The sequence below is a fragment of the Urocitellus parryii genome, chromosome 4, assembly GCF_045843805.1.
Source record: "Urocitellus parryii isolate mUroPar1 chromosome 4, mUroPar1.hap1, whole genome shotgun sequence".
Taxonomy (NCBI): Eukaryota; Metazoa; Chordata; class Mammalia; order Rodentia; family Sciuridae; genus Urocitellus; species Urocitellus parryii.
Genome location: NC_135534.1, coordinates 101,594,068 through 101,666,156, shown reverse-complemented (window position 1 = coordinate 101,666,156; position 72,089 = coordinate 101,594,068). Strand labels below are relative to the sequence as shown.

The 72,089-nt window shown below is 36.4% G+C and overlaps 1 protein-coding gene and 2 pseudogenes across 1 annotated transcript; all 3 read left to right on the top strand.

Moving 5' to 3' along the window:
* The first annotated feature begins 13,977 nt into the window (after positions 1 to 13,977).
* LOC113185430 (NXPE family member 4-like) lies at positions 13,978 to 19,873 on the top strand. The gene is made up of 4 exons (XM_077797756.1): positions 13,978 to 14,384; positions 14,859 to 14,926; positions 16,253 to 16,450; positions 19,338 to 19,873. Exons 1-4 carry the CDS (start codon positions 13,978 to 13,980, stop codon positions 19,871 to 19,873), a joined length of 1,209 nt encoding a protein of 402 aa, XP_077653882.1.
* A 4,395-nt stretch (positions 19,874 to 24,268) lies between these two features.
* LOC113185429 (NXPE family member 4-like) lies at positions 24,269 to 29,425 on the top strand (annotated as a pseudogene).
* A 33,945-nt stretch (positions 29,426 to 63,370) lies between these two features.
* Positions 63,371 to 63,896, top strand: LOC144254313 (NXPE family member 4 pseudogene; annotated as a pseudogene).
* The last annotated feature ends 8,193 nt before the right edge of the window (positions 63,897 to 72,089 follow it).

Below are 72,089 nucleotides of genomic sequence, written 5' to 3'. Positions count from 1 at the left end.
TTTCTTGCACATTTTGGAATCAGCCTATTAAATCTGAAGAAAAACCCTGGTTAAGTTCTATAAGCATGACCTCAACTTACATAAGTCCAGTTGGAAAAACTGACATTTATATTTTTCTGTTGAGCAACATTGGATATCTATTTATTTACATCTTCTTCAAGTCTTTCAGTAAATCTTACAGTTTCTGCCTACAGATCTTGAACATTTTCCGTTAGATTTATTCCTAGGTACCTTATAATTACATGTTGCTATAATACTTTGTTTGTATATGCTGTTCTTTTTAAAATGAGAATTTCTAATTGTTTATTGATGGTATAGAGGAGCACCATTGACTGTTGCATATTGAACAATAAAATTTTAACTTTCCAGGATTTCTACTTGATTCATTAATGCCACCAGCATCTCTTTGAGGATGGAAAGTATATTTGTATTATGGCTGCCATCTTTTCCAGAACACTTAACCTGTGTTTGGAGCTATGATTTTTCTTTCTTGATTTAATCTCATCTTGGTTTAATCTCTCATTTTTCTGGAGATTTCCCACTAGTTCTGGTTCAATTAAGGCATTTCTGTTTCCCAGAAAAACATTTGTGAAGTTCTTTTCTGTGTTTTATAGGATTTTTATGGCAAAATATTGAGACCTCAATATGTGCTTAGTCCTTAATCTTAAATCAGACTTTGCTTGTTTTATTTCTACCAAAAATTATAAGCACAAAAAAATGTGGCATATATACACAATGGAATTTTACTCAGCAATAAAAGAGGATAAAATCATGGCTTTTGCAGATAAATGGATGGTTTTGGAGAAGATAATGCTAAGTGAAGTTAGCCAATCCCCCCAAAACAAATGCCGAATGTTTTCTCTGATATAAGGAGGCTGACTCATAGTGGGGTAGGGAGGGGGAATATGGGAGGAATAGATGAATTCTGGATAGGTAAGAGGGGTGGGAGGGAAAAGGAGGAGGCAGGAAATTAGCAAGGATGGTGGAATTGATGGACATCATTATCCAAAGTACATGTATGCACACAACCTACTGGGTGTCAAACTACTGTATATACAAACAGAGATATGAAAAATTGTGGTATATATGTGTAATAAGAACTGTAATAATTGTAATGCAAATAAACAAAGTACAAGTATAAAGACATGAATTGGCGTGAACATACTTTATACAAAGATATGAAAAATTGTGCTCTATATGTGTAATAAAAATTGTAATGCATTCTGGTGTTGTGTATTTTAAAAAGTAAAATCAATTAAATAAAAAAGAAAATAATTCTGTCATTCTAAAAATCACTTAAAATTGTAATAATATATAAATATCTGATAATGTGGTGTGATGGTTCAAATACATTACTATGAAAACATTATTTAGATACTCTGGGTCCTTGCCCATTTTATCATACAGTTCATGTAGCAACTACTGAGAGCGTTTATTAAATTTCTAATTTTGATTGTGGATTTTTTTCCATTTTCCCCTTTAATTTGTCATTTATAGGTACATGTGTGTACAAGTGTATACATATGTATGATTGCTATGGTTTCTGACAAAATGATTCTTCTATCATGAGGAAATAGTCATCTTTATTTCTAGTGATACTCTTTGTCAATAAGACTAATAATATTGTGGTTTTGTATTCTTATATGGTCTATCACTGTCTGTATGAAATATGACATATAGCTTTCAACCTATAAGTATCCTATACCTCAGTGGTGTTCCTTGTAGACAGCAAATGGTTGGCTCTTGCTTTTTTTGTTTCTGCCTTTTAGTGAGGCAGGCAGTCCACCTACATCCAATAGAATTATTAAAATGAGAGGATTTAAATTGATCACTTTGCTATTTATTTTCTGTTTGGTCCTTTTATTTTTTTTTTCTTTTTTGGCTCCTCTGTTTTCCTTTTCCTGCTATATTTTGGGTCTTTAACTTTAATTTACTAAATAAATGTGGGTACTTTAAAGAATAAAAACAGTTTTTTTATATTTATCTGTATATTTCTTGCTTCTGGTGCTGAGGTTCTGAGTTTCCTACAGCCTAAAGAACTTCAATCAGTACTTAGAATGCAAGTCCTGTGCTGCCCATTCTTCCAAGTATCAACTGCCCTCCAGTTCCTGCCTGCTTGTGTCCATTCTCCACTGCCTTTAGAGAGTTGATTTTTAAAATATATATTTGTTTGGGGTTTATTATTAGTGTCTACAGGAGAATTGGTCCAGTACAAACTACTCTGCCTTTATTAGAAATCCTAATAAATGATCAATAGTAATTATTCATCCTACTATTTTATTATTTGACATGTCAAGATATTCTTAAAAATCTTTAGTTATCAAATAAGACAGACTGTAATAATGAATACTTAGCATGTGCCAGTATCTTTCCTAACGCTTCACATGTTATTCCATCCATCCTCACAGTAACTACATAAGGTGTTTATTTTTTATGACCTGATACTCAAATGATAAAACTGATTCAAGAGAGGTGAACAACTTGACCAAAACTGCATAGCTAGACAGTGGAAAAGCTAAGCTTTCATCAAAGGTAAATGTCTCTAAAAAGGAGCTACCTACTGTGGTGAGCATAAGGTAAGACTAGAATTCTCATGCACTTCTGGTCTGGATGTAAAAATGGAACAATTTTATTTTTAATAATTTCATAGTATGTATCAAATCCTTTATCAATGTTCACCACATTTTACTAGTTATTCTATTTCTGAGATTCTTGGTAATTTTCTTGAATTGCAAAGAATGACTTATAAGAAGAGTCATTCTTTATAGAATTAAATAAATGATAAAAAAACTGAAAGCAATAAATATCCAAAAAGACAAGAATGAGTAAAATATTAATCTATATCTGTAGGCTGGAATAATAAAGGACTTTGATGTAAGGTTGAGAGATTTTGCTTAAAACTCAAAATTTAATGATGAATATTTATTTGCTATCAGGCAAAGTGGTACACAAGGAATAAGAGAAATTCACCAAAATTTTAACAGTAGTATCAATGGTTGGCATAATTATGGGATGATTTTATTTCTTATACACTTTTCACATTCCCTTAATTCTTAATAATATATTGGTATTATTTATAATTAGAAAATAAACATTCTATAAATCTGTTTTTCAGTATCACCTGTGTTAGAAAAAACAATCTGTAAAAACACTAACTAAAGATAACAGAATCTTCAAGCAAAGTATAAAAGATGAAATAAAAATGATATTATACATAAAAGCCCCATGCGTGTTAAACATTTTCTTTCTTATTTTCAAATGTATATTCAGTTGACAAATGAAAATTATATGTATTGTGCATTATTTGAAATATGAATACATTGTGGAATAAATAAATCAAGCTAATTAACATTAGGATCACATCATTACTTATTAATATTATTATTAGTATTATTTGGTGGTGGTGATATTTCAAATCTATTCTCTAAGCAATTTTTTCTTGTGTTTTTTTTTTGTTGGGGCATTTTTGGGGGTGAAGGAGGCATTGGTGGTGCCTGGGAACAAACCTAGGGCCTCACACATGGTAGACAAGCACTCTATATCTGAGCTACATCTCCAGCCTCAGCAATTTTTAAGAATGCAAATGCATTGTTATTTGTTGTCACTAAGTTAGACAATATATTTGAACTTATTCTTGAACTTATTTCTCCTAAGTGAAAATTTGTGACCAACATATTTTGCACTGATATCTACAAATCATTCTCCATAGGAGATTTTCTCCTATGTTTTCTTTTAGTAGTTTTTCAGTTTCAGGTTTTACATTTAACTTTTTAATTCATTTTGGGTTGATTTCTGTACAAAGAGTGATGTAAGGGTATAATTACATTATTCTGCATGTGGATATCGAGTTGTCCCAAAGTTATTTTTAAAGAAATTGTTTTTTACCCATTGTATATTCTTGATACCTTTTTTAAAAAATCAAAGGACTGGAAATACATGTATTTATTTCTGGGCTCTCTGTTGTGTTCTGTTGGTCGATGCATTTGTTTTACAACAGTACCATATGGTTTTGATTAGTAGACTTTGTAGTGTATTTTGAAATCGAGTACTGTGACTTCTAGCTTTGTTCTTTTTGTTAAAGAGAGCTTGTTATTCAGGGTCTTGTGAGTCCATGTAAATTTTAGGATAAATTTTTCTCTTTCTATGAAAAATGTCATTTGAATTTGATAGGAATTGCATTGCATCTGCAGCTTGCTTTGAATGATTTTAACACTATTAATTCTTTCCAATCCATGAACATGGAGTACCTTTTCATTTTTTTTGTCTTCATCAGTTTCTTCATCTATGTGTAGTAACTCTCAGTGTACAGGTCTTTCACATCCTTGGTTAAATTTATTTCTAAATATTTTTATCTTTTTGAGGGAGGGCTACTGTAAATGAGATCTTTTATTGATTTTTTTCAGAAAATTTATTTTTAGTGTATAGAAATATTACTGATTTCTGTGTGTTGATTTTGTATCCTGTAACCTACTAAACTTATTTATTAACAGTTCTTTTGGCAGAATTTTTAGGATTTTCTATTTAAAAGATTATGTCATTGCAAACAGGGATGACATAATTTCCTCCCTTCTAACTTGGATGCCTTGTGTGTCTCTCTCTTGCCTAATGCTCTGACTACAACTTCCAGTACCATGTTGACCAGAAGTGGTAAAAGTGTTCCCTGATGTTAGAGGAAAAACTTTCAACTATTCAGTATAGAGTGTGTTAGCTGTGGACTTGTCACATATAGCCTTTATTGTGTTGGGATACATTGCTTCTATTCCTAACTCATTGAGAGATTTGTCTTGAGAAGATGTTAAATCCAGAAAAGCAGGAGATGGAGGAAGAAGGATTACAAGTTGGAGGCAAGCCTCAGCCATATAGCAAGACGAAATCTAAAAATAAAAAAGGAATAGGAATGCAGCTTAGCGGTAGCACCCCTAGGTTCAATCCCCAACACACACAAAGATGTTAATAGATTTTTTCTGCCTCTATGGAGATGGTCATGTGGTTTTTGCCCTTCATTGTGTTAATCACATTTATAGATTTGCCTGTTGAATCATTCTTGAATCCCTGGAAGTGATCCCACTAGATCCTAGTGAGTGATATTTCAAAAGTGCTGGTGAATTCAGTTTGCTATTTTAGGTTAAGGATATTTGCATTTATGTTCATTAGGAATATTGGCCTATGATTTTCTTTTTATTTTTAACTGATATTTTTGGCATTTTTAAATTTCTTAAAATTTTAATTTGTTACATATGACAACAGAATGCATTAGAACTCATATTACACATATAGAGCACAATTTTTCATATCTCTGGTTGTACACAGTGTAGAGTCGCATCTTTCATGTCTTCATACATGTACATAGGGTAATGATGGCCATCAAATTCCACTGTCTTTCCTTCCCCTCTGTCCCTTCCCTTTCCCTCCCTCCCCTTTTCTCCTTTGCCTTGTCTAGAGGTCATTTAATCCTCCCATCTGGCCCTCCACAGCATATTATGAATCAGCATCATTCAATCAGAGAAATCATTCAGCATTTGGATTTTGGGGATTGGCTAATTTCACTTAGCATTATATTCTCCAGCTCCATCCATTTACCTGCAAATGCCATGATTTTATTCTCTTTTAATGCTGAATACTATGCCATTGTGTATATATACCACATTTTCTTTACCCATTCATCTACTGAAGGGCATCTAGATTAGTTCCACAGTTTAGCTATTGTGAATTGTGCTGCTATAAACATTGACATGATTATGTCTCTGTAGGATGCTGTTTTTAAGTTCTTTGGGTATAGACGAAGGAGTAGGATAACTAGATCAAATCGTGGATCCATCCCCAGTTTTCCAAGGATTCTCCATACTGCTTTCCATATTGGCAGCACCAATTTGCAGTCCCAACAGCAATGTATGAGTGTGCCTTTTCCCCCACATTGTTGTCAACACTTATTGTTGTTTGTATTGTTAATAGCTGCCATTCTGACTGGAGTGAGATGAAATTTTAAATAGTTTTGATTTGCATTTCTCTAATTCCTAGAGATGTTGAACATTTTTTCATATATTTGTTGATTGATTGTATATCCTCTTCTGAGAAGTGTCTGTTCAGTTCCTTGGCCCATTTACTAATTGGATTTGTGTGTGTGTGTGTATGTGTGTGTGTGTGTTTAGCTTTTTGAGTTCTTTCTATACCCTAGAGATTAGTACTCTATCTGATGTTCGAGTAGTAAAAATTTGCTCCCAAGATGTAGGCTCTCTATTCACCTCACTGATTGTTTCTTTTGCTGAGAAGAAACTTTTTAGTTCCAGTCCATCCCATTTCCTTTTTTTGTTTGTTTGTTTTTTAATATCTTTATCTATTTTTATGCGGTGCTGAGGATCAAACCTAGTGCCTCGCATGCCAGGCCAGCGCGCTACCATTTGAGCCACATCCCCAGCCCTCATTTCTTGATTTGTGGTTTTAATTCTTGTGCTATAGGAGTCTTATTAAGGAAGTTGGGGAATAATCCGATATAATGGAGATTTGGGACTACTTTTTCTTCTAATAGACGAAGTGTCTCTGGTTTAATTCCTAGGTCCTTGATCCACTTTGAGTTTTGTGCATGGTGAGAGATAGGGGTTTAATTTCATTTTGTTGCATATGGATTTCCATTTTTCCCAGCACAATTTATTGAAGAGGCTATCTTTTCTCCAATGTATATTTTTTGGTGCCTTTGTCAAATATAAGATAACTGTAATTATGTGGGTTAGTCTCTGTGTCCTCTATTCAGTACCATTGGTCTACAGGTCTATTTTGGTGCAAATACCATGCTGTTTTGTTATGCTCTGTAGTATAGTTTAAGGTCTGGTATAGAGATGCTTCACTCTTCTTGCTAAGAATTGCTTTAGCTATTCTGGGTCTCTTGGTTTTTGAGATGAATTTCATGACTGCTTTTTCTTTCTATAAGGAATGCCATTGGGATTTTGATTGGAATTGCATTAAATTTGTATAGTACTTTTGGTAGTATGGTCATTTTGATAATATTAATTTTGCCTATCCAAGAACAAGGTAGATCTTTCCATCTTCTAATGTCTTCTTTAATTTCTTTCTTTAGAATTCGTAGCTTTCATTGTAGAGGTCTTTCACCTCTTTCATTGATTCCCAAGTATTTTTTTTGATGCTATTGTAAATGGGTTAGTATTCCTCGATTACATTTCAGAGAAGTTATCACTGATGTACAAAAATGCCTTGAATTTATGGGTGTTGATTTTGTATCCTGTTCCCTTGCTGAATTCACTTACTAGTTCTAGAAGTTTTCTGGTAGAATTTTTTGGGTCTTCTAGGTATAGAATCATATTGTCAGAAAATAGTGCTAATTTGAGTTCTTCTTTACCTACCCATCCATATCCCTTTAGTTTCTTTCATCTGTCTAATTTCTCTGGCCAGTGTTTCAAAACTATGATAAATAGAAGTGGTGAAAGATGGAACACTGTCTTGTTCAAGTTTTTAGAGGAAATGCTTTTAATTTTGCCTCCGTTTAAAATTATGTGGGGGGCTGGGGATGTGGCTCAAATGGTAGTGTGCTCACCTGGCATGTGTGTGGCCCAGGTTCCATCCTCAGCACCACATACAAACAAAGATATTGTGTCCGCCGAAAACTAAAAAATAAATATTACAAAAAAATCTCTCTCTCTCTCTCTCTCTCTCTCTCTCTCTCTCTCTTAAAAAATAAAAAATAAAAATAAAATAAAATTATGTGAGCCTGGGGCTTAGCATAGATATCTTTTACAATGTTGAGATATGTTCCTGTTTTCCCTATATTTTTTTTTTAGAGTGTTTTGAACATAAAGGGGTGATGTATTTTGTCAAATGCTTCTTCTGGATCTATTGAGATAATCATATGGTTCTTATCTTTAAGTCTATTGATGTGATGAATTACATTTATTGATTTCCATGTGTTGAACCAATCTTGCATCCCTGAGATGAAAGCCACTTGATCGTGATGCACTGTCTTTTTGATATGCTTTTGTATTCGATTTACCAGAATTTTATTGAGAATTCTTGCATCTATGTTCAGTAGAGATATTGGTCTGAAGTTTTCTTTTTTTGATCTGTCTTTGCCTGATTTTGGAATCAGGGTGATATTGGCCTCATAGAATGGGTTTGGAAGTGCCCCCTCTTTTTCTATTTCCTGAAATAAATTGAAGAGTATTGGTGTTAGTTCTTCTTTAAAGGTCTTATAGAACTCAGCCGTGTATCCATCTGGTCCTGGCCTTTTTTTGGTTGGTAGGTTTCTGATGGCATCTTCTATTTCATTGCTTGAAATTGGTCCGTTTACATTGTGTATATATGCCTGATTCAATTTGGGCAAATTATATGACTCTAGAAATTTGTGGATGCCTTTGATATTTTCTATTTTATTGGAATACAAGTTTTCAAAATAATTTCTAATTATCTTCTGTATTTCTGTACTGTCTGTTGTGATATTTCAATTTTCATCACGTATGTCAGTGATTTGAGTTTTCCCTCTCCTTCTCTTCGTTAGCATGGCTAAGGGTCTGTCAATTTTATTTATTTTCTCAAAAACCAACTTTTTGTTCTGTCAATTTTTTCAGTTGTTTCTTTTGTTCCAATTTCATTGAGTTCAGCTCTGATTTTAATTATTTCCTGTCTTCTGCTTTTGGTGTTGATTTGTTCATCTTTCTCTAGGACTTTGAGATGTAATGTTATGTCACGTATTTGTTGACTTTTTCTTCTTTTAAAGAATGAACTCCATGCAATGAACTTTCCTCTTAGAACTGCTTTCATAGTGTCTCAGGGATTTCAATATGATGTATCTGTGTTTTCATTCACCTCTAAAAAATTTTTTTGATCTCCTCCTTGATGTCTTCTGTAAACAATTGTTCATTCAATAGCATATTATTTAGTCCCCAGGTGTTGGAGTAGCTTTTACTTCTTATTTTATGAATCTTTTAGAATACAGGATAGTATCTCTACTTTTTTTATATTTGCTAAGAGTTACTTTGTGGCATAATATATGGTCCATTTTAGAGAAGGATCCATGTGCTGCTGAGAAGAAAGTGTACTCTCTCACTGAAGGATGAAATATTCTATGTACGTCAGTTTCTTCATATTTTGTTAGAAAGATATATCCAGTGGTGAAAGAGGTGTGTTAAAGTCACCCAAAATTTTTGTGGTTTTGGTATATTTGGGTCTGTAACTTAAGAAGAGTTTGTTCAATGAACATAGATGCTCCATTGTTTGGAAGCAGCATATTACTGGGTCTTTTTTTGGGGGGGGGATTCCATCTGCTAGCTTATGTCTTTTGATTGGTGAGTTTAGGCCATTAACATTCAGGGTTATTATTGAGACATGATTTGTATTCCCATCCATTTTTGTTTATTTTTGGTATTTAACTTGGTTTCTCCTCTGATTATTTTCTCCTTTAGTGTAATACCTTCCTGTGCTGATTTTCATCATCATTTTTCATTTCCTCTTTGTGGAATATTTTGCCAAGGATGTTCTGTAATGCAGGCTTTCTAGTTGTAAATTTTTTAACTTTTGTTTATCATGGAAGGTTTTTATTTCATCGTGAAATCTAAAGCTTAGTTTTGCTGGATATAAGATTCTTGGTTGGCATCCATTTTCTTTCAGAGATTGGTATATGTTGTTCCATGATCTCTTTGCTTTGAGGGTCTGGATTGAAAAATCTGCTTAGATACGAATTGGTTTTCTTCTATATGTGATCTGATTCCTGTCTCTTAAAACTTTTTAAGATGCTGTCCTTATTCTATATGCTAGGCATTTTCATTATAATGTGACTTGGCATTGAAATGTTGTATTTTTGTGTCCTGTAAGCCTCTTGTATTTGGTTTTCCAATTCATTCTTCATGCTTGGGAAATTTTCTATTATCTCATTGAAAAGATGGTTCATTTCTTTGGTTTGAAACTCTGTGCTTTCTTCTATCCCAATAACTCTTAGATATGGTCTTTTGATGCTGTCCCATAATTCTTGGATGTTCTCTTCATGGTTTTTTACTGTCTTCACTGTGTGATCAACTTATTTTCTAGATAGTATACTTGTCTTCATTATCTGATGTTCTTTCTTCCTAGTAACCTAGTCTGTTGGTTGTGCTTTCTATTTAGTTTTTTTATTTGGTTTATTGTTTCCTTCATTTCAAGGATTTCTGACTTTTTTTCAGAGTCTCTATCTCTTTCTTGAAGTAATCTTTTGCTACCTGTATTTGCTCTCTTATCTCTTTGTTGGAGTGATCAATTTTGGGCTGTATTTGCTCATTTGGGTCATTCTTTAATTCACAGATAATTTTAATTATAAACCTTCTGAACTCCTTTTCTGACATTTCATCAACTTCATTGTCCATAGTAGTATCTTGGTTTGTTTGGGGTACTTTCCTCCCTTGTTTTTTCATGTTGTCTGCGTGTCTTCCTTTCTTGCAGTGTGGATCTGAGATATTACACTTTCTTCCCTATATTCTTGTAGTACCCATGCAGATTGTCTGTACCTTACCTTGATATTGGGCTTTTAGACCCTGCTGGTGGCTCTCAATGTATGCTACTACAACTAAAGGTGGTGGTGGCAATAGCCAAGGTAACTCGAGATAATAGTGGAAATGTCCCAAGATGGATGCAATGTCTTACAGAAATGGGACTGAAAGGGTGGGCTTTGGGATGCCTTCTCTGAGATGCAGCTGCTTCTAGGTCCTATCTGTTATCAAAAGGCAGGGGCTACTGTGTGGGGAAGGCTATGGTGATGTCTGCAGTGTTCCAAGATGGAAGTGGGTTAGGCTTGGGCTCCCAGGTGTGGGGGAGTGAACTTGGACCTACCCCAGGCCTGGGTCCCATGTATGTAGGTGTGCACAGAACATCTGGGCCGGACCTGAGCTCCCCTGGTGGTCTTCTGGTTGGAAGAGGCAGTCCTGTGCTGGAGCCTGAGCTCCAGCAGGTGTCTGCTGCTGGTAGGATAGACTGGGGCCGACTGTGTGTAATTTTCTTTATTCTGGTGTCTTTATATGTCTTTGATTTCAGTGTAAGGATGGCCTCATGAAAATAATTTAAAACTATTCTCTCCTCTTCAATTTTTTGGAATACCTTGAGACAGATTGATATTAGTTCTTCTTTAGATGTTTGCTAGAATTTAGCAGTGAAGTCTTCACATCCTATGCTTTTCTTTGATGTGAGACATTTTAGTAGTGATTCAATCTTATTAGTCATTTTTGGTCCATTTGTATCTTTTATTTCTTCATGATTCAGTCTTGGTAAATGTTATGTGTATAGGGACTTACCTATCTCTTTTAGGCTATCCAGTTTGCTGGCATGTAGTTGTTCATAGTGGTCTTTTATGATCATTGTATTTCTGTGCTATCAGCTGTAATGTATACTTTCTCATTTCTGAATTTTTAAATTTGGACCTTCACCCTTATTTTTCCTAATCTACCTTATAGTTTATATTTTTAAAAAATCACTTAGTTTTAGTGATCATTTCTATTGGCTCTATATTCTCTATTTTATTTTTCTGCTCTGATCTTTATTGTATCCTTCTTCTTATAACTTTGACTAAATCTGTTCTTCTTTTTCTAGTTCCTTGAAGTACAACATTAGATTGGTTATTTGATGTGTTTATTGCTATAAAATTCCTGATTAGAATTGTTTTTTCTGCATCCCTAAGTTTTGGTATACTATGGTATGGGTACATTGTGATTTGTCTCAAAATATTTTTTAATTTATTTTTCCCCCTGTGGTGCTAGGGATTGAATCTTGGACCTTGTACATGCTAAGCAGATGCTCTACCAGTGAGCCAAGTCCACCCCTTACTCTTTTTTTATTTCTTCTTTGACCCATTGGTTGCTCATGAACATATATTTAATTTTTCTATATTTGTGAATTTCCTGAATTCTTTCTGTTATTGATTTCTAGTTTTATAACATTGTGGTTGAAAAGATACTTGACATAATTTTAATCTTAAGATTTTTTATGTGGCCTAACATGATCTAGCAGGTAGAATATTCTGAGTGCACCTAAGAGGAATGTGTGTTCTGCTGCAATTCGGTGGATATTTCATATATGTTTATTAATTCCATTTTTGTCTGAGGTGCAGTGTTTTGGTTTTGGGTTTGTAGTGCTGAATATGGGACCCTGGGCCTCACACATGCTAGGCAAGTGCCAGCACTTCAACCCTGAGCTACATCCGCAGCCCAGCTAAAATATAATTATGATGTCTCCTTACAAATTTTCTGTCCAGATGATCTATTCATATCTGAAAATGGGTATTAAAGTGTCCCCTACTATTATTATATTATAGTTTATCTCTCTCATATCTATCAATATCTGTTTTATATATTGATCTGCTTCAATGTTGGATGGAGATTTCATATATATATATATATATATATATATATATATATATATATATACACACACACACACACATACATATACACACACAAACACATACAGATATATCATCTTATTTGACTCCTTTATCATTATATAATGACCTTTTTGTTTGTTTTAAAATTTTTAACTTAAAGTTTGTTTCATCTGATGTAACTATAGCTAATACTGTTCTCTTCCTGTTCACTTGCAAGGAATGTATTTTACCATTCTTTCACTTTTAATTGTGTGTGTTCTTACAGGTGAAGTCTCTTGCCAGCAGCATAGAGTTATATCATTTTTATTTTTTTTTCATCTGTTCAATGATGCTATCTCCTTAGGAGAATTTATTATATTATGATAGGTAATTACTGATACGTAAAGACCACTTCCATTTTGCTGTCTTCCTATTGTTTTGTGGAGTGTTTATTCTTTCCTCTATGCTCGATTTCTTCCTTTGTGACTAGTGATTTTTTTCTATTGGTATGCTTTGAATTCTTACTTTTTATCTTTTATGTACTTGCTACAAATATATTCTTTGTGGTTACCATAAGACATACAAAAAACTCTAATAGTGATAGCACCATATTTAAGCTGGTAACAGCTTAAGCTTCATCACATGAATAAAATCTACTTGTATACCACCCACATTTTAAATGTCTGATTTCACAATATATTTTTTTGTATTCTGTTTCCTTCAAAAAACTACTTTAGCCATTATTATTTTAATTCTTTTGCTGTTTAACCTTCATAATGAAGATATAAGTGATTTCTCATCATCATTACACCATTAGAGAATTCTGACTTTGTACATACTTTTACAAATTAGCCTTATGCTTTTCCATATTTTATGTTACTATGGCATTTTTTTCATTCAGCTTGAACCACTACCACTATCATTTCTTGTAAGAGAGATATGATAGTGATGAACATATTAGATTTGTTTGTCTGGGATTACATATTTTTTACTAAATTTTACTTGTTATATAAAAATAATTAAACAAAAGCATTCATTCATTACAGTTAAAAACATTTTTTTCATCTGGTCTTTCAGGTTGACCAACAAGGTAGATTTTACAACCACCATTTAAAAAAGATCCTAAGGCTCATTGGGATTAAATGGTTCTTCCAAAACTGATGAGCCAACAGAAACTACAGTAATGCTAACAGTATCAAAAGTGTATTGACTATGACACACATGTGTCATTTAATTTTAGTGCCTCTCATTATTCCATAAAAGATAAAAGTGATGTTAAAAGGGAACATTTTTGGTGTTCTCTATTCCCTTTCTTGTCATTTCAGATACAGACTGCTCTCAATTTGCCTGTCTCCCTCCATCACTGGAACATGATCAGAGAGTCCTCAAGCCCTGAAGCATCTCTGAATCCAGCAGCTTCACCAACAGAGACTGAGCTGAGAATAAGTGAGATCCGGGAGAAACTAGACCAAATGATCCCTCCCAGACCCTTCACCCATGTGAACAGCACCACCAGTGCCAAACACAGCACAGTCACCATCCTCAACCCTAGAGACACATACTGCAGGGGGGACCAGCTGGATATTCTGCTGGAGGCCAGGGACCATCTGGGACGCAGGAAGGAATATGGAGGGGACTTCCTCAGGGCCAGGATGTCCTCCCCAGCCCTGAAAGCAGGTGCTTCAGGAAAGGTGATGGACTTCCACAATGGCACCTACCTTGTCAGCTTCACTCTGTTCTGGGAGGGCCAGGTCTCCCTGTCTCTCCTGCTCATCCACCCCAGTGAAGGGGTGTCAGCTCTCTGGAGGGCAAGGAACCAAGGCTATGACAGGGTGATCTTCACAGGCCAGTTCATCAATGGGTCCACACAGGTCAATACTGATTGTGCCCTGATTTTAAACTCGAGCACTGAACTATGCCAGTACCTGGATGCTCAAGACCAAGAAGCCTTCTACTGCATGAGGCCTCAGCATGTTCCCTGTGCTGCAATCATCCAAATGCATTCTAAGAACAAGCAAGTTTCCTATCTTAGCAAACAAGAAAGGACCATATTTGTAAGGTAAAAAAATTATTGGTGGAGATACCAGGGCAATGATTTACTTTATTTTTCCTATATGTTGGTCCAAAGGAAAGTCATACAAGAAAATCAACATAGGCACCATTTATGAAGATCCATTTAGGAGAGGATCTGTGAATTAATTTGGGGGACAGGGCTCATTCTTCAGAAGTTCACAAGCTTTTTAATCTTTGTCAATTAAATGAGAAATTCAGGCAAAATGGAAACCATAAGAGAATGAGAAATATGTGTGGGTGCTCTAATATATTTTTTCTGCATCTTGCTAAGTCTTTGCTCTCCTTCTGGGTACCTGGATCTCATGGAATTTCCATTTCTTTAAATGGAAATTTCCTTACTGCCCTGAGTTGAGGAAACCATAATTGGTATTCACTAAAAAATAACTAGATGATCTTAATTATTGAGTCTTTCCTGATTTGAGGCCACCAGCAGGTTCATTTCTATATTTGTCTTTTAAAGGTCAAATGTGGGTGTGGAGATTATGAAAAACTTCGATGTGATTAGTGTCTCCAAATGCAACAGTAAGTGTTCCTGTGTTTGTGGAGGGTGCTTAGTACTAGACATACTTAAAGGCTTTCCTCTTTCTGTTGGACTTGTTCAGTTTTAGTTTCATCAGCTCAATACTCATTTATCTTGTCTAATGTGAGCCAAGATATCATGTACTAAGTGAGTGAATTATTGGAATCCCTAGGATATCAAATGCCTCTTTTAGTGACTATATCTCTCATCATTGATCTACTCATCAGATAACAGATTACCTGTCCATCTTACTCAATAACCTACAAACTGTGAAACTCTCTTCTAACTCTTTACCAGGCCCCCTTTCCAACACCATCCTTCTCCACACCATCGCCATCACCACTTCCTACATCACTTCTAGTCCAATAATCACCATCTAGAGGTTTCCAGTCTGCTACCTAGGAGTCTGATTACTATCATTATCTCCTCTTGATCTCTCACATTTCAAACAACTTTGATATACAAAGTAGAATTTCCACATTTATTTCCTTTAATTTATTTAACTCAAAACAGCAAAGGAAACCCTATCTAAAATGATTTAAGGCAATATCATTTATGTCTCTGACAGTGCAGCATTAAAGGTTTGCTAATTGTTAATATACTTGCCCACACTGAAATATAATTATGTACCTTGTTGTAGAAATGGTATTTTTTACCCTGCATATATGAAGAAGCCTATACCAGTCATTAAAATACTAAAGTCCTCCAAATAAATAAACAATCAGTGCCCCAGACCTGTCACCTCACTATTATAGCCACCTCAGACCCTTCATTAACCAACTAGGAGGTGAATACCAGGCCCTTCATGGACTTTCAGGACTCTCTCTGGCCTTCAGACTGCTCAAACAGATTGGATGTTTCTAAACTTATTATTATTTTTTCTATGATCTTGAATTTAACTCAATGAATTCATAGATTTTTTGGTGGCTTTTAACCCATTGTGACAGAGTATGAAAAACTTAAGGAAAAGGTGAATTAAATGATACTATGCATGATTTTTCATTACTCTACAAAAATGGATGACATTGCTTTTATAGAAAGACTGACAAATACTTAAAGTTTAACAGAGAGTCATTTTGACTTCTGGGAGAAAACATGTGCTATTATAATGAACATTAATGATACACATTAGGAAACTCATATTAGATCTTTTTTTTCCTGAAAAACAGCTATTCCATATGAGGATATTTCTGTAAGGCTTTTCTACCGTGACCACTATCTTCACCCCCCTATTAAGAGGACGCTTAGAAATGACAGAAAGTTCTTTAGCAATACTGATGGATAATTTGATGTTTTAGAAGGTCCCTTCTTGCTGATTTTTGCAGAAGACCCAGTTCCACCAAAAGAGAAATGCAAGCCTCGAATGACATCCACAATCCCCAGTGGGCATGTCTGGAAACAAATATGGCATCCTGGCTCCTGCAGTTTGGCTCCAATCAAAATGAATGAGTGCCTGAGAGGAAAATCCATACACCTATTGGGAGATTCCACCATCCGCCAATGGTTTGAATACTTCAAATCCAACATCAACAGTATGATTCAGTCTAAGCTTTATTCATATTGCCTTCAAAATTTTCCTTACCTTTCAAGGAGAATAAGAAATGTAGGAAATGGCTCATCTTTATCATATTTCTTCATCACAATACACCAAAATTTTTCATAGGACATAGATATCTTTCCTTTACAAGAATACATTGATCTAAAATGAAGGGAGCAAGTGTAGAAAAATGTTTATCACCTCCCTGCCCATGAGAAATTCACACTACAGTATTTAGCCAGAAAGCATAGAAATTATCAATGGAGCTAAAATGATTTCAGAAATTAAAATGTCCATTTTCTATAGTTAGTGTGAAGATTATGGGTGTGGATTCTAGATCCAGATGTCCTGGGTTTAGAATCTGACTTCTGATCCTATATCAGTGACTTGGACCAATTACATAAATAGTCTGTCCCTTGATTTACTCATCTGTCACCTACAAATGAAAAAAAATACCCAGCAGATAAAATGAGGTAATACAGATGGTGAATTTTGATCATTATCTTTGAGGAAGTGAGGTTTTATGTAAATTATCATCACTCTTATTATCACCTGATAGTATGACAGATACAAGAGGAAGGTAAAACTTATATCACATTGGCACAGTGTTTAAAAGCATGGGATTTAGAGTCTAACAGAACTAGACTGACTCCATTAGAAAAAATGATCTTTGGCCTGTTGTTTATTTTCTCTGCCACATTTTCCTCATACATCCAATAAACATGGTGCTTATGCTGAAGATGAAATCAGGTAAAGGAAATAAAGAATTCAACACATTGCAAGGCACATTTGCACATAGAAAGGGCCCCCCAAAACAACAGAAATTGCCATTATCCATAGTTAATGTTAGAGTTGGGTTCAGATACAGCTGGAAGAATCCTAGTCCAGTTGCTATATTTACAAAACTAAGAGTACACCAACAATACCTCAAAATCCACTAACATATCTCAGCAATATTACCTAGAAAATTGTCACTACCTGCCTATCTATGTCCCTGGGTCTGGTTCCTATTACCAAGGGTTATTCAGTCATGGTGGCTCCGTCCTTGTCTTCCAGACATGAAGCCACTCAGGATCTCCAACTTAGTGAGAAAGATGATTCTCTTAATAAAAGCGAAATCAGTAGGACCTGGATTTCAAGTTTTAAGAATTCCCATTAAAAGGGGGGAGTTTTCACTCCTGACATATGAAAAATGACAAAACTCCTTGAGACCTCAGTTTGCTCAGCTACAAAAGCAAGGGTCTAGTGACGACCTTCAGCATCACATTCTACAAAGGAGGGTCTCTTAGTTCAACAGCGTACTGCAGTACTGAGTTAATCAACCTCTTTAGCTCATTTTGGATGTTGCAGTTGGAAAACATCTCCTGTATGTTCTGCTTAAAGTTGAACTTTGTAGCCAGAGTCTGCTTTGGAAGAGAAAACTGAAGTAAGTTGGAAGCAGAGTGAAGACAATCATTCTGCCATTTTCCACCAACCAATCGTCCAGTATGTCTGTTTTCTAGTCACTAGGTTAAGTCTACAAACATATCTCTTTACTTCTAAGGTAGCACATGTGACAAAGCATTAGTAATCATTTAATACACATTTCCCACTGATATTTTTGCTATAAATCAGCTGGCCTTAATATTTAGATAAGGATGTAATTGAGATGCTGAAAAATGGTAAGACTTTATCTTATTCTACTTGTGCTGTGTTTATCTCCAGATGTGTCAAGATCAGGTAGGATAGTTTCATAAGATGTGGTGGGAACTTCAGTGTTCTTTACACACTGTGTAGTCTTCAGCAGGGGATTTTCTCTCTTGAGTTTTTCTTCCTATGATATGACAATTAGACACATAAATGAGGAATGTTGACATGAGTGATTGCCTCAGTTTAAATAAATGTAAACTGTAAATGATTTCACAAACAGTAATACTATTATTATTACAGATGATGTACTCAGTACAATTCCATGCATATGGAAGGAAACACAGAAGTTTAGAATATAACCTTAGTCTTCAGGGATTTTGCGAGTATTTGAAGAAATAGATTTATTTTTGTTTCTTAATACAAATAACATTAGTTAGTATCTTTCTGTGTCTTCAAATAATTTTAATCTAGAACCAACAAGTTTTACAAAAATAATACTTACAAAACTAACCACATCGTCCTCCAATGCAGTTTTTTCAGTGCCTTACCATTCATCCAGTGGCACGGTTCTGCAAAAGGACATACATAATCTATAATATTTTTAATTATTCAATTAAATTTCAAAAGTGTCCCTTCAATCAAGCCTATAATAAATCAAACATGATTAGTTTATTTATGTATAATCACCAAAAATTTTCTCTTATATTTATGACTGACAAACATTTTTAGTGCATTATAGTTATACATAACATTGGATTTGTTTTAACATAATTATACAAGCATGAAATATAATTCGCTCCAGTTCAGTTGCCAGTACTTCTTCGTTCCTTCTCTTCCTTACCCCTGTTCCCTTTCCTCTATTCTACTGTTCTTTCTTCTATTTATTTACAGTTTTATAAATTATTGTGTTTTGGATCTATAAAGGTGAAATTCACTGTGGTATATGTTCATAAGAATGTGTGGTAAGATTCATTCCACCATTCTTCCCTTTTCCGGTCCGTCCACCTTTTCACTCAATCACTTTCCTCTATTTCACTGACCTCTCTGCTATTTTCATGAGATTTCCTCTTCCCTCCTTTCCCACTTATTTTTTTTCTAGCTTTCACAGATGAAGGAAAACATTTGATCCTTGACTGTCTGAGTCTAGCTTATTTCACTTAGCATTAAGTTCTTTATTTTTATCGATTCACCATGACTTGTCAATCTTATAACTTTATTCTCCTCTCATTTTGGGATTGCTTGTTTGTCTCCAGCACTCAAGTCAGTGAATCTGCACGAGCATGGAAAAATGCAAAGTGAACTAGTTGTGGACTTGGATAGGAATATCAACATCCAGTGGCAAAAACATGCTTATCCCTTAGTTGGATCATCTACTTATTCAGTCAAAGATATTGAGTACCTGGCCCGAGTCATTGACAGAACTGAAGGAGGAAAAAACATTGTCATTGCTATTTGTCTGGGCCAGCATTTCAGGCCCTTTCCCATTGATGTTTTCATCCGAAGGGCCCTCAATGTGCACAAAGCTGTTCAGCGACTCCTTCTGAGAAGCCCAGACACCACAGTCATTATCAAGAGAGAAAACATCAGGGAGATGCACAGTGATGCGGAAAGATTAAGTGACTTTCATGGCTACATTCAAAACCTTGTCATGATGGACATTTTTCAAGATCTCAATGTGAGCATCATTGATGCCTGGGATATCACAATTGCATATGGCACAAATAATGTCCACCCACCTCAATATGTAGTTGGAAATCAAATTAATATATTCTTAAATTATATTTGCTAGGTAGCACGTAACTCTGAAATTCATTCGTTTAGGGAAATGATCTATTGAGTGCCTGCTAGCATATTGGGTGTCATTTTTGTCTCAGAACTCCAAGGTAGATTAGAAGATAATCTTCACTGTGGCTGGCATGGATCCACCAGTTCAGCCAAGTAAACTATTTCTACTGTGAAATTTCACTTACAAATAAAAAGGTCATATCTGCACCAGACAGATTCATGCTGCTCTTCACCAATGGGAAGTTAAGACACCTATGAGTAAAAGGTCTTCTCTCTGGTACATGTAATCTATAAGTAATTGTAAAATAAACACTTGGAGAAAGAAGTCTCATTTTATTATGTCTACCACTATAAACAGATGTAAGCTGATTTCCAAATGAGAAGTCTTATGAGGTGATTCTCCCACAGCTCCAGAGGAGAAGCAGAAGGTCTCTGGATCCCAGAAATATCTAACTTTCTCTCCTTATAGAACTCCCACTGAGAAGCTCTAATCAGCATTTAGCATCCATGAATATTAGGATATCACATACGAAAGTACAGTGTGCTAGAATTGAAGGACCTGGGTCTTAGCTCTATTGTGTACAGTAATGATAAGACTGAATAAGTCACTTCAGTTCTCTGAGCAACAGTTTCACAAATGGAAAGATTAGTCTAAACTTCATGATATTAAGACCTTGCTCCATTTGATTCTGGGACAGGAGACAGGAGAGGTGCCTGGTGGGCTGGGTACAGGTTCCACCCACTACAATTCAGCCCTAGTACCAGTCACTCTGACCTATGTGTGTATTGCACTTCTAGGTGAGATTCTGCTTAGGAAAAATGCTCCACTAAAAATGTTTGAAAGCCATTCAATATATAATGAACAATATTGGTTCCTCTAATGTACACAGGAAAGTTATCATTGTAATCACTCTCATTTGCACTTTAATAGGCCTTCCCATAAAGTGACCAAAAAGGAGTGAATGATATAAGAATATCAGTTGAATAGGACAATTTAATTATCACAAAATAACTTGACAATACTCTTCCTTAATTTTATACAACAGGGCTCCAACCTACTCTTACTCTATCTGGGGAAAAAGCAGATATAATAAGACATCTTAAGCCTGTTTGTCCAGTTTCCTTTGGGAAGGGGATAATACATTTTATATTCATTTGTCAATGAACCACAGTTTGCAGTTTAGTGCCCAGTGTACACTCAGGTCATCAGAAATATTTATGGAAACTCTATCAAGTTCCAGATACCATCTAGCTTTGAGCATACAGTGGTCAAGAAGTCACATGAAATAGCTGACATCAAAGGCTTTACATTGCTTTAAGGGAAAGATAATACAAATAAAAACAAAGAAAGACATACTTCTGTAAAAATTATTATGGAATAATTCCAAAATTCATAGTAAAACATTATGACAAAACAAAGCTTTTGGCAGTGTAATGTGATAGGGTTTTATGTGGTGGTGATGGAGGTGACAAAATAAGTAGAGGTGGGATCAAAATAATGAACAGGCCATGTGTGGTGGTCTTCAAGAAAGGAAAAAAATTTAGAAGAAAAGCATGGAAAACAAAAGACGAAGTGACAGCCTGTGTTCCTAACAAGAACAGGCTGCTTTTGAATATGACGTGGCTTGAAGATAAAGTGTTTTATGATGAACCAACCAGCAGAAATACCCAGAGCTCCACGGGGAGCAAGCAAAGAGAGTCACTCAGCTAACATCTACATGGAAAGAGTGAAAATATGTCAAAAATACCTCTTTACAGCTGATACTATTTCTTTGCCTTGTATTATGTGTGACATTGTCTGGGTAGAAAATGTACAAATGTGCCACAGGATTTCACAATATGGGAGACATCAGAGTGATCTAGAATTGTTCTGGAAAACTTTCTAGAGAGATGGATTCTAAAGTGGGGACAGATTATTGAGTTTGGATTGGTGCAGGGGCAAACCGGCCCAGGTGGGCAACAGGATCCCCTAAAGTCCGAAAAGCAATATTCCTATTTGTGTTTTTCAGTATGTGTGTTTACCTATAGTATACTTTATATGTATATTTCAATTCACATGGAGAATGTTGTAATAAAGATTTCTCATGCTTATTGCCTTCTTCCCTTATATACTACAGCACTCCATGTTGTAATTAAACCCACTGAGGTGCTTCTATTGCTGACCAGTGTCTCCCTGTGCATATCCATTGCATTCTTCTTCGCCACTTCATACTTATGTATACTGAAGTCTACCAATTCCCTGCAGCTACATGCAGATACACAATCAACAGAAATAGAATTTTCAAGTGATTCTTTATGGGTCTGACTGACAAATCCTCTGTAACATGCTCAAATCAGATTGCTTCAAGTAAGGCCTAGGCAGACAGAACTTATATAAAAAAAAAAATCCAACACAACTGCTTTCAAAATGACTATTAATTTTCAATCTTACCAACAATGTAACAGAATTGTGTTTAAACTGTAATCTACATTACTACCCAATTGGATTTCAGCCAGCAGGGGCAGCACTGTTTGGCTTTAGAAAATATATTAATGCAATTTATCACATTTAAAGATATAAGTAAAAGAAATCAGACAACTACCTCAGTGAATCAGGAAAAGATGACTTGACAGTAACCCAATTTCCTTCCATTGATAAGAAAAACACTTTGTGAACTGTTTTTCAGAAGATAACTTCTTCAACCCAATAGAAGGAACTAAAAAGAAATATCATGCACCACAACATCACGTATTTAATCAAATATCACAAAATACCAAAAAAAGAAGAAAGAAAGAAAAAGAAAAACAGTGGAAATAAGACATAGTTGTCTAGAATGGCCACTTCCAATCATCTTTGTTCTGGATGTGCACTGACATGAAAGCTCTGTAAAAATAGAGAATTGGTATTTCTACATATCAGCCAAAAGAGTTTATTTAGAAAACTAAATAAAAATGAAATAAAATATAATATCATGAAATAAAAATATTCTATAGGGTGAATACACACATGCATATGTATAGTATATATTTGTACACACACACACACACTCACACGCGCGCGCACACACACATAATTTGTTTCCAAAAATAATAGATTGGCTTATAAATGCCTTTTAAGAACAACTGGAAAAGTTGAATAATTTTAATTTCAATCTGTTTAAAGCATCACAAACCTACGAAGACAGTAAGGACTTGAGATACTAGAACCCAAGAGAAAGTAAAAGGGGAGCAAAGAGTAATTAGGGAAGTAAGAAGAATATATATAACATTTCAAAATGCTGATGCTCTCTCCTACCAAAACACAAAGAACAAATAAAAAAAGAAACAAGCAAAACACCTAGAAAACAGACTTACACTCAGCAAAAAAATATTCCTAAAAAATGAAATCAGGGGCTGTAGCTCAGTGCCAGAGCACTTACCTAGCATGCATAAGGCCCTGGGTTCAATCCTCAGCACAACATAAAAGTAAGCAAATAAAATAAAGGCATTCTGTCCATCTACTAGTTAAAAAAATGAAAGTAAAATAAGAGGGGCAAATGTAATTTTGAGAATTTGCCACCAGCAGATTTAGATGTTCAGAATATTAAAAATAGTCCCCCAAACAAGAAAAATGCTCCAAACGATGTTATAGAAAAATGGGGGGAAAAACTAAGTGTACAGATCTAAAAGAATAAAGGTTACACGAATAATATAATTACATGTCATGTAGTACTAATAACAATTATATAATTTTAGTATTAAAATAACAAAAAAATAGTGTGAGGGAGTTAAACATAGTTTGGTTATAGTTTTGTAAGATCTTTCATTCCTAGGAATTATCGGAAGTGCAGATTTATATTAAAAAGTACAAAGTCAAAGATACATGCTGAAATTTCTAAAATAGAGCAGAAATTATAAAGCTGCTAGTATTTCTGTAAAGGTGACTGCAGACAGCAAAAGAATAATTTAAAATTTTCTGATTAATGCAAAAGAGACAAACAGGGAGACAATGAAATAGACAATAGGCAAATAAAATAAAAAAAAACAAATAGTAAGATAAAACCACGTATGTATATCAATGATAGTGTGAAAGCAAAGGACTAGAAAGTTCCAGCACCAAAAAGTGGCAGAGCCACTCCTCTGGGACTAACATCACCCACATCACATTATTAGCCTCTGAAAAAAACTATGCTCATAGATTGAAGACTCAATTTTGTTACTAGAGCAGTTCTCCCCAAATATATCTACAGATTAAGAGCAATAAAGTCCAGTTGGTTTTGGTATCAACAGTTAAACATCTACTTTCCATTTGAATCAGTCATTTCATTCTTGGGTATTGACCAAAAGAAAGTGAAAATTTTGTATAGAGAACTATATAAGAATATTCACATCAGCTCTATACACAATAGTCCAAACTGAAAATAGCTCAAATGATCATACAATGACAAAAGATAATAATGTTATGGTACAGTCACAAAATGGAATATTATTTAATACTGAAAAGAAACAGATCAGTAGTAAGTGCACGAACACATAGGAATCCTCAAATATTAACCCTGATTTAAAGAAGCCAGATTAAAAAGTTCTTTCTATATAATTTCATTTACATGAAACCCAAGGAAAATAAATCTCATCTGTAGCACTGGAAACCAGGTCTGTGATTGCCAAGGGCCAAGAAGCAGAGAAGGCTGACAGAGGACAAATTAAACTAGAAATGGAACTTTTGGGGGTAATGGTAATATTAGGTCTGTTGAATGTGGTGGCTGCTCAGGTGGGTGAAATTGTCAACACTCTTTAAATTCTGCCCTCAAAATGCATGTATTTGTATGCATGTAACTATGCCTCAACATAGGTCTTGTTTTGTTTTGTTTTAACCAAAGCAGTTTGTAAGCAATATGTTGGAAATGCCTGTACCAGGCAGCAATCTGTGTGATCAAAACAGGAGCACTAATGGGCACATACCAATTAGGCAGATGTAACCAGACTGAACCACTGTGGGGAGAGAAAGAGAAGGAATGCAGTGACAAACATTCTGTCCCTCAGTTTACTTACCCTGTCAACTGTAGATGAGAAGAGCAACTTCCTCCTGGTAAATGAGGCAATAAATATGATGCATTTTGAGTATTGTCTGTTAGAAAATAAGCTTCTTTTCATATAATCTATCATCACTATTATCATTATCTGATAATAAGACAAATTCAAGAGGAAGGTAATAACCTTGCATTATTGGTGTCACAATGTTTACAACTATGTATTTATAGTCTAGCAGACCTAGACTTCGGCACTTACAAACAATGACCACAGGGCTATTATTGATATTCTCTGTCTCATTTTTCTCATCCTTCAACCAGGAGTGGAATTTGTTTTGAATATGAAATGAGGAACTGGTTGTGAAGTAAATAACACATTGAAGGGTGCACTGGCACATAGAAAGTGCCCAAAAAGCAATAGAAATTGCAGTTATTATTAGTTAATGTCAGAGTTGGGGTTAGAATCTAATTGTAAGAATTGAATACAGCTGCTCTCTAAAACAAGAGTGTGCAGTAATAAATCAGAATCCATTAATAGTTCTTAGCAAACTTACCTTGAAAACTATTACTATGTCTGTATCCTCTATGTCCTCGGTCCAGCTCCTGTCACTGAGGACATTACAGTCTTGGTGGCTCAATCTTGGCCTTACAGATATGATGAGGCCACTCTTAGGATCTCTAAATTAGCAAGAAACCTGATCCTCTTGATAGAAAGAAAAAATATTTAAGTAGGATCTGAGCTCCAACCTTCCACCAGAGAAAGAGTTTTAATTCCAATATCTAGTAAATGATAGAACACCTTGGGACCTCAGTCTCCTCAATTAAAAAGTAAGGGCGTGGTGATGACCTTTAGATTCACATAATTTGTCTTTAGTAAGTCTCTTTATAGAACCTCTACAAAGCTCCTGAAAAGTACTGCATTACTGAGTTACCTACCCTCTAAAGCTCATCTTGGAAGTAGGTAAACACCTCTTGTATATTTTGCTAACAATTAAATTCTATAGAGTAGGTTTTGAAAAAGAAAACTGAAGTTAGAAGAAGAGTGAAGAAAACAGTTCTACCAATTAACCATTCAGCCTTTTATTTTTCAATCATTGACTTAAGACTTCAAATTTAGTCCTTATTGCCAATGCAGTACATGTTACAAAGCACTAACAATTATTTAATACATATTTCTCACTGACATACTTACTATAAATCAGCTGACCTTAATATTCAGATAAGGTGTAACTGATATGCTAAAAAATACAAGGATATCATCTTACTGTATTTATGATTCTTTGCAGAAGTGTCAAGATCAGGTAGACTAGTTTCAAAAGGGGTGGTAAGAACTTCAAGTTAAAGGCTGGTTCTTTTAAAACTCTGTAATCTTGATAGGTGAATTTTTCTCTTGGGTTTTTTTATGACATGGCAATTAAATTCATAAATGAGGGACTTGACATGAGTGACTGCTTCAGTCTAAATGAATGCCTTATAAACTATAAATGACTTCACAAACAAATAGTGATTCTATTATGATAGATAAGGTACTCAGTACCTTTCCATGCATATGGAATGAAACACAGACATTTAGAATATAGTGTCAGGTTTCAGGGAATTTACCAATCAGTTGGGGAAGTTAGTACATTTATTTTTATGTAAATAGAACCTTCCTGTAGCCTTAAATGGCATTAATTCACAGCTAACAAGTTTTATTAATATAATTCTCACAAGCAGACCACATCATCCTTCAATGAAGTTTTTCAGTGCCTTATCATCCCCAGTCCATTTCAATCTGCGTGATTCTACAGAGGGCAAACATAATATATTTACACAACAGTTTTTATTGTTGAAGTAGTTTCAAAACTGTCCCCTCAGCTAAACCTATAAGAAATCAAATATGATTAGTTTATTAATGTCTAAACATCCATTTTTTTCACCTGTGTTTATGACTAGTCAATCTTCGTAACTTTATTCTCCTTTCATTTTGGGATTGCCTATTTGTCTTCAGCACTGAAGTCAGTGGATCTGCATGAGTATGGAAAACTGCAACATCAACTAGCTAAGGACTTGGATAGGAATTTCAACATGCAGTGGGAAAAAAAACATGGTTACCCCTTGGTTGGATAATCTCCCTATTCAAAGGGATTGAGTATATCCCCTGAGCCATTGATAGGACTGCAAGAGAAAAACATACCATCATTGTTATTTCTCTGGACCAGCATTTCAGACCCTTTCCCATTGATGTTTTCATGTGAAGGGCCCTCAATGTCCACAAAGCTGTTCAGTGACTCCTCCTGAGAAGCTCAGACACCACAATCATAATCAAAACAGAAAACATCAGGGAGATGCACAATGCTGTGGAAAGATTAAGTGACTCATGGTAATATTCAATACCTTGTGATGATGGATATTTTCCAGGATCTCAATATGGGTGTCATGCCTGGGATACCACAATTGCATATGGCACAGATGATGTCCATTCACTTCAATATGTATTCAAATATCAAATTATATATATATATATTTAAAATATCACTATATTTACTAGATATCACATATCTCTGAAATTTGTTTATTTAGGGAAATGATCTATTGAGTGTCTGGTAGCATACCAAGTATTGTGTTTGTCTCTAAGCTTCCAGTTAGCTGAGAAGATAATCTGCTTTGGCCAGTATGAATCCACCAGTTGAGCCAAGTAAATTATTTCTAATCCAAGTTTTCAATCACAAAGGAAACTAAAAATAGTCATGAAAATGTCCCCCCTTCTTTTTTAACATGTTCTTTTTCACATTTTTATTGGTGCATTATAAGTGTACACAATGATAAGATTTGATGTTATATAGTCATACATGCCCACAATATAACCATATAAGTGAGCCAATATCACTACTCATCTTACCCCTCTTGATTAGAGTCAATAGGAAGTTATATGGGTAAAAGTTCTCCTTTGATGCATGGAAATTCAGAGCTATACAGTCACTGTAAAATAAATGTTTGGAGAAGGAAGTCATGTTTCCTTATTTCTGTTTCTTAAGACAGATGTAAGAAGATTTCCAAATGAAAACTCTTATGAGGAAATTATTCTACAGTCCTAGGGGAGAAGAAGCATTCTAAGCAATGACCCCCAGATCTTGAAAAATTCTGACTCTTCTCTCCCTGTAGGAACTCTGACTGCTAGGCTCTAATCTGATTCTATAGCATTTAGCATTCATGCCTCTAGGGTAACACAGGTGAAAGCACACTGCACAGGAATTCAAGGAGCTGTATTTTTGTACCACTGCTGCCACTAAGTTCAAGACTTTGAATAAAATACTACAGTTTTTGGGGCCCCCATTTCAAAAAACTAAGAGGTTAGTCAAAGATTCATAATCTTAAAACCATGTTCTGTGTAGCTGCTCTGGGCGCCACAGGTCGTCCTTTGGACACAGCCTTGAAGGACAGGAGTCAGGAGAGATACCTGGTGGACAGGATATAGATTTCAATCTGCACCACTTCAACTCAAGTATCAACCACTCTTACCTATGTGTACATTATACTTAGGGGTGAGCTTCTGCTATGAAAAAAACTTCACTACTTAAAGCATGTTTGAAAGTCCTTCTGTACATAATCAGCAATGTTGGCTCCTATAATTTACACAGTTAGGTTAACATTTTAACCACTCTCATTAGCATTTTAATGGGCCTTCCCAAAAAGTGACCAAAAAAGCAGTGACTGATATAAGAATATCAGTTGAAGAGGACAATTTAATTATCATAAAATAATATAGCACCTTATTCTTCCTTAATTTTATACCACAGGGTTCCAATCTACTCTTACTTTATCTGAGAAAAAGCAGATAAAATAAGACATCTTAAGCCTGTTTATCCACTTTCTTTTGGGAAGGGGATAATGCATTTTATATTCATTTGTCAATGAACCACAGTTTTCAGTTCAGTACCCAGTGTACAGATCATCATAAATATTTATGGAAACCCTATCGGGTGTCAGATACTATTCTAGTTTGATAATACAGTGGTCAAGAAGTCACATCGAATATCTTCCATTAAAGACTTTACATTCTTTTAAGGGAAATATAATAAACAGAAAAACAAAGAAATATATAATCATATAATAATTATTAAGGAGTAATTCCAAAAACAATATGACAAACAAAACATTTGGCAGTGTAATGTGATAGGATGCTATGCAATGGTGTTGGGGAGGACAAGACAATTAGAGAAGTATTTGAAGTGTGATCAAAATTATGAACAGGCCAAGTGTGGTGGTACACACCTATAATCTCAGCCAAGATCTTCTCTCAGGTAAGAGAAATAGAAGCAAGGGAGGAATTTTAGAAGAAAAGCATGGAAAAGAAAACATGAAGTGACAGCCTGTGTTCCTAACAAGCCTGGTTTTGAGTATGACATCGCTTGAAGATAAAGTGTTTTTCTGAGAACCAACCAGAAGTACCCAGAGCTCCATGGGGAGCAAGCATAGAGAGTCACTCCTCTGCACTGCTGCTGCCTGAAGGTCATCTGGAGATCTTGTCTCTGGATGATGCTAGCCCAGAAGCCACATCTGCCACCACTGCCACTGTCCCACTATAGCTGCTGCTAACCTGCTGTGGACTTCTGCTGATTCCCACCACTACCACTGCCACCACTGCCTAGAAGTAAACTGCCATGAAGACTCCAGGTTTTGTTGCATGTGACTGCATCCATCTTGGAACACCATCCAGGGCCAGGGAATCTTGGTGCCAGAAAGTTTGCTGCCACCATCATCTTGGGGCACAGCTGCCCCTGTCTGGGGACTCTGACCAGGATCTGGTGGTCCAGTGTCAGTGTGCCTATGGATTTGGCTACACCTGGGGTCTTCTTGCTGGGAGTACTGGTGGCCTCCATCTTGCTGCTGCTTCTCAGAGTCTTTCATTTGTGTGAGCATATCCCTGGTGGTCTCTCTGCAAATTGAAGCAACATTGAGATCTTGGGATTGCAATGTGGCTGAGCCTGGGGTATCTGAAGCCCAGATCTATGGGTTAGTTACTGGGTCTACAAGGGCCAATCTGGGACTGGCAATCCTGTGAGAACTCAGAGACAGGGCTGAGAAACTTTCAAACACTGACAGACAGTTGTTCAATTTTCCAACAAGACTTATTTTATGTTTCTGGTATGTTTGAAGCATGAAATTTTTTATGCATCAAGTTGTTGAGGTTGGTGATATATAAATGGTGTTTTATAGTTTTATTTTATTCTTATATTTTTAATTTTTTTTTCTTTGAATATATTCTTCCTCTCACTTATGGGTTTTCCTGGATTCTCTTTCTACCTTTTCTCCAACTCTCAGCCAACCTGTCAGTTCTTCTTCCACTCTTCCTGTGGATTTTTGCTTCTGGCTCCTCTCTTCCTCCCTCATGAACATCATATCCTGCACTACTTCTGTTCTCTCATTGTCCGTCATTTGAAACTGTAAACCCGTTTAGTGAATTTTCTCTTTATATTGTAGACAGTGATTGAACTCATAATTTCTGTTTATTGCAAGAAAGCAGTAGATGCCTTAGCGGGAGTTATTAGGTTTAAGACTTAATATTGTTTACATTTGGTGCTGTTGATATTGGTCTCCCCCTTAAAAGATGAGGTACTAGAAATCATCAGGAACAATAAAAGTCTACAGGGTAGAATCTGTACTGCCTCAGATCCATACCACTATGTAGGAAAATACACAAACAATATTAAAAAAACAAGGGAATGAAGCACCCCAAACAAACCAAGATGCTCCAGTAACAGAATCCACTGACAAAAAGTAGAAGAAATGTCTGGGAAACAGTTTAGAATGTACATACTTAAACTGATCTGGGAAGTAAAGGATGATATAAAGTATGAGATCAAAGAGAAATACAGGAAGTGAAAGATGACTTCAACAAAGAATTATAGATCCCAGAAATAAAAACAAACAGAAATTCTCAAAATGAAGGAATCAATAAACCAATTTATAAATTCAATAAAAACATCACCAACAGACTTGGAAGACAGAACCTCAGCCAATAAGGACAAAATATATAATCCTGAAAATAAAGTTGACCAAGCAGAGATATGATAAGAAACCATGAACAGAACTTCCAAGAATTATGGGATAACATGAAAAAAACCAAACTTAAGAGTTATCAGGATAGATAAAGGAGCGGCAATATGAACCAAAAGAATGTACAATCTCTTCCACGACATGATGTCAGAAAATTCCCAAAAACTAAAGAATGAAATGGAAAATCAAATACAAGAGGCTTTTAGGAACTCAAATGTACAAAATTACAGCAGACCCACAACAAGACATATTATAATGAGAATGACTAAAATACAGAATAAGTATAAAATATTAGATGCCATGAGAGAACAAAAACCAAATTGTGTGTAGGGGACCCAAATCAGATCTCAGCTGATTTCTCAACGCAGACCCTCAAAGCATGAGGTCCTGGAATAATACATTTCAAGCTCTAAAAGAAAGAGATGTCAACCAAGAATACTACACCCATCAAAATTAGGTTTCAGATTTGAAAATGAAATGAAAACCTTCTATGATAAACAAAAGAATTTACATCTAGAAAGCCTGCACTGCAGAACATTATCAACAAAATACTCCATGAGGATGAAGTGAAAAAAAAAGTGAAGACCAACAAGGGAGGTACTATTAAAGGAAGAGTCAATCAAAAGAAAATTCAATCAAATTAAAAATTAGAAATATAAATGACAGGAAATACAAATCGCATCTCAATAATAACCTTGAATGTGAGTGACCTAAACTCATCAATCATACAAAATAAACTCACAGATTGGATTAAAAAACAGACCTAACAATATGCTGTCTCCAAGAGAATCACCTCATAGGCCAAGACATCCACAAACTGAAGGTGAAAGAATGGGAAAAACATATTACTCATATGGATTGCATAAACAAACAGGGGTTTTATCCTCATTTCAGATAAAGTGGACTTCAAGTCAAAGTTATTCAGAAGGGACAAAGAAGGACATTTTTATACTACTTAAGGGAATTATATATCACCAAGACATAACCATTGCAAATATGTATGCCCCATTCAATGTACATCAAACAAACCCTTCTCAATTTCAAGAATCGAATAGACCATACCACAATAATACTGGGTGACTTTGACACACCTCTCTCACTACTGGAAATATCTTCAAAACAAAAACTAAACAAAGAAACTATATAATTAAATAATACAATCAATAATTTAGATTTAATAGACATATATAGAATATTTCATCCATCAATGAGGGAATACACTTTATTCTCAGAAGGACATAGATCATTCTCTAAAATAGACTATATCTTATGCCACAAAGCAACTCTTAGTAAATACAAAAAATAATACCCTACATTCTATAAGATCATAATGAAATAAAATTAGAAATCAGTGATAAAATAAAAAATAGAAGCTTCTGTGATATATGGAGATAAAATAATACACTAATAAATGATGAATACACAGTAGAAGAAATCAACGTTGAAATTTAAAAACAAGGAAATACCAATAAAACATATCAAAATCTCTGGGACACTACAAAGGTAGTACTAAGAGGAAAGTTTATTGCTTTGAGCTCATTTATTAAAAGGACAAAAAGACAACAAATAAATGACTTAGCATTACATTTCGAAGCCCTAGAAAAAGAAGAACAAATCAACACCAAAACAGTAGAAGACAGAAAATAATTAAAATCAGAGCTGAAAACAATGAAACTGAAACAAAAGAAACAAATCAAAAAATTGGCAAAAAATGTTGGATTTTTGAAAAAATAAATAAAATAGATGAACCCTAGCCACACTAATGAAGAGAAAAATATAAAAATCTCAAATTATTAAAATACATGATGAAAATGAAATATCACAACAGACATGACTAAAATACAGAAGACAACTAGAAACTATTTTGAAATTTATACTCCAAAAAAATAGAAAATATCAAAGACATCAACAAATTTATAAAGGTATATTACCTACCCAAACTTAATCAGGAGGTCATATATGATTCAAAATGATTGATTTAAAGTGATGAAATAGAAAACACCATAAAAAGCCTACCAATTAAGAAAAGCCCAGGACCAGACAGAATTCAGCTGAATTCTACAAGATCTTCAAAGAATTGTAGAATTAAAACCAATACTTCTCAAAGTATTCCATGAAATAGGAAAGGAGGGAACCCTTCCAAACTCATTCTATGAGGCTAATATTACCCTGAGATTAAAAACATACAAAGACACATCAAGGAGAGAAAACTTCAGACCAATATCCTTGACAAACATAGATGTAAAAATTCTCAGTAAAATTCTGGCAAATCAAACACAAAAACATATTAAAACGAGTACACCACCATCAAGTAGGTTTCATCCCAGGGATGCAAGGTTGTCCAACATACAGAAACCAATAAATGTAATTCGTCACATCAATAAACTTAAGATAAGAATCATATTACCAGGAAAGGGGTTGTGGCTCAGCAGTAGCATGCTTGCCTCACACATGTGAGGCACTGGGTTCAATCCTCAGCACCACATAAAAATAAATAAACAAAACAAAGGTATTGTGACCATCTACAGCTAGAAAAATATTTTTAAAAAGAAATTATATTATCATTTCAATAGATGCAGAAAAAGCATTTGACAAAATACAGCATCTTTTCATGTTCAAAGCCCTGGAAAAACTAGGAATAGTAGGAACATACCTCAACATTATGAAAGATACACATGCTAAATCCAAGGCCAGCATAATTCAAAATGGAGAAAAATTGAAAGAATTCCCTATAAAAACTAAAACAAGACAAGGGTTCCCTCTTTCAACACTTCTATTCATTGTAGACTTTGAAACTCTACCCAGAGCAATCAGACAGATGAAAGAAATTAAAGGAATATAAATAGGAAAAGAAGAACTCAAAGTATCACTATTTGTTGATGAAATGATTCTATACCTAGAAGATGCAAAAAGTTCCACAAAAAAAACTATAACTAATAAATGAATTCAGCAAAGTAGCAGATTATAAAATCAACACCCAGAAATAAAATGCATTCCTATACATCAGGAATGAATCCTCTGAAAGAGAAATTAGGAAAACAATCACAATAGCCTCAAAAAATTAATAAATAAAATGCTTGGAAACCAATTTAACAAAAGAGGTGAAAGACCGCTACAATGAAAACTACAGAACACTAAAGAAATAAATTGAAGAAGACTTAGAAGATGGAAAGATCTCCCATGCTACTGGATAAGCAGAATTAATATTGTCAAAATGGCCAGACTACCAAAAGCACTATATAGATTTAACACAATACTATTAAAATCCCAATGTCATTCTGCATAGAATTAGAAAAAGCAATCATGTAATTCATTAGAAATATAAAAGACCCAAAATAAACAAAGCAATCATTGTAAGAAAAGTGAAGCAGGAGGCTTCACAATACTAAACCTTAAACTGTACTAAAGAGCTAGAGCAACAAAATCAGCATTGTATTGGCACCAATACAGACTTATAGACCAATTGCCCAAAATAGAAGACACAGAGACAAAACCACACAAATAGAGTTATCTCATACAAGACAAAGGTGCCAAAAACATACATTGGAGAAAAGATGGCCTATTCAACAAATGGTGCAGAAGAAACGCTAGCAGTATGAAAAGACAAGGAAAGAAAGGACCACAAGCAATGCAGGTCAACTCAACTTTAGAAGAGGTAATAGCTGCAGCAGATGGAATGTAAGATAAAGAATTCAGGATATACATGCTTCAGATGATCTGGAGTCTCAAGGAAGACATTAGACAGCAAAATCAGACAATGAAAGATCACTTCGACAATGAATTACATAAACAAATCCAAGAAGCAAAAGATCAACTATACAGGGAGATAGAGGTTATAAAAAACAAACCAACAGAAATCCTAGAAATGCAGGAAGCAATAAACCAACTTAAAAACTCAATTGAGAATACTGCCAGCAGAGTAGAACACTTAGAAGATAGAACATCAGACAATGAAGACAAAGTATTTCAACTTGAAAAGAACATAGACAGCTCATCAAGACTGTTAAGAAACCATGAGCAGAACATCCAAGAAATATGGGATAATATAAAGAGACCAAACTTAAGAGTCATTGGGATACAGGAAGGTATAGAGGTCCAAACCAAAGGAATGAGCAATCTATTCAATGAAATAATATGAGAAAACTTCCCAGACTTGAAGAATGAGACAGAATCCCAAATCCTAGAAGCCTACATGAAGCTCAATGTGCAAAATCATAAGAGATCCACACCTAGACACATTATAATGAAGATGCCCAACATTCAGAATAAGGAGAGAATTTTAAAAGCTACAAGAGAAAGGAAGCAGATTACATTTAGGGGTAAACCAATCAGGATAACAGCTGATCTTTCAACACAGACTCTGAAAGCTAGAAGATCCTGGAATAACATATTTCAAACACTGAAAGAAAATGGGTTCCAACCAAGAATCGTGTATCCATTGAAATTAAGCTTCAGGATGGAAGATGAAATTAAAACCTTCGACGATAAACAAAAGTTCAAAGAATTTGCAGCTAGAAAACCATCTCTTCAAAACATCCTCGGCAAAACATTACAGGAAGAGGAAATGGAAAATAACAATGAAAACCAATAGTGAAAGGTAGGACAGTAAAGGGGGGGGAAATCAAAGAGGAAAACAAACCATGTTTAGTAACATAAATAAACAAATATAGCTGGAAGAACAACCCATATCTCAATAATTACCCTAAAAGTTAATGGCTTAAACTCACCAATTAAGAGACACAGGCTAGTAGAATGGATCACAAAACAAGACCCAACAATATGCTGCCTAAAGGAGACACATTTGATAGGGAAAGACATACATAGACTGAAGGTGAAAGGTTGGGAAAAATCATATCACTCATATGGACTCCAGAAACAAACAGGAGTGTCCATACTCCTATCAAATAAAATAGATTTCAAGCCAAAGTTAATCAAAAGGGATAAAGAGGGACACTACATACTGCTCAAGGGAACCATACACCAACAAGACATAACAATCATAAATATATATGCCCCAAACAATGGTGCAGCTATGTTCATCAAACAAACTCTTCTCAAGTTCAAGAATCTAATAGACCACCATACAATAATCATGGGAGACTTCAAAACACCTCTCTCACCACTGGACAGATCTTCCAAACCAAAGTTGAATAAGGAAACTATAGAACTCAATAACACAATTAATAACCTAGACTTAATGGACATATATAGAATATACCACAAAACATCAAGCAGTTACACTTTTTTCTCAGCAGCACATGGATCCTTCTCAAAAATAGATCATATATTATGTCACAGGGCAACTCTTAGACAATATAAAGGAGTAGAGATAATACCATGCATCTTATCTGATCATAGTGGAATGAAACTGAAAATCAACAATAAAAGAAGGAAGTAAAAATCATGCATCACTTGGAGAATGAACAATAGGTTACTAAATGATCAATGGGTTATAGAAGACATCAAGGAGGAAATTAAAAAATTCTTAGAGATAAATAAAAACACAGACACAACATAACGGAATCTATGGGACACATTGAAAGCAGTACTAAGAGGAAAATTCATTTCTTGGAGTTCATTCCTTAAAAAAAAGAAAAAAACAACAAATAAATGATCTCATACTTCATATCAAAATCCTAGAAAAAGAAGAGCAAAACAACAGCAAAAGAAGTAGAAGGCAAGAAATAATTAAAATCAGAGCTGAAATTAATGAAATCGAAACAAAAGAAACAATTGACAAAATTGACAAAACTAAAAGTGGGTTCTTTGAAAAATAAATAAAATCAACAGACCCTTAGCCATGCTAACGAAGAGAAGAAGAGAGAGAACTAAAATTACTAGTATATGGGATGAAAAAGGCAATATCACAACAGACGCTTCAGAAATACAGAAGATAATCAGAAATTATTTTGAATCCTTATACTCCAATAAAATAGAAGATAGTGAAGGCATCAATAAATTTCTTAAGTCATATGATCTGCCCAGATTGAGTCAGGAGGATATAGACAACCTAAACAGACCAATATCAATTGAGGAAATAGAAGAAACCATCAAAAGACTACCAACTAAGAAAAGCCTAGGACCGGATGGGTATACAGAAGAGTTTTACAAAACCTTTAAATAGGAACTAATACCTATAATTTTCAAGCTATTTCAGGAAATAGAAAAAGAGGGAGACCTTCCAAATTCATTCTATGAGGCCAATATCACCCTGATTCCTAAACCAGAGAAAGACACTTCAAAGAAAGAAAACTACAGACCAATATCTCTAATGAACCTAGATGCAAAAATCCTCAATAAAATTCTGGCGAATCGGATACAAAAACATATCAAAAAAAATTGTGCACCATGATCAAGTAGGATTCATCCCTGGGATGTAAGGCTGGTTCAATATATGGAAATCAATAAATGTTATTCACTACATCAATAGACTTAAAGATAAGAACCATATGATAATCTCGATAGAGGCGGAAAAAACATTCGACAAAGTACAGCATCCCTTTATGTTCAAAACTCTAGAAAAACTAAGGATAACAGGAACATACCTCAACATTGTAAAAGCAATCTATGCTAAGCCTCAGGCTAGCATCATTCTGAATGGAGAAAAATTGAAGGCATTCCCTCTAAAATCTGGAACAAAACAGGGATGCCCTGTCTCATCACTTCTGTTCAACATAGTTCTCAAAACACTGGCAAGAGCAAGCAATTAGACAGACGAAAGAAATTAAAGGCATAAAAATAGGAAAAGAAGAACTTAAATTATCACTATTTACAGTTGACATGATTCTATACCTAGCAGACCCAAAAGGGTCTACAAAGAAACTATTAGACCTAATAAATGAATTCAGCAAAGTGGCAGGATATAAAATCAACATGCATAAATCAAAGGCATTCCTGTATATCAGTGACAAAACCTCTGAAATGGAAATGAGGACAACCACTCCATTCACAATATCCTCAAAAATAAAATACTTGGAAATCAATCTAACAAAAGAGGTGAAAGACTTATACAATGAAAACTACAGAACCCTAAATAGAGAAATAGAAGAAGATCTTAGAAGATGGAAAAATATACCCTGTTCATGGATAGGCAGAACTAACATTATCAAAATGGCGATATTACCAAAAGTTCTCTATAGGTTCAATGCAATGCCAATCAAAATCCCAATGGCATGTATTGTATAAATAGAGAAAGCAATCATGAAATTCATATGGAAAAATAAAAGACCCAGAATAGCAAAAACAATGCTAAGCAGGAAGTGTGAATCGGGCGGTATAGTGATACCAGACTTCAAACTATACTACAGAGCAATAGTAACAAAAACAGCATGGTACTGGTACCAAAACAGGCAGGTGGACATATGGTACAGAATAGAGGACACAGAAAACAATCCACAAAACTACAATTATCTTATATTTGATAAAGGGGCTAAAAGCATTCAATGGAGGAAGGATAGCATCTTCAACAAATGGTGCTGGGAAAACTGGAATTCCATATGCAACAAAATGAAACTGAATCCCTTTCTCTCGCCATGCACAAAAGTTAACTCAAAATGGATCAAGGAGCTTGATATCAAATCAGAGACACGGCATCTGATAGAAGAAAAAGTTGGCTACAATCTACATACTGTGGGGTCGGGCTCCAAATTCCTCAATAGGACACCTATAGCACAAGAGTTAATAACTAGAATCAACAAATGGGACTTACTCAAACTAAAAAGTTTTTTCTCAGCAAAAGAAACAATAAGAGAGGTAAATAGGGAGCCTATATCCTGGGAACAAATCTTTACTCCTCACACTTCAGATAGAGCCCTAATATCCAGAGTATACAAAGAACTCAAAAAAATTTGACAATAAGATAACAAACAACCCAATGAACAAATGGGCCAAGGACCTTAACAGACACTTCTCAGAGGAGGATATACAATCAATCAACAAGTACATTAAAAAATGCTCACCATCTCTAGCAGTCAGAGAAATGCAAATCAAAACCACCCTAAGATTCCATCTCACTCCAGTAAGATTGGCAGCCATTATGAAGTCAAACAACAAGTTCTGGTGAGGATGTGGGGAAAAGGGTACACTTGTTCATTGTTGGTGGGACTGCAAATTGGTGTGGCCAATTTGGAAAGCAGTATGGAGATTTCTTGGAAAGCTGGGAATGGAACCACCATTTGACCCAGCTATTCCCCTTCTCGGTCTATTCCCTAAAGACCTAAAAAGAGCATACTACAGGGACACTGCTACATCGATGTTCATAGCAGCACAATTCACAATAGCAAGACTGTGGAACCAACCTAGATGCCCTTCAATAGATGAATGGATTAAAAATAATGTGGTATTTATACACAATGGAGTATTACTCTGCATTAAAAAATGACAAAATCATAGAATTTGCAGGGAAATGGATGGCATTAGAGCAGATTATGCTAAGTAAATTAGCCAATCCCTAAAAAACAAATGCCAAATGTCTTCTTTGATATAAGGAGAGTAACTAAGAGCAGAGTAGGGAGGAAGAGCATGAGAAGAAGATTAACATTAAACAGGGATGAGAGGTGGGAGGGAAAGGGAGAGAAGGGAAACTGCATGGAAATGGAAGGAGACCCTCATGGTTATACAAAATTACATACAAGAGGAAGTGAGGGGTAAGGGAAAAATAATACAAGGGGGAGAAATGAATTCCATTAGAGGGGGTAGAGAGAGAAGAGGGGAGGGGAGGGGAGGGGGGATAGTAGAGGATAGGAAAGCAGCAGAATACAACAGACACTAGTATGGCAATATGTAAATCAATGGAAGTGTAACTGATGTGATTCTGCAATCTGTATACAGGGTAAAAATGGGAGTTCAAAACCCACTTGAATCAAAGTGTGAAATATGATATATCAAGAACTATGTAATGTTTTGAACAACCAACAATAAAAATTAAAAAAAAAAGAAAATGAGGAAATATACTAAAATCTATGAGAGAAAAACATCAGGTCACATTTAGAGACAAACCAATAAAGCTGTTTTAATCAGCTTTTTTGCTGCTGTGACTAAAGGATATGACCATCACCACTGTAGGGCAGGAAAGTTTGAGGGTTTCAGAGGTCTTAGCCCAGAGAAGGCCAGCTCCATATCTTGGGGCTCAAGGTAAGACAGAACATCACAGAGAAGGAGTGTGGCAGAGAGAAGCAGCTCACATCACAGTGATCATAAAGCAGAGAGAGAAACTCCAGCTCTACATACAAAATGTATACCCCCATAGCCACGCCCCCAATTAACAACTTCCTCCAGCCTCATCCATCTGCGTCTAGTTACCACTCAGTTAATCGCATAAGGAATTAATTCACGGATTGGGTTAAGACTCTCACAATCCAATCATTTCTCCTCTGAAACTTCATGCATTGTCTCATACATGAAGTTTTGGGGGACATCTCATTTCCAAACCATACCATTCTACCTCTGGTCTCCAAAATCTCATACTCATCTGACAATGCAAAATATATTTAGTCAATTCCCCAAAGTCCCCATAATCTCAACAGTTCTGAAATTGCTCAAAATTTAAAGTTCAAGTCCAAAGTGTTCTCAGAGACTCAAGGCAATCTCACATTGGGAGCTTCTGTAAAATTAAAAGCAATTTACAAATATCCAACATATAAAGGTATGGGGTAAACAAAAGCACACTTGGACTCCTAAACTTAAATCCTAAATTCAAAGAGAGCCGAGGATGAGATATCTCAAACTCTAAAAGAAAACAACTATTGCTGTGTTCAGAAAAAAAAATATACATCTATATTTTTTCAAAATCAATGGGGCAATAAGAAATTTCCATTCCAAGAAAAAAACTAAAAAAATTCATGACAACTAAGTCATCCCTACAAAGAAAGTTCATAGATAAAGTATAAAAGGGAGAACTCCAAAACTCCAAAATATGTGAAAATCACTTGAAAAGAAACCAATTAAATGAAAATCAAGACAGATATAAATATGTCAAACAAGCCAAAACAGAAGAAAACTGAAAGGCCAAGGCTCATCATCGGAGATCAAAACACACACACAGATAGCAGTGACAAAGATGAAGCGCTTTATTGCAAACTGCTGCTAGCTTATATAGAAAGTGAAAGTCAGTTATCTTAGACCAGGAAGCTCCTGGGGCCAATCACCTACTGTGCATGCACGTCTGCCCTGCATAAGATTCATGGAGATCACGAACTGTTCACGAGGGCAGAAGACGGGAGGACCAATTAGTGAATTTTCAAAACAACTTGTTATCCACCCACTGGCACTCTGCCGGCCACCATATTGCATTAAGGGCTTCTTATCTGAAAGGCCCGGGGAATTCTAGCTGCCCACTGGCAATTTGCCCGCCACCATGTTTGAAAGGCCTGGGGAGTTCTCAGGGAGACTCCCAACAAAAACAATAAACACATAGCCATAATAACACTGAATGAAAATGGTCTCAACTCCCCAATTAAAAGACATAGATTAGTAGGAATTGATTAAAAAACAAGAACCAAATATATGCTGTTTGCAAGAAACTAATCACAAAGGAAAAGACATTGCCAGGCTGAAAGTAAAATGATGGAAAGAAAATATTCCATACGAATAGAATCTGAAAAGGAGCATTTATTCTTATATTTGACAAAACAGACTTGAAGAAAAAAATTAATCAGAAGAGACAAAAAAAGGCCATGACACACCAGGAAATGAAACAATCCAACAAGAAGGTATGAGAAGAGTAAATATATATGGCCCAAATGTTATTGCACCTAACTACATAAAAAATAATACTTCTTGACATTAAATCACGATACATCCCCATACAATAACACTGGGTGATTTCAACACACCCTTATCAACAATAGATCTTCAACAAAAACAATTAGAGATTCACCCTCACCAGCCTCTGTGGGGCCCAGGTGCACAGCAGACCTGGTCCACTCTTTCCCCATTGGGGCAGACACACACCAGAGCCTAGCCTCTGGTGCAGGACCACCCATTCTGACCAGTAGATTACCACAGAAACCAAGATCCACCAGACGGCCCACATCAACCCACGCAAGATCCAGGCTCTCAGTAGGCCAAGTTCACCACTGCCCCGCCAGAGCCTAGCCTTTGGTGCAGAACTGCCCCTTCTCACCAGCAGACTACCACAGGAGGTCAAGCCCAGTGGCCCAGATTCACCCACACCCACCTGTGCTGGACCCAGGTGCACAGCAGGCAGGGAAGACACCTGACAGAGTGTCTTCCTGGGAAGACACCTGACAGAGCCTGACCTCTGGTGCAGGACCACCAGACTTTCAAACAGCAGACTACCATGGGAGGTTAAGCCCAGCTTCCCAGATCCACCCACTTCAACTTATGCAGGTCCCAGATCCAGTATGCAGTAGCATTCATTGAGGGACACTACCAGGATCTGGAAGCCCAACATCAAGGTAAGGTACAGACAATCTATACGGCTACTAAAAGAATATAGGGAAGAAACTTAATATCTCAGATCCACACTGCAAGAAAGGAAGACACATAGGCAACATGAAAAAACAAGGGAGGAAAGTGCCCCCAACAAACCAGGACACTGTAATAACAGTACCCATGGACACTGACGTTACTGAAATGTCTGAGAAGGAGTTCAGAAGGTTCATAATTAAAATAATCTGTGAATTAAAGAATGTCATAAATAAGCAAATACAAGCAAAAATTGATTACTCCAACAATGAGACAAGAGAGTAAATACAGGTAGCAAAAGATTACTTCAAGAGAGATATATAAACTGTGAAAAATAACCAGTCAGAAATCCTTGAAATGAAAAATACAATAAATCAAATTTAAAACTCAATAGAAAGCATAACCAACAGACTAGGTCACTTGGAAAAAAGAATGTCAGATAATGAAGACAAAGTATACAGTCTGGAAAATAAAGTTTATCACACAGTGAAGAAAGTTACAAACCATGAACAGAACATCCAAGAATTATGGGACAGCATCAAAAGACCAAATATAAGAGTTATTGGGATAAAGGAAGGCACAGAGTTGCAAACCAAAGGAATGCACAATCTCTTTAATGAGATAATATCAGAAAATTCCCAAGCATAAAGAATGACTTGGAAAACCAAATACAATAGGCTTACAGGACACCAAATGTACAAAATTACAATAGATCTACACCAACACATATCATGATGAAAATGCCTAGTATACAGAATAAGTATAGAATCTTAAAATCCATAAGAGAGAGGAATGAGATCATATATAGGGGGAGACCAATACATTTCTTAGCAGATTTTTCAACCCAGACCCTCAAAGTCAGGAGATCCTGGAATAATATATTGAATAATGATGATATTCATAATTTAAACAGATGAGTTTAAAGTGATGAAATAGCAGATGCCATCAAAAGTCTATCAACCAAGAAAAGTCCAGGACTGGATAGATATACAGCTGAGTTCTACAAGACCTTTAAAGAAGAATGAATACTAATATTCTGCAACTTATTTCGGAAATATAAAAAGAGGCAGCATTTCCAAACTCATTCTATGAGGCCAATATCACCCTCATCCCAAAACCAGGCAAAAACACATTAAAAAATATAAATTAAAACCAACATCTCAAGTGAACATAGGTGCCAACATTCTCAATGAAATTCTGGCAAGTCAAATACAAAACATATCAAAAAGATCGTGGGATTCATCCCAGAAATACAAGTTTGGTTCAACATATGGAAATCAATAATTGTAATTCATCACATCAATAGACTCAAAGATAAGATTCATATGATCATCTCAATAGATGCAGAAAAAGCATTTGAAAAAATACATCCCCTCTTTGTGTTCAAAACACTAGAAAAATTAGTGATAACAGGAACATATCTCAACATCATAAAAGTTATCTATGCTAAGCCAACATCATTCCAAATGGAGAAAAATGGAAGGCACTACCTCTAAAATTGGAACAAGACAGGGAGGCCCTCTTTCACCACTTGTATTTAACACAGTCCTTGAAACACTGGCCAGGGAAATTAGACAGACAAAAGAAATTAAAGGGATACACATAGGAAAAGAAGAACTCAAATTGGCACTATTTACTGATGATATGATTCTATACCTGGAAGACCCTAAAAGTTCCACCAGAAAACTTCTATAACTAGTAAATGAATTCAGCAAAATAGCAGGATATGAAATCAACACCCATAAATTAAAGGCATTTGTGTATATCAGTGACAAATCCTTAGAAGGGAAATGAGGAAAACTACCGCATTTTCTTTCTTTTATTTTTTTATTGATTTTTGTGAAAAATAAATGACAGTGGAATTCATTACAATTCTTATTACATATATACAGCACAATTTTTCATATCTCTGGTTGTATATAAAGTATGTTGACACCAATTTGTGTCTTCATACATGTACTTTGGATGATGATGTCTATCACATTCCACCATCCTTGCCAACCCAATGCCCTCTCCCTTCCCCTCCCTCCCCTCATCCCTATCTAGAATTCATCTATTCTTTCCATATTCCCCCTCTCTACCCCACTATTAGTCAGCCTCCTTATATCAGAGAAAACATTCAGCATTTGTTTTTGGTGGATTGGCTAACTTCATTTAGCATTATCTTTTCCAACACCATCCATTTACCTGCAATTGGCATGATTTTATTTTCTTTTATTGCTGAGTAAAATTCCACTGTGTATATATGCCACATTTTTTTTTATCCATTCATCCACTGAAGGGCATCTAGGTTGGTTCCACAGTTTAGCTATTGTGAATTGTGCTGCTATAAATATTGATATGGCTGTGTCCCTGTAGTATGCTAATTTTAAGTCTTTTAGGTATAGTCCCAGGAGAGGGATAGCTGGGTCAAATGGTGGTTCCATGCCAAGATTTCCAAGAAATCTCCATACTGCTTTCCATATTGACTGCACCAATTTGCAGTCCCACCAGCAGTGTAAGAATGTGCCTTTTCCCCCACATCCTCACCAACACTTAGTGTTGTTTGTCTTCATGATAGCTGCCATTTTGACTGAAGTGAGATGTTATCTTAGAGTAGTTTTGATTTACATTTCTGCTATTGCTAGAGATGATGAGCATTTTTAATATATCTTTTCATTGATTTGTATATCCTCTTCTGAGAAGTGTCTGTTCAGGTCCTTGGTTCATTTGCTCATTGGGTTATTTGATTTTTCGGTGCTTAGTTTTTTGAGTTCTTTATAAAACCTAGAGAATAGTGCTTTATCTGATGTGTGAGGAGTAAAGATTTGCTCCCAGGATGTAGGCTCTCTGTTCACCTCATGGATTGTTTCTTTTGCTGAGAAAAAACTTTTTCGTTTGATTCCATCCCATTTATTGATTCTTGGTTTTAATTCTTGTGCTATAGGAGACTTATTAAGGAAGCTGGGGCCTAATTCCACGAGATGAAGATTAGGACCTACTTTTTCTTTTATTAGACACAGAGTCTCTAGATTAATTCCTAGGTCTTTGATTCATTTGAATTGAGTTTTGTGCATGATGAGAGATATGGGTTTAATTTCAATTTGTTGCATATGGATTTCCAGTTTTCCCAGCACCATTTGTTGAAGAGGCTATCTTTTCTTCAGTGCGTGTTTTTGGCACCTCTGTCTAATATAAGATAATTATAATTTTGTGGATTAGTCTCTGTGTCCTCTCTTCTGTACCATTGGTGTACCAGCCTGTTCTGGTGCCAATACCATGCTGTTTTTGTTACTATTGCTCTAGTTTTGTTTGTTACTAGTATAGTTTAAGGTCTGCTTCACTCTTCCTGATAAGGATTGCTTTAGGTATTCTGGGTCTCTTATTTTTCCAGATGGATTACATGATTGTTTTTTCTATTTTTATGAGAAATCCATCGGAATTTTGATCGGAATTGCATTAAATTTGTATAGTGCTTTGATAGTCTGGTCATTTTGATAATATTAGTTCTGCCTATCCAAGAGGAAGGTAGATCTTTCCATCTTCTAAGGTCTTCTTTGATTTCTCACTTTGGGGTTCTGTAATTTTCATTGTATAGATCTTTCACCTTTTTCATTAAGTTAATTTCCAAGTATCTTTTTTTTGAGGTTATTGTGAATGGGGTAGTTTTCCTCATTTCTTCTCAGAGGATTTGTCACTGCTATATACAAATGCCTTTGATTTAAGGCTATTGGTTTTATATTCTGATCCTTTGCTGAATTCATTTACTAGTTCTAGAAGTTTTCTGGTGGAGTTTTTTTTTTGGGGGGGGTCTTCTAGGTATAGAATCATATCATCAGCAAATAGAGCTAATTTAAGTTCTTCTTTTCCTATACATATCCCTTTAATTTCTTTCACCTGTCTAATTTCTCTGGCCAGTGTTTCAAGAACTATATTGAATAGAAGTGGTGAAAGAGGGCATCTTTGTCTATTTCCAGTTTTTAGAGGAAATGCCTTCATTTTTCTCCATTTAGAATGATGTTGGCCTGAAGCTTAGTGTAGATAGCCTTTACAATGTTGAAATATGTTCCTGTTATTCCTAGATTTTCTAGTGTTTTGGACATAAAGGGTGCTATATTTTGTTAAATGTTTTTTCTGTGTCTATTGAGATAATCATATGATTTTTATCTTTAAGTCTATTAATGTGATGAATTACATTTATTGATTTCTGTATGTTGAACCAACCTTGCATCCCTGGGATGAATCCCACTTGTTCATGGTGCAAGACTTTTTTGACATGTTTTTATATACAATATGCCAGAATTTTATTTAGAATTTTGCATCTATGTTAATTAGAGATATTGGTCTAAAGTTTCCCTTTTTTAATGTATCTTTCCCTGGTTTTGGAATCAGAGTGATATTGGCCTCATAGAGTGAGTTTGGAAGTGCTGCCTCTTTTCCTATTTCCTGAAATAAATTGAAGAGTATTTGTATTAGTTCTTCTTTAAAGGTCTTGTAGAACTTGGCTGTATATCCATCCAGTTGGGCTTTTATTGGTTGGTAGGCTTCTGATGGCTTCTTCTATTTCATCACTTGATTTTGGTCTGCTTAAATTGTGTATATCTTCCTAAGTCAATCTGGGCAAATCATATGATTTAAGAAATTTGTCAATGCCATGTTATCTATTTTATTGGAGTATAAGTTTTCAAAATGATTTTGAATTATCCTCTGTATTTCTGTAGTGTCTGTTGTGCTATTACCTTTTTCATCACATATGCTGGTAATTTTAAGTTATCTCTCTCTCTTTCTCTTCATTAGCATGGCTAAAGGTCTGTCAATTTTATTTATTTTTTTCAATGTACCAACTTTGTGTTCTGTCAATTTTTTCAATTGTTTCTTTTGTTTCAATTTCATTGATTTCAGCTTTAATTTTAACTATTTCTTGCTTTCCACTGCTTTTGCTGCTGATTTGTTCTTCTTTTTCTAGGGCTTTGAGATGTAGTGTGAGGTCATTTATTTGTTGACTTTTTATTTTAAGGAATGCACTCCATGCAATGAACTTTCCTCTTAGAATTGCTTTCATAGTGTCTCAGAGATTTTGATACATTGTATCTTGTTCTCATTCACCTCTAAATTTTTTTTTAATATCCTCCTTGATGTCTTTGGGACATTCAATAGCATATTATTTAGTCTCCAGGTGTTGTAGTGGATTTCGGTTCTTATTTTAGCTTTGATTTCTAATTTCATTCCATTATAGTATGATAGAATGCAGGGTAGTAGCTCTACTTTTGTATATTTGCTACAAGTTGCTTTGTGACCTAGTATATTGTCTATTTTAGAGAGGGATCCATTTGCTACTGAGAAGAAAGTGTATCTGCTTGATGCAGGTTGAAATATTCTATATATGTCAGTTACATCTAAGTTATTGATCATATTATTGAGTTCTATAGTTTCTTTATACAACTTTTGTTTGGAAGATCTACCAGTGGTGAGAGAGGTGTCTTAAAGTCACCCAAGATTATTGTGTTGTGGTCAATTTGACTGTGAACTTTAGAGTTTGTTTAATGAACATAGCTTCACCATTGTTTGGGGCATATATATTTATGATTGTTATGTCTTATTGGTGCATGGTTCCCTTGAGTAGTATGCAATGTCTATCTTTATCCCTTTTGATTAATTTTAGCTTGAATTCTACTTTATGTGATACAAGGATGTAAAACCCTTTGCTTCTACAGTCCTTGTGAGTCGTATGATTTTTCCCAACCTTTCACCTTTAGTCTGTGTATGTCTTTTCCTATCAGATGAGTCTCCTGGAGGCAGCATATTGTTGGGTCTTTTTTTATATTCCAATCTGCTAGCCTATGTATTTGATTGGTGAGTTTAAGCCATTAACATTCAGGGTTTTTATTGAGACATGGTTTGTATTCTCAGCCATAAATGTTTATTTTTGTTATTTTACTTGAATTGGTTTTCCTCCTTGATTAGTTTTTAGTGTACTACCTCCCTCTGCTGATTTTAATTGCTGTTTTTTATTTCCTCTTCATTAAATATTGTGCCAAGAATGTTTTATACTGCTGATTTTCTAGATATAAATTCTTTTAACTTTTGTTTATCAAGGAAGATTTTTATTTCATCTTCAAATCGAAAGCTTAATTTTTCTGGATACAATATTCTTGGTTGGCACTCATTATCTTTCACAGCTTGATGTATGCTGTTCCAGGATCTTCTAGATTTCAAGGTCTGTGTTGAAAATCTGCTGTTATCCTAATTGGTTTTACCTTATATATAATCTGATTCATTTCTCTTGTGACTTTTAAAATTCTCTCCTTATTCTGTTTGTTGTGCATTTTCATTATAATGCGCCTTGGTGTGGATCTGTTGAAATTTTGTACATTTAGCTTCCTATAGGCTTCTTGAATTTGGATTTCTAATTCATTCTTCATGTTTCAAAAGTTTTCTGATATTATTTCATTGAATAGATTGTTCATTCCTTTGGTTTGAATCTCTATAGCTTCCTCTATCCCAATGATTCTTAAATTTGGTATTTTTATGCTATCCTATATTTCTTGAATATTTTGCTCATTGTTTCTTACCATTTTCACTGTGTGGTCTATGTTCTTTTCAAGATTATATATTTTATCTTCATTGTCTGATGTCCTCTCTTCCAAGTGGTCTACTCTGTTGGTGATATTTTCATTTGAGCTTTTAATTTAGTTTATTATTACTTTCATTCCAAGGATTTATTTTTTGTTTTTGTTTTGTTGTTGTTGTTGTTTAGAACCTCCATCTCCCTGTTGAGGTGATCTTTTCTTCTTGGATTTGTTTATGTAGCTCCTTGTCAAAGTAATCTTTCACTGCTTGAATTTGTTCTCTATGTCTTCTTTGAGTTCACATAACATTTTAACCATATATATTCTGAAATCTTTCTTTGTAATTTTTTCTGCTGTAGCTGCCAATGATTCTAATGATGTGATGTCTTGATTTCTTTGTGGTACTTTCTTCCCTTGTCTTTTCATGTTGCTCGTGTGTCTTCTTTCCATCTCTGTAGGTCTGGTATTTTATTGTTTTTACCCTATAGATTTATAGTGCTCTTGTAGGGTTCCAAAATCCCTCCTTTGTGGGGAAGGACAATGTTAACAAATCCCAATATCAACAAAACATCACCTATGAACAAGTTGTTGTTATTAAGATGTTTACAGTTTAGTCTCAATGTCCAGAAATGTTGGTTTCAATTATTAGTTAAAGTATAATCAGTAATTTCATAAAAATGTTTACAGTTTCTGGCAGTGGACAATGAACTGGGGGTCAGGTGTAGAACAATATGCTGAGGGGGAAAGATGTGAGGGTATAGAGTTAATATATCTTAGGAAGTGTGAAAGAGAAATCTAATGAAGAGAGTTAGTACCAGAGGAATAGATAGGAAGTAATTTAGGATAGACAAGTACATGAAAAGACAATAGAGTACATAAAACCAACACACATATGTATTTAGAAAACTACAGAATGTAAAAATAGTTAAATTTGGAGGGTGAAAGATGAGGAAAGAGAAAGAAAGAAAGAAAGAAAGAAAGAAAGAAAGAAAGAAAGAAAGAAAGAAAGAGACTTTTGCAACCCCTCTATATTATATTATTCAGATGACTCAGTCCGCAAAGTCCTATTTCATGCACAGTTCTTGGTTTCACATATGTTGGGGTTGTGAGGGCCAGAGGATAGAAGGGTAGAAGAGAAAGAAGAAAAAAAAATACTTGAAAGAAGAAACCAGGGTTGTTGCTAGTTTAAAAGATCCACTTCATTCCTGCTTCTCTTCTCATCCAGTAGGTGGGGTTGTCTGTTTTAAGCTGGTGTCTCTGCCCTCAAGAAGGTGTAGGTAACCAGGGTGAGAAGGCTGGACCTGGTGTAGAGCGTCTGGAGTAGGGAGTGCCACCCACCAGTCCCAGCAGGGAAATTGTACCTCACGGGTCTCTTTTTTGGGGACCGCTTGTCTGACTTGAGCCCTTGGTATCATCTCCCTCTCTTGCCTGCAGATTTCCCAGATTTCCTGGTCTCTCTGTTATGCTCTAGACTTTAGCTTCTTCCCCTCTCTTACTTATCAGATCCCAACTGTGATCCCCCAGACTCACACCAGGTGGGCAGCACCCTTGTCGCACTGCACACCTGCCCAATTGGGAGCTGTTTTTGTGTTGGATGGTCACTGTGCTGACTTATCACCGCTGGGGAGGGTGGGGGACAGTTGGAAACCAGTACCTCATCCTATGGAGATCTGATCTGAGAGCCATGCCCACCAAAAATGGCAAGAAAGGTTTTCTGAGAAGGAGTCAGTCTACTTCCAGCTTTGGGGGTTTGGTGAGGTGGGGGACCTGGGCAATGGCCTTGCGCCATGGATAGGTAGCAGCCAAGTGATCTGTGTGGGAGCTGAGTGCAATCTGGAGTTGAGGTGCTGATACATGATTCTGCTAAGCTACTTGAGAGCCGTGTGTGAGCTAGAACTGCGGGCTTTGGGTCTGCGTGGTCCAGAATTCTACTCGAACCCTGAGGCTCTGAGTTCTGCACAGGGGGTCACAGCACTAGTGATTTCTATCTAAATCTGCTGTATAGGGGTCCTCTCACACTCTCCGAGATGCGGTATTGTGACTAGAGGAGACCTGGGTCATAGAGCAACACAGGATGCTGCCTCTCTCTGGCCCATCTTGAAGGGGGAAGCCCGGGAGTATTTAAATAAGCTCTGTAGTGCCAGTTTAGTAGTCACAAATTCTAGTTTCTGCTTATGTTGGAAAGCTTTTTTTTTTTCCTTCTTCTTCTTCTTTGATTTTTAAGGATTGCTTTGCTGGATACAGCCATTTGGGCTGACAGTTGCTTTCTTTAAAGACTGTGAACACATGATTCCAAGCCCTCCTGGCTTTTAGAGTTTATGCTCAGAAATCTGAAGTGATTATTATTGCCTTGCCTCTAAATGTGGCACTTTTTTATGTAGGCTTTTTAAAGTGAACCTTATATTATTTTCTTGAGGATTTTGAAAGTCTATCCTTGCTCTGTATGTTAGGAATTTAATTATGATGTGTAATGGAGAGGTTCTTTTTTACTCCTCCCTATTTGGGATTCTGAATGTGTCCTGTATCTGAATGTCCATCTCATTCTCAAGGTTTGGAATTTTTTCTGTTATTATTTCCTGGAAGAGGTTATTCATTTCATCAGTTTACATCTCAAAACCCTACTTGATTAAAATGATTCTTAAATTTCATCTCTTTTTTTTTTCCTGTTTGGGATTCTCTGCTTCTTCTTTTTTTTTTTTTTTATTGGTCGTTCATAACATTACATAGTTCTTAATACATCATATTACACGGTTTGATTCAAGTGGATTATGAACTCCCGCTTTTAACCCGTATACAGATTGCTGTATCACATCAGTTTCCCTTCCATTGATTGACATATTGCCTTTCTAGATTCTGATGTATTCTGCTGTCTGTCCTATTCTCTACTATCCCCCCTCCCCTCCCCTCCCATCTTCTCTCTCTACCCCACCTACTGTAAATCATTTCTTCCATTTGTATTAACTTGTCTTACCCCTCCTTTCCTCTTATATGATATTTTGTATAACCCTGAGGATCGCCTTCCATTTCCATGCAATTTCCCTTCTCACTCCCTTTCCCTCCCACCTCTCATCCCTGTTTAATGTAAATCTTCTTCTCAAGCTCTTCGTCCCTACCCTGTCCTTGTTTACTCCCCTTATATCAAAGGAGTCATTTGGTATTTGTTTTTTAAATATTGACTAGCTTCACTTAGCATAATCTGCTCTAATGCCATCCATTTCCCTCCAAATTCTATGATTTTGTCATTTTTTAATGCAGAATAATACTCCATAGTATATAAATGCCACATTTTTTTTATCCATTCATCTATTGAAGGGCATCTAGGCTGGTTCCACAGTCTTGCTATCCTGAATTGAGCTGCTATGAACATCGATGTAGCAGTGTCCCTGTAGCATGCTCTTGTTAGGGCTTTAGGGAATAGACCGAGAAGGGGAATAGCTGGGTCAAATGGTGGTTCCATTCCCAGCTTTCCGAGAAATCTCCATACTGCTTTCCAGATTGGCTGCACCAATTTGCAGTCCCACCAGCAATGAACAAGAGTGCCCTTTTCCCCGCATCCTCTCCAGCACTTATTGTTGTTTGACTTCCTAATGGCTGCCAGTCTTACTGGAGTGAGATGGTATCTTAGGGTAGTTTTGATTTGCATTTCTCTGACTGCTAGCGATGGTGAGCATTTTTTCATGTACTTGTTGATTGATTGTATGTCCTCCTCTGAGAAGTGTCTGTTCAGGTCCTTGGCCCATTTATTGATTGGGTTATTTGTTATCTTATTGTCTAATTTTTTGAGTTCTTTGTATATTCTGGTTATTAGGGCTCTATCTGAAGTGTGTGGAGTAAAGATTTGTTCCCAGGATGTAGGCTCCCTGTTTATCTCTCTTATTGTTTCTTTTGCTGAGAAAAAACTTTTTAGTTTGAGTAAGTCCCATTTGTTGATTCTATTTGTTAATTCTAGCGCTATGGGTGTCCTATTGAGGAATTTGGAGCCCGATCCCACAGCATGTAGATCATAACCAACTTTTTCTTCTATCAGATGCCGTGTCTCTGATTTAATATCAAGCTCCTTGATCCATTTTGAGTTAACTTTTGTGCACGGCGAGAGATATGGATTCAGATTCATTTTGGTGCAAATGGATTTCCAGTTTTCCCAGCACCATTTGTTAAAGATGCTATCCTTCCTCCATTGCATGCTTTTAGCCCCTTTATCAAAAATAAGATAGTTGTAGTTTTGTGGATTGGTTACTGTGTCCTCTATTCTGTACCATTGGTCCACCCTCCTGTTTTGGTACCAGTACCATGCTGTTTTTGTTACTATTGCTCTGTAGTATAGTTTGAAGTCTGGTATCGCCATACCACCTGATTCACACTTCCTGCTTAGTATTGTTTTTGCTATTCTGGGTCTTTTATTATTCCATATGAATTTCATGATTCTTTTATCAATTTCTACAAGATATGCTGTTGGGATTTTGATTGGCATTGCATTGAACTTATATAGGACTTTTGGTAATATCGCCATTTTGATGATGTTAGTTCTGCCTATCCATGAGCAGGGTATATTTTTCCATCTTCTAAGGTCTTCTTCTATGTCTTTCTTTAGGGCTCTGTAATTTTCATTGTATAAGTCTTTCACCTCTTTTGTTAGGTTGATTCCCAAGTATTTTATTTTTTGGGGGGATATTGTGAATGGAGTAGTTGTCCTCATTTCCGCTTCAGAGGATTTGTCGCTGATATACAGGAATGCCTTAGATTTATGCGTGTTGATCTTATATCCTGCCACTTTGCTGAATTCATTTATTAGCTCTAATAGCATCTTTGTAGACCCTTTTGGATCTGCTAGGTATAGAATCATATCATCTGCAAATAGTGATAATTTAAGTTCTTCTTTTCCTATTATTATGCCTTTAATTTCTTTCGTCTGCCTAATTGCTCTGGCTAGTGTTTCGAGGACTATGTTGAACAGAAGTGGTGAGAGAGGGCATTCCTGTCTTGTACCAGATCTTAGAGGGAATGCCTTCAATTTTTCTCCATTCAGAATGATGCTGGCCTGTGGCTTATCATAGATTGCTTTTACAATGTTGAGGTATGATCCCGTTATCCCTAATTTTTCTAGAGTTTTGAACATAAAGGGATGCTGTACTTTGTCGAATGCTTTTTCTGCATCTATCGAGATGATCATATGGTTCTTGTTTTTCAGTCTATTGATGTAGTGAATAACATTTATTGATTTCCGTATATTGAACCAACCTTGCATACCAGGGATGAATCCTACTTGATCATGGTGTATAATTTTTTTGATATGTATTTGAATCTGATTCGCCAGAATTTTATTGAGGATTTTTGCATCAAGGTTCATTAGAGATATTGGTCTGTAGTTTTCTTTCTTTGAGGTGTCTTTGTCTGGTTTCGGAATCAGGGTGATGTTGGCCTCGTAGAATGAATTTGGAAGTTCTCCCTCTTTTTCTATTTCCTGAAATAGCTTGAAAAGTATTGGTGTTAGTTCCTCTTTAAAGGTTTTGTAAAACTCTGCTGTATACCCATCCGGTCCTGGGCTTTTCTTAGTTGGTAATCTTTTGATGGTTTCTTCTATTTCCTCTATTGTTATTGGTCTGTTTAGGTTGTCTATATCCTCCTGACTCAATCTGGGCAGTTCATAAGACTTAAGGAATTTATCTATGCCTTCACTATCTTCTATTTTATTGGAGTATAAGGATTCAAAATAATTTCTGATTATCTTCTGTATTTCTGAAGTGTCTGTTGTGATATTGCCTTTTTCATCCCGTATGCTAGTAATTTGGGTACTCTCTCTTCTTCTCTTTGTTAGCATGGCCAAGGGTCTGTCAATTTTATTTATTTTTTCAAAGAACCAACTTTTAGTTTTGTCAATTTTTTCAATTGTTTCTTTTGTTTCAATTTCATTAATTTCAGCTCTGATTTTAATAATTTCTTGCCTTCTACTTCTTTTCCTGTTGTTTCGTTCTTCTTTTTCTAGGATTTTGAGATGAAGTATGAGATCATTTATTTGTTGGTTTTTTCTTTTTTTGAGGAATGAACTCCAAGCAATGAATTTTCCTCTTAGAACTGCTTTCAATGTGTCCCATAGGTTCCGATATGTTGTGTCTGTGTTTTCATTTAACTCTAGGAAGTTTTTAATTTCCTCCTTGATGTCTTCTAAAACCCATTGATCATTCAGCAACCTATTGTTCATTCTCCAAGTGATGCTTGATTTTTCCTTCCTACTTTTATCATTGAATTTCAGTTTCATTCCATTGTGATCAGATAAGATGCATGGTGTTATCTCTACCCCTTTATATTGTCTAAGAGTTGCCCTGTGACATAATATATGGTCTATTTTTGAGAAGGTTCCATGTGCTGCTGAGAAAAAAGTGTAACTACTTGATGTTGGGTGGTATAGTCTATATATGTCAATTAAGTCTAGATTGTTAATTGTGTTATTGAGTTCTATAGTTTCCTTATTTAACTTTTGTTTGGAAGATCTGTCCAGTGGTGAGAGAGGTGTGTTGAAGTCTCCCATGATTATTGTATGGTGGTCTATTAGACTCTTAAACTTGAGAAGAGTTTGCTTGATGAACACAGCTGCGCCATTATTTGGGGCATATATATTTATGATTGTTATGTCTTGTTGGTGTATGGTTCCCTTGAGCAGTATGTAGTGTCCTTCTTTATCCCTTTTGATTAACTTTGGTTTGAAATCTATTTTATTAGATATGAGTATGGCCACTCCTGCTTGTTTCCGCAGTCCATATGAGTGGTATGATTTTTCCCAACCTTTCACCTTCAGTCTATGAATATCTTTTCCTATCAGATGCGTCTCCTGTAGGCAGCATATTGTTGGGTCTTGTTTTGTGATCCATTCTGCTAGCCTGTGTCTCTTGATTGGTGAGTTTAAGCCATTAACATTTAGGGTTATTATTGAGATATGGTTTGTTCTTCTAGCCATATTTATTTATTGATGTTACTAAACCTGATTTGTTATCCTCTTTGACTACTTTCCCCCCTTTACTGTCCTACCTCCCAATGTTGGTTTTCAATGTTATTTTCCATTTCCTCTTCCTGTAATGTTTTGCCAAGGATTTTTTGAAGAGATGGTTTTCTAGCTGCGAATTCTTTTAACTTTTGTTTATCGTGGAAGGTTTTAATTTCATCTTCTATCCTGAAGCTTAATTTCGCGGGATACACGATTCTTGGTTGGAACCCATTTTCTTTCAGTGTTTGAAATATGTTATTCCAGGATCTTCTAGCTTTCAGAGTCTGTGTCGAGAGATCAGCTGTTATCCTGATTGGTTTACCCCTTAATGTAATCTGCTTTCTTTCTCTTCCAGCTTTTAAAATTCTCTCCTTATTCTGTATGTTGGACATCTTCATTATAATGTGTCTAGGTGTGGATCTCTTATGATTTTGCATATTCGGCGTCCTGTAGGCTTCTAGGATTTGGGATTCTGTCTCATTCTTCAATTCTGGGAAGTTTTCTCGTATTATTTCACTGAATAGACTGTTTATTCCTTTGGTTTGGAGCTCTGTGCCTTCTTGTATCCCAATGACTCTTAAATTTGGTCTTTTGATATTGTCCCATATTTCTTGGATGTTCTGCTCATGGTTTCTTAGCAGACTTGCTGAGCTGTCTATGTTCTTTTCCAGTTGAAATACTTTGTCTTCATTGTCTGATGTTCTCTCTTCTAAGTGATCTACTCTGCTGGCAGTATTCTCAATTGAGTTTTTAAGTTGGTTTATTGTTTCCTGCATTTCTAGGATTTCTATTTGTTTGTTTTTTATTACCTCTATCTCCCTGTGAAATTGATCTTTTACTTCCTGGATTTGTTTGTCAATGTGATCTTTCATTGTCTGATTTTGCTGTCTCATGTCTTCCTTGAGACTCCAGATCATCTGAAGCATGTATATCCTGAACTCTTTATCTGACATTCCATCAGTTGCAGCTATTACCTCTTCTAATGTTGAGTTGACCTGCATAGCTTGTAGTCCTTTCTTTCCTTGTCTTTTCATACTGCTCGCGTTTCTTTCTGCTTGGTGCAACTGTTGTGTTTTTGAAATTTACCCCCTGGCCTGTCTTTCCAGTGGGCCGCAGGTATCTTTGCTCCCCCCGCTCCGGCACCTTGTAGCTCCCCAGTGCGCGCCACAGACTCCAGCCGCAGGGCGATTGCCTATCAGGCTATGCGCCCCTCCATGCGGAGAAAAGGAGCTCCCGCAGTCGAACTTTGCACGATGGAAATCTGTCTGGAGCCCCTCGATTTCGCTGGAAATTGGCGGCGGTCTACTACGGGTTCGGGCAGGGCGGCCCAAGCCGCTCAGGGTGACCGCCGCTTGCAAAAGGGGTTGCTGGCTCCGGGACTTGACTTCTGCACCCGCCGCGGTGCCACCTGTGGAGCCGGTTAGCTGTGGCCGTGTGGTTAGGGACCCGGAGGGAGAAGCAGCTGCTCCCAGAGTGAGCGCTATGCCTTCCGGGGGAGCCCGGATGGCGGAGGCCCACTGCGGGTTTGGGCGGGGCGGCCCAAGCCGCTCAGGGTGAACACCGATTGCAAAAGCAATTGCTGGCTCCGGGACTTGACTTCTGCACCCGCCGCGTTGCCACCTGTGGAGCCGGTTATCTGTGGCCGAGTGGTTAGGGACCCGGAGGGAGAAGCAGCTGCTCCCAGAGTGAGCGCTATGCCTTCCGGGGGAGCCCGGATGGCGGAGGCCGACTGCGGGTTCGGGCGGGGCGGTCCAAGCCGCTCAGGGTAACCGCCGCTGCAAAAACGATTGCTGGCTCCGTGTCTTGACTTCTGCACCCGCCGAGTTGCCACCTGTGGAGCCGGTTATCTGTGGCCGCGTGGTTAGGGACCGGGATGGAGAAACAGCTGCTCCCAGAGCGAGCGCTATGCCTTCCGGGGAAGCCCGGATGGCGGAGGCCCACTGCGGGTTCGGGCGGGGTGGCCCAAGCCGCTCAGGGTAACCGCCGCTGCAAAAACGATTGCTGGCTCCGGGACTTGACTTCTGCACCCGCCGAGTTGCCACCTGTGGAGCCAGTTAGCTGTGGCCGCGTGTTTAGGGACCCGGAGGGAGAAGCAGCTGCTCCCAGAGTGAGCGCTATGCTTTCCGGGAGAGCCCGGATGGCGGAGGCCGACTGCGGGTTCGGGCAGGGCGGTCTAAGCCGCTCAGGGTAACCGCCGCTTTCAAAAGCGATTGCTGGCTCCGGGACTTGACTTCTGCACCCGCCGCGTTGCCACCTGTGGAGCCGGTTATCTGTGGCCGCGTGGTTAGGGACCGGGATGGAGAAACAGCTGCTCCCAGAGCGAGCGCTATGCCTTCCGGATAGGTGGGGTGGCTGCTTGCAAAGCGAGAGCTAGGCCTCCCGGGGAGCCCCTTGCCGGAGTGGCTAATGTCTGTGTACTAGACCTCTGTGCCCGAGTGGCCGCCCAAGATCCACTTCTCTGGGACAAACTGTCACTTCCAATAAACCTACCAGATCACGGCTGCTCTCCTCTAAAGGGAATTATGCTAGGAGTTCCTCCGTATGTAGGCTGCAGCTGTCCAGGTGGGTCTTTCTTATCCCGTTAAAGTGGAGACGTTGGAGTCGCTGCTTCCTCGCCGGCCGCCATCTTCTTCCTAAATTTCATCTCTTAATGTTGTCCCAGAGTGCTTGTATATTCAGGTCATAGTTGTTGGGATTTTTTTGTTTTTGTTTTTGTTTTTAATACTTTCTAAAATGTTCAATGTCTTTCATCTCTGAAATTTTGATTTCAGCATGCTATACACAACTGAACATTTTGATTTATTGTTTTATTAATTTTCAGGATTTCTGTTTGGTTCTTCTTTATTACCTCTATCCCTTTATTGAATTTCTCATTCATTTCCTCTACTGATTTCCTTATTTAATTCAGTTGTTTTACTGTTATCTTAGAATTAATTGATCATATTTATAATCATTCTTTTGAATTCTTTACAGATATTTCACACACTTCAATATCTTTAGAGTCAGTTACTGGTGAATTTTGTATTTTAGGAAGCATCATGTTACTTTATTTTTTCATATTTCTTGTATATTTGTGTTGGGTTTTATGCATCTGTTTGGATTAATTTCTTTTCCATTCTTATGTGTGAGTCTTTTTAGGGCACAGCCTTTACATGCTAAAATGTCCTACACTGATCTATATTGAGATCCTCTTATAGGTGTGGTATGCACAAGCTTTTATCAACTCTTAATGATTTTGTTTTAACCATGGAAGTCTGTGAGTGGAACCTGAGGATAGATACCTGGGTGTTTCTACTTTTGGCTTCACCATTAATTTGGAGTCTTGGCTCATCTATTCTTTATGTTAAAGGATAGCTGAAGTTTGACTGTCATTAATTGGAGCAAGGTGCACTGTCTTTTGGATGAGTTTAGTTCAGCAGCCATGCCTCTATCCTGTGAAAATTGTGATGTCCCTAAAGTTTCCCAGAAACTCATAGAATAGAGGTTGCAAACTGTTGCAAACAACATACAGCATTACTACAAATTTTCAGTTCTTAGTGTGACATCTACAATATTAATTACCACAAGAAAACAGGAATGGTGAAGTCAGCAATTTTCCAAAGCAAAAACTCTAATAACTATAAACTATATCTGGCATTAAAGCAAACAAGAGGTGTCAGCTATGTCATCCACAACAGTAAGAACTGCAGTAGGATGAATGGTAGGGACAAGAGTTATATAAAGGAATTGATTCTAATAGATGCTTAAAAGGCAGTTAATTAAGAGAAAAGAAAATGTGACAGGAAGGTAGACAGAGTTTACAATTCCAAAAAGTGAATAGAGAGAAGGCAAAAGAGCTATAGCATGTGACAGTTTAAGGAAGGAGAAAAAAATCGAAGAAAGAATGTAAAGTGTGAAAGAGAACAAGAGAATTTTGGCTGTGAACAAGAGAAGAAAAGAGGGGGGGGAGTGGAAAACAAGACCAAAATATACAAACCCCAAAACCTCAAACCTTAAAATATAAGGCAAGGAAAAACAACTACATGTTTAAAATTATACATATGAGGAAAAAACAAACAACAACAAAATACACACACACACACACACACACACACGTGTGTGTGTGTATTCAGAAAAGAATCAGCACAACAAAAACACCAATAAGAAAATGAAAAATATTCTTAATGAAAAATGAAGGCATCATCTCCATGGAAATGAAATGATCAAAAGAGTTAACAAGAAGGGATGGTCATTGCCTATGCCCACTATCTTTCTGTTACTTCGTAGGGGAGAGAGAGAACATGTAAAAGCTGGATGTTAACCCCTTCCTCTTTTTGTGTTCCTCTCTGAGCTGCCAGTCAGAGTTGCCTAAGACTGAAGCTGAACAAAATAATTCTCAGCTTCTGTCCTCACCATTATAAGGTTGGATGGAATTGGAAGTATTGTCTGCTGGGAGTTTTTTCTGCAGAGACCATAACTATGTACTCCCAGGGTGATGCTGAGTTCTATGGGAAGGGGAGTTCTAACAGCTAGGTCTTATTTCTAAAACAGGCCTTAGAGGCTTTGTTGGATGGTATCTGCTCTGGAGAGAATAGATCAACACACCTATAAGGATTAACAGTTGCCATTCTCTGTCAGTATCCTGGATTTCAGGACATTCAAGAATTCTCCTTATAAGAGGCAATCTGCAAAATAATCTCTGCCCTTGAACAGAGTCTTGCCAAGCTTAGTCCCTGAGTATATTCCTACCTGCCTGTTCAGATTCTTGACCAACTTCAGGTAGTCACATGAGCACCAGACTCAAAGGAAAAGTGAGTTGGGCTCCCTTTTGTCTTACTGATATATACCCTTAGGCAATATCTTCTCTGTGTCCATTTCACTCACATTCTGCTAGCTACACACCAGGCTGCATGGTAGGTGCTTGCCAAGACAGCATGGCATTGTTTGCTCTGAATGCCCACCTCAACAGGTGGAGCTACAGTGTGGCCAGCTGAAGATGGCTCTGCCTCAGCTCTCCACAATCAGTTGAAAAACACAGGGTACTTTTCAGGCACAATTTTAAAGTACAACCACCAAATCAGCTAAGTTCAGGCTACTTTTCTCATCTCAGATTTCTCTGTACCAAATCTGTTCATCATATTACTTTCAGTAATCCCTTTCCTCTGTGGTGAACAAATGACTGCCATAACCAGGTTGGTTCCAATATACTTTATTCTTTGTTCAATGAACCCAAATTTCTGATGCTCTAAGGCACTCTGATTGTCTGATATTGAATTTTAGGGAAACCCTCCCTTTCACCCAACTTTCTGAGAATGCAGTATTTCTACTGCTTGAATTCTAAGCCATTGAGCAATTAGGAGTGCAGCCTTCCTCTTTTTATGTACTTCTTCTTTGGCTTCAGGATTTAGAACACTGCAAGGTGCAATGACACATAAAGACCCTCCTCTGCCCCCCAAAAATAAACTAAAGAAATTGCAAACTATCATTCATTAATGTCAGAGTTGGGTCTAGAACCAGGTGGGAAAATCCTAGTTCAGTTGGTTTATACTAAGCCAGGAATGCACCAGCAATAACTCAGAATCAACTAATAGATTGTGCCATCCTACCTAGGAAACCATCCCTACATGCCCCTCTATGTCCCTGGGTTCTGCTCCTATCAGAGAGGACTACATTGTGGTAATATTATCCTGTCCTTGAAGACATAAGGCTTGGGATCTCCTAGTTAGCAAGAAAGTTGATCCTCTCAATACAAAAGGAAATCAGTAGGACCTGGGCTCCACTTTTCCAGGAGAATTCCCAACAGGGGGAGAGCTTTAAATCCTCACATCTATTAAAAGATTCAATTCCTTATGACCTAAATTTCCTCAATTACAAAATCAAGGGTCTAATGATGACTTTCACCATCACATTCTACAATGGTATGTCTCTTAGTTGTACCAAGTATAGCATTACTGAGATAACTACCTTCTTCAGCTCATCTTGGAGGCTGTATCAGGAAAAGACCTCTTGTATGTTTTGTAAAAAGTTTAATTCTCTGGCCAGTGTGTGCATTGGAAGAGAAAACTGAAGTAAGATGGAAGCAGAGTGAAGAAAATAGTTTTGACATTTTCTTTCAAATAACACTCTAGCATGTCTTTCACTAAGTTAAGACTTCAAGTTTAGCCCTTTATCTCTAACATAGTACATTAAAAATACTGGTAACCATTTAGTACACATTACCTACTGATATTCTTGCTATGAATCAGTTGACCTTGATACTCAGAGAAAGGTATAATTATCATGATAAAAAATGGAAGAACTTCATCTTATTCTATTCTGGTTGTGATTATTTCCAGAAGTGTCAAGATCAGGTGGGTTATTTTCACAAGAAGAAGTGGAAACTTTAAGTTTAAGGGCTGATTGTGGCAGAAACCATGTAATCTTGGGCAACTAAATTCCTATCTTATTTTTCTTCTCTACGACAAGGCAATTAAATGCATAAATGAGGGCCTTTGACATAAGTGGCTGCCACAGTCCAAATGCATATTTTATATACTGTAAAAAACTTTTCACAAATAAGCAGTAATACTGTTGTTATTAGAGATGATGAACTCAGTACCTTTGCATGCATATGGATTAAAACATAGTAGTATAGAATATAACCTCAGATCTTAGGGAACTCACAAAGTATTTGAGGAAATAGGTTTACTGGGTAATGTAAATAACATGAGTTATATTGCTTTATCCTCAAATGAGTTTACTGTTAACAAGTTATACAAAAATAATACAAACAACACTGATCACAGAGTCCTTTAGTGAAGTTTTTCCAGAGACTTACCCTCACCAGTTCATTTCAATCTGCATGATTCTGCAAAAGGACATATATAATCTAGTATAACATTTTTAATTGTTCAACTACGTTTCAAAAGTGTCTCCCTAATTAAACCTACAATAAATCAGACATTATTATTTGTGTTTAAGCACCAAAACTTTACTATTTTTATGACTAGTCAATTTTTTATAAATGTACTATAGTTATACAGTATTATATTGGGAATTATTTAGTCATAATTCTACAAACATGGAATGTAATTCGCTGCATTTCAGTGCCCAGTATTTCTCTTTCCCTTCCTCCTAACACCCCATTGCCTTTCCTCTACACTTATTTTATTTTCTATTTCTATAGCTTTTTTAAATTAGTTAACTATATATATAAAGATTAAGTTCACTGTGGTATATTCATATATGTGCATAAGAAAGTTTCATTCCACCATTCAGATTCATTCCACCATTCTTTCCTTTTCCCTTTTCTCATCTCCCCACCTCAATCCACATCCTTTACTCCACTGATCTCTCTTCTATTTTGATGGAATTTCTCACCTATTTCCCCTTATTTTGATCTAGCTTCTGCACATAAGAGAAAACATTCAACCCTTGACTTTCTGAGTCTGGAATATTTCACTTAGCATGATATGATGTTCTCCAGTTCCATTCATTTAGCATGATTTACCAGTCTTTGTAATTTTATTCTCCTTTCATGTTGGGGTTGTCTTCAGCACTAATCTGTGGATCTGAATGAGTCTGAAAATTTTCAATAACAACTTGCTGTGAAATTGAACAGATGTATCAACATCCAGTGGCAAAAATATGGTTATCCCATGGTTGGATCATCTTTCTATCAATTCAGAGATTTAGTATATCACCCAAGTCATTAACAGGACTGGAGGAGAAAAAAAATACTGTCATTGTTATTTCTCTGGTCCAGCATTTCAGACCCCTTTCCATGGACATTTTCTTCCAAAGGGCCCTCAATCCTTACAAAGCTGTTCAACCACTCCTTTTGCGAAGCCCAGACATCACAGTCATTATCAAGAAAGAAAATATCAGGAACATGCAAAATGAATTGGAAAGATTAAGTGACATTCATGGTTATTCTCAATATCTTGCCATTAGAGACATTTTCCAGGATCTCAATGTGAGCATCATTGATCCCCAGGATATAACAATTACATATAGCACAAATAATATCCACCCACTTATTATGTAGTTTGCAATCCAACTAACATATTCTTAAACAATATTTGCTAGATAAAATGTATCTCTGAAATTCATTGATTTAGGTAAAAAGATCTACTAAGTGCCTGTTAGCCTGCCAGGTGTCATGTTTGACTCTTAATTAGCCTGAGAAGATAACCTTAACTATTAGTGATATGGTTCTACCAGGTCAGCTAAGTAAGCTATTGCTACTCTGGACTTTGACTTACAAATGAAACTAAGAATAGTCATGAAAGGTCCTACCCTCCTCGATCACAGTCATGCCACTTTTCAAAAATGGGAAGTTGAGACACATATTGGTGAAATTTCTCTCTGTTGCATGTAAATTGAGAGCTATTAAGTAATTCTAAAATAAACACTTGGAGAAAGAAGTCTCATTTCTTACTTCTACCACCATAGACAGATGTGAGCTGATTTCCAAATGAGAAGTCTTATAAAGTAATTGTCCCACAGCCTGAGGGGAGAAGCAGAATTCAAAGCAATCCTCCTGACTCCCAGAAATGTCTGACTTGCCTCTTCTTATAGGAACTCCCACTGCAAGGCTCTAATCTAACTATAGAGTTTAGCATCCAGGAATACCAGGAAATCACAGGTGAAGGCACAGTGTACGAGAACTCAAGGACCTGGCTTGTAGTGCCATTGCTGCCAGTCATTTTAAGACTCTGGATAATTCACTTCAGCTCTGAGCATCAACTTCCCAATTGAAAGGGTGAGTCTAACATTTATGATCTTAATACCAGTGTGATTATGAAACAGCAGTAAGGAGAGGTGACTGGTGGGTGGAAACAGGTTCTACCCCCACAGATTCAGTCCCAGTATCAGCCACTCTTACCTATGCGTATATTGCACTTCACAGTGAGCTTCTGCTTTGAGAAAAAGCTCCACTACTTAAAACATATTTGAAAATCCATTCTGTACATAATCAACAGCAAAAGTTAACATTTTAATTATGCATTTTTATTTTAATAGGTCATCCCAAAATGTGACCAACAGGAGTGACTGATATGAGAATGTCATTTTAATAGGACAACAATGTAACTATCATAAAATAATTTGGCAACAAATTTTTCCTTATTTTTTTAATCAAAGGGCTACAATCTACTCTTGCTATATCTGAGAAAAAAAGAGATATAATGAGACATCTTAAACCTGTCCATCCAATTTCCTTTTGGATGGGGATAATACATTTTCTATACACTTGTCAGTGAACCAGAGTTTTCAATTCAGTACCCAGTGTACATTCGATCATCAGAAGTACTTAGGGGGTCCCTATCAGTGCCAGATACCATTTTAGCTTCAGGCTTGCAGTGGTCAAGAAATCAATTGAAATATCAGCTATAAAAGACTATCTTTCTTTTAATGGTAAAAGATAATGACCAATAAGAAAAGATATACAAAAATACTATAATAATTATTATAGTATAGTTAGAAAAATTATAGTAAAACAGTGTGACAAGAAAAGCATATGACAGGATAACATGGAGAGTGATGTGTGGTGGTGATGAAAGTGAATGACTAGTTAGAGAAGCATCTGAGAGAAGCAATACAAATGGGAAAAATCTGACAGACAGGTCAGTAGTGGTGGTGCACGCCTGTAATCTCAGCTGCTCCAGAAGATTAGGCAGAATGATCAAAAGTAAGGCCAGTCTCATCAACTTACTGAGATCCTGTCTCTAAATACAAAATAAAAAGGATTGGAGATATAGTCCAGTGATAGAGTGCCCCTTGATACAGTCACTGGTGGCGAAGAAGAAGGAGGAGAGGAGAAGAAGGAGGAGGAGGAGAAGGAGGAGGAGGAGGAGGAGGAGGAGGAGGAGGAGGAGGAGGAGGAGAATTAAGAAAAAAAGAAAGATATAAAGAGAGATGAAGGAAGGAAAGAAGGAATCAAGCAAGCAGATAAGGTATGTAGGGAGGGATGGAGGGAAGAAAAGAAAGAAAATAAAAGAAAGGAAGGAAAAGTAAAGATGGAAAGGAGGGAACAAATGAAAAGAAGTTGGAGCTGAAGTTAAGAGTTTCCTGACCAAAGGGAAGATACTAGAAGGAAGAACATAAACCATAGAAGATTTTTCTCAGCAGGAAAATGAGCCACACCCCATTTTCCTGCCCCACAGAACAAATAAGCCTTCCCCACTTATTAGGGATCCTGTCCAGGCTGATAGCACTCTCTCAGCTGCCCACCTGCTCTCTGCACATGTTCACTGGCACCACTTCCTCCCATGTGAAGCTGCCCTGAGACTCCAGGTTTTCAGAGGAGACTTGGCCCACATAAGGTAGCCCACTGAGATAAGTTCACACTATGAACTCAAGCACCATAGCTGTGTTAGAACTAGGGTTTACATTTCTAAGGGACTCGGGTATCATATGGGATAAGAAGCAGAAATCTCATAGAGCATCTCACAAACTTCTAGTGGAATTACACCATCATCTAATTTTGCTGTTCTTATTAAAAAAACTTTATTTTTATTTGACACACAATTGAATGAAGTGATAGAGTGTGATTTTGGATACATGTATATATTGTGAAATCACTAAATCAGGCTTAACTGGCATATCTATCACTACAATATTTATCATCTCCCTCTGGGGAAAACATTAAATATCCTTTGATTCTTTTGGTTATTTTGAAATATACATTATTATTGACTAAGGTCGCAGTGCCGTGGCTATAGAACACCAGCACGTTATACTCAGATCCAATCGTCAAACTGAAACATTGTACCTATAATTATATGATTTGTATTGATTATTCAAATCCATGCCCTAAGAAAATAACAAGCCAGATAACATTGAACACAGGCTGATAGAAAGCAAAGTGTTTTTAAGCAAGGCATAAAACAAGTTTTAAATAGTTGCAAGAATGAGTGAAGAATTCGCAAGATTTTTTGAATTACCCTAGTGGGGAGATCACCACAACAGTTGAGTAGGAAAACTATGGAGAGTCTGCCTTTCTCTATCTGTAGTCCTGCCAGGCATCAGAGCACAGAGGAATGAAAAGAAATTAGAAAGACCACGTCTCTCCAAGTTCTTCTGTCAAGTAAGAGAAAGAAAATAAAGGGGGACATTAAGATGAAAAGCGTGGAAAAAAACATGAAGCAATAAGCTGTCCTCTAACAAGGACAGAATGGTTTTAAGTATGATACGGCTTGAAGATAAAGTATTTTCCTAAAAACAAACCAGCAGTAGTACTGAGAGCTCCATGGGGAGAGAGCATGAAGAGTCACTCTGCTAACATCTAGTTGGGGAAAGAGATAATAGACTTTAAAAAAATATCTGTTTACTCCTGATAATATTTCTTCGCCTTGGATCATGTGTGACACGGGTGGAAAATGTACAAATGTGCCACAGGATTTCAGAATATGGGAAGCATCAGAGTGATCTAGGATTGTTCTGGAAAGCTTTCTAGAGAGATGGATTCTAAACCTGAGCCAGATCATTGAGTTTGGATTGGTGCAGGGGCCACTCAGCCCAGGTGGGCAACAGGATCTCATAAAGTCTGAAAAGCAAGATCTCTATTTGTGTTTTTGAATATGTGTGTACCCTTTAGTATGTTTTATATGGTATTTCAATTCACATGGAAAATGTTGTAATGAAGATTTCTCATGCTTATTGCCTTCTTCCCTTCCATACCACAGGTTTACTATGTTGTGAGTAAACCCACTGAGGTGCTTCTACTGCTGGGCAGTGTCTCCCAGTGCATGTCCACTGCATTTTCTCCACTGTTTCATGCTAATGCATACTGAAGTCTACCAATTCCCTGCAGCTACACACAGATACACAGTCAACAGAAATAGAATTTTCATATGATTCTTTATGGATCTGACCAACAAATCCTCTGTAACACACTCAAATCAGATTGCTTCAACAAAGGCATAGGCAGACAGAACTTAAAACAAACAGAACATAGCCCAACTGCTTTCAAAATGACCATTTTTGTACTCTTACCAACAGTGCAGCAGAATTGTGTTGAAACTGCTACCTACATTAAGACCCAGCTTGATTTTCAGCCATCTGTTCACTTTAGAAATTACATTAATGCAATGTATGATATTTAAAGATAAAAGAAAATCAGACAGCTACCTCAGTGAATCAGGAAAATAGGACTTTGACAGTAACATAATTTCTTTCCATTGATAGGAAAAACGCTTTGTGAACAGTTTTTTTTTTGTGTGTGTGTGTGTGTGTGTGTGTGAAGCTATGAATTTTAATTCTGGAATTTCTTTCACAGGAAATCATTGTGCATGAATTTTTTTATTAGTTGCTCAAAGACAATAAAATGATCTTGACATAACATACATTTTATTCAAATGGGGATTAATTCTCATTTTTCCACGTGTACAGATGGCAGGATCACATTGGTTATACAGCCACGTATATCATACAGCGATACTAGTATCTGTTGTATTCTGCTGCCCTTCCTATCTCCCCCTCCTCTACACTTCCTTCCCATCACCTCTCTCTTACTGATCTACTGTGACACATTTCTCTCTCTTTTTTTTTTCTTCCGCCTCATACTATCCTATATATATTTTGTATACCGATGAGGGTCTCCTTCCATCTTCCATGCAATTCCCCTTCTCCCTCCCATTACCTCCCACCTCTTTTCCCTGTTTAGTGGTAATCTTCTTCTCATGCTCTTCCTCCCTGCTCTGTTTTGAATAACCCCCCTTATATCAGAGAAGACATTCGGCATTTGTTTTTTAGGGATTGGCTAATTTCACTTAGCATAATCTGCTCTAATGCCATCCATTTCCCTGCAAATGCCATGATCTTATTATTTTTTTGTGCTGAGTAATATTCCATTGTGTATAAATGCCACATTTTTTTATCCATTCATCTATTGAGGGGCATCTAGGTTGGTTCCACAGTCTAGCTATTGTGAATTTTGCTGCTATAAACATTGATGTAGCTGTGTCTCTGAGGTATGCTCTTTTAAGGTCTTTTGGGTATAGTCCAAGAAGGGGAATAGCTGGGTCAAATGGTGGTTCCATTCCCAGCTTTCCAAGGAATCTCCATACTGCTTTCCAAATTGGCTGCACCAATTTGCAGTCCCACCAGCAATGTACAAGTGTACCTTTTTTCCCCACATCCTCGCCAGCACTTGTTTGACTTCATAATGGCTACCATTCTTACTGGAGTCAGATGGTATCTTAGAGTGGTTTTAATTTGGATTTCTCTGATTGCTAGAGATGGTGAGCATTTTTTCGTGTATTTGTTGATTGATTGTATATCCTCCTCTGAGAAGTGTCTATTCAGATCCATGGCCCATTTCTTGATTAGGTTATTTATATTTTTGTTGTTTAACTTTTTGAGTTATTTGTATACTCTGGAGATTAGAGCTCTATCTGAAGTGTGTTCCCAGGATATAGGCTTCCAATTTACTTCACTTATTATTTCTCTTGCTGAGAAAAAAAATTTTAGTTTGAATACGTCCCATTTGTTGATTCTTGATTTTAACTCTTGTGCTATAGGTGTCCTATTAAGGAATTTGGAGGGCTGGGGATGTGGCTCAAGCGGTAGTGCTCTCACCTGGCATGTGTGCGGCCCGGGTTCGATCCTCAGCACCACATACCAACAAAGATGTTGTGTCTGCCGAGAACTAGAAAATAAATATTAAAAATTCTCTCTCTCTCTCTCTCTCTCTCTCTCTCTCTCTCTCTCTCCTCTCTCACTCTCTCTTTAAAAAAAAAAAAAAGGAATTTGGAGCCCAACCCCATGAGATGGAGATTAGAGCCAACTTTTTCTTCTATCAGACACAGAGTTTCTGATTTGATTCCTAGCTCCTTGGTCCATTTTAAGTTAACTTTTGTGCATGGCGAGAGAAAGGGATTCAGTTTCACTTTGTTGCATATGGATTTCCAGTTTTCCCAGCACCTTCTGTTGAAGATGTTATCTTTTCTCCATTACATGCTTTTAGCACCTTTGTTTAATATAAGGTAGTTGTAATTTTGTGGTTTGGTCTCTGTGTCCTCTATTCTGTACCATTGGTCTACCCGCCTGTTTTGGTACCAGTACCATGTTGTTTTTGTTACTATTGCTCTGTAGTATAGTTTAAAATCTGGTATCGCTATACCGCCAGTTTCACTCTTCCTGCTTAGAATTGCTTTTGCTATTCTAGTTCTTTTATTTTTCCAGATGAATTTCATGATTGCTTTTTCTATTTCTTCGAGGAATGCCGTTGGGATTTTGATTGGCATTGCATTAAACCTATAGAGTACTTTTGGTAATATGGCCATTTAAATGATGTTAGTTCTGCCTATCCATGAACAAGGTATATCTTTCCATCTTCTAAGGTCTTCTTCTATTTCTCTCTTTAGTGTTTTGTAGTATTCTTTGTATAGTTCTTTCACCTCTTTTGTTAGGTTAATTCCCAAGTATTTCATTTTTTTTGAGGATTTTGTGAATGAGGTGGTTGTTCTCATTTCCATTTCAGAGGCTTTGTCACTGATATACAGGAATGCCTTTGATTTATGCATGTTGATTTTATATCCTGCCTCTTTGCTAAATTCATTTACTAGCTCTAGAAGTTTCTTGGTAGAACCTTTTGGGTCTTCTAGGTATAGGATCATGTCACCCGCAAATAGTGAAAATTTAAGTTCTTCTTTTCCTATCTTTACGCCTTTAATTTCTTTCGTCTGTCTAATTACTCTGGCCAGTGTTTTGAGAACTATGTTGAATAGAAGTGGTGAGAGAGGGCATCCCTGTCTTGTTCCAGATTTTAGAGGGAATGCCTTAAATTTTTCTCCATTTAGAATGATGCTAGCCTGAGGCTTAGCATAGATTGCTTTTACAATATTGAGGTATGTTCCTGTTATCCCTAGTTTTTCTAGTGTTTTGATAATAAAGGGATGCTGTACTTTGTCGAATGCTTTTTCTGCATCTATTGAGATGATCATATGGTTCTTATCTTTAAGTCTTTTGATGTGGTGAATAATGTTTATTGATTTCCATATATTGAACCAGCCTTGCATTCCAGGGATGAATCCTACTTGATCATGGTGCACAATCTTTTTGATATGTCTTTGTGTCTGATGTGCCAGAATTTTATTGAAGATTTTTATGTCTATGTTCATTAGAGATATTGGTATGTATTTTTCTTTCTTTGAAGTGTCTTTGTCTGGTTTAGGAATCAGGATGATGTTGGCCTCGAAGAATTAATTTGGAACTGCTCCTTCTTTTTCAATTTCCTGAAATAGCTTGAAAAGTAATGGTACTAGTTCTTCTTTAAAGGTTTTGTAAAACTCTGCTGTATACCCATCCGGTCCTGGGATTTTCTTGGTTGGTAGTCTTTTGATGGCTTCTTCTATTTCCTCAATTGATATTGGTCTGTTTAAGTTGTGTGTATCATCCTGACTCAATCTGGACAGATTATATGACTTAAGAAACTTATCGATGCCTTTACTATCTTCTATTTTATTGGAGTATAAGGTTTCAAAATAATTTCTCATTATCTTCTGTATTTCTGTAGTGTCTGTTGTGATATTACCTTTTTCATCCCGTATGCCAGTAATTTGAGTTCTCTATCATCTCTTCGTTAGCATGGCTAAGGGTCTGTCGATCTTATTTATTTTTTCAAAGAACCAACTTTTAGTTTTGTCAATTTTTTCAATTGTTTCTTTTGTTTCAATTTCATTGATTTCAGCACTGATTTTAATTATTTCTTGCCTTCTACTACTTTGCTGTTGTTTTGCTCTTCTTTTTCTAGTGTTTTGAGATGAAGTGTGATATCATTTATTTGTAGGTTTTTCTTTTTTGAGGAATGAACTCCAAGCAATGAATTTTCCTCTTAGAACTGCTTTCATTGTATCCCATAGATTCTGATATGTTGTTTCTGTGTTTTCATTTATCTCTAAAAAATTTTTTAACTTCCTCCTGATGTCTTCTGTAACCCATTGATCATTCAGTAACCTATTGTTCATTCTCCAAGTGATATAGGATTTTTCCTTCCTTCTTTTATCGTTGATTTCCAGTTTCATTCCATTATGATCAGATAAGATGCATGGCATTATCTCTACTCCTTTATAATTTCTAAGAGTTGCCCTGTGACATAATACATGGTCAATTTTTGAGAAGAATCCATGTGCTACTGAGAAAAAAAGTGTAACTGCTTGATGTTGGGTTGTATATCTTATATATGTCAATTAAGTCTAAGTTATTAGTTGTATTACTGAGTTCTATAGTTTCTTTGTTCAACATTTGTTTGGAAGATCTGTCCAGTGGAGTATTGAA

Coding starts and splice junctions, on each gene's coding strand:
- LOC113185430 (XM_077797756.1), top strand. CDS start 13,978: ATGTCCTCCCCAGCCCTGAAAGCAGGTGCTTCAGGAAAGGTGATGGAC. Junction 14,385..14,858: donor GAAAGGACCATATTTGTAAG/GTAAAAAAATTA, acceptor TGTCTTTTAAAG/GTCAAATGTGGGTGTGGAGA. Junction 16,451..19,337: donor CTTCAAATCCAACATCAACA/GTATGATTCAGT, acceptor GTTTGTCTCCAG/CACTCAAGTCAGTGAATCTG.